This window comes from Lycium ferocissimum, chromosome 11, assembly GCF_029784015.1.
Source record: "Lycium ferocissimum isolate CSIRO_LF1 chromosome 11, AGI_CSIRO_Lferr_CH_V1, whole genome shotgun sequence".
NCBI lineage: Eukaryota > Viridiplantae > Streptophyta > Magnoliopsida > Solanales > Solanaceae > Lycium > Lycium ferocissimum.
This window is the reverse complement of record NC_081352.1, coordinates 57,884,074-57,956,162: the sequence shown is the minus strand read 5'-3', so window position 1 is coordinate 57,956,162 and position 72,089 is coordinate 57,884,074. Positions and strand designations below refer to the sequence as shown.

The 72,089-nt window shown below is 34.3% G+C and overlaps 5 protein-coding genes across 8 annotated transcripts in view; 2 read left to right on the top strand and 3 right to left on the bottom strand.

The window, feature by feature from the left end:
- Positions 1–1,503, top strand: part of LOC132037652 (putative transcription factor bHLH041) — a 4,866-nt gene extending 3,363 nt beyond the window's left edge. Inside the window, exon 8 of the mRNA XM_059428195.1 lies at positions 1,193–1,503. Within this exon, the coding sequence (XP_059284178.1) occupies positions 1,193–1,258 (66 nt within the window). The 3' untranslated portion in view covers positions 1,259–1,503. The remainder of the gene's footprint in view (positions 1–1,192) is intronic.
- A 23,014-nt stretch (positions 1,504–24,517) lies between these two features.
- Positions 24,518–28,582, bottom strand: LOC132037651 (nucleosome assembly protein 1;3-like). Of its 3 annotated transcripts, XM_059428193.1 has the most exons (12): positions 28,437–28,582; positions 28,281–28,324; positions 28,099–28,188; positions 26,470–26,562; positions 26,295–26,382; positions 26,145–26,206; positions 25,868–26,052; positions 25,595–25,772; positions 25,468–25,511; positions 25,128–25,317; positions 25,015–25,032; positions 24,518–24,926 (listed from the first exon to the last, which is right to left on the bottom strand). In XM_059428193.1, the coding sequence occupies exons 1-12, from the start codon at positions 28,480–28,482 to the stop codon at positions 24,858–24,860; spliced, it is 1,107 nt and encodes a 368-aa protein (XP_059284176.1). In that variant the 5' UTR covers positions 28,483–28,582; the 3' UTR covers positions 24,518–24,857. The 3 variants fall into 3 exon arrangements, with proteins under 3 accessions (XP_059284176.1, XP_059284175.1, XP_059284177.1); XM_059428192.1 differs by having other exon boundaries at positions 25,015–25,317; XM_059428194.1 differs by lacking the exon at positions 28,437–28,582 and having other exon boundaries at positions 25,015–25,317; positions 26,712–28,188; positions 28,281–28,330.
- Positions 28,583–36,396: 7,814 nt separating this feature from the next.
- Positions 36,397–40,649, bottom strand: LOC132037648 (small ribosomal subunit protein bS16m/bS16c-like). The gene is made up of 3 exons (XM_059428188.1): positions 40,491–40,649; positions 39,844–39,889; positions 36,397–36,856 (listed from the first exon to the last, which is right to left on the bottom strand). The coding sequence occupies exons 1-3, from the start codon at positions 40,621–40,623 to the stop codon at positions 36,637–36,639; spliced, it is 399 nt and encodes a 132-aa protein (XP_059284171.1). The 5' UTR covers positions 40,624–40,649; the 3' UTR covers positions 36,397–36,636.
- Positions 40,650–62,876: 22,227 nt separating this feature from the next.
- Positions 62,877–65,154, top strand: LOC132037646 (heat stress transcription factor A-7a-like). The gene is made up of 3 exons (XM_059428184.1): positions 62,877–63,241; positions 64,009–64,757; positions 64,848–65,154. The coding sequence occupies exons 1-2, from the start codon at positions 62,900–62,902 to the stop codon at positions 64,738–64,740; spliced, it is 1,074 nt and encodes a 357-aa protein (XP_059284167.1). The 5' UTR covers positions 62,877–62,899; the 3' UTR covers positions 64,741–64,757; positions 64,848–65,154.
- A 5,449-nt stretch (positions 65,155–70,603) lies between these two features.
- The window catches only part of LOC132037645 (BTB/POZ domain and ankyrin repeat-containing protein NPR1), an 11,655-nt gene continuing 10,169 nt past the window's right edge, over positions 70,604–72,089 (bottom strand). For both annotated transcript variants that reach the window (XM_059428181.1, XM_059428183.1), the window contains exons 3-4: positions 71,562–71,762; positions 70,604–71,041 (exon numbers count right to left, since the gene is read on the bottom strand). In XM_059428181.1, the coding sequence (XP_059284164.1) occupies positions 70,770–71,041; positions 71,562–71,762 (473 nt within the window). In that variant the 3' untranslated portion in view covers positions 70,604–70,769. The remainder of the gene's footprint in view (positions 71,042–71,561; positions 71,763–72,089) is intronic.

Here is a 72,089-nt window from a genome sequence, read left to right as displayed (position 1 = left end):
TAGAGTTTAAACTCTTATATATATGGTGATGGTGTAAAAAGTATTTTACACTATCATGTCATTTAAAGGGATGTCACATGTAGCTTTATTTTTTAGCACTAATTAGTAACCTAAAATAAATAACATATACTGTAACATGTTAAATTATATAGACGTGAATTTCTTAGTGACCTAATAAGTAATATTTACTGTAACATGTTAAATTATATAGACGAGTAAGAAATTCATTATATTATCATCGTATGCTGTATATAGCTTAGATACATTATATTTTATGGTACAATTCTTGTAATGGATCATAATATAGCTATCTTACCATACTTTTAGTAAAGCTTATAATTAGTGGATACTATCAATTATCAAATAAACCATTTAAGGTGATGCTTCTCTCAGGCTTCTATGAGCTGCTCCGCCCTCCAAAATAGAAAACTAAAGTAGTGGGGAATTGTCACTTTCATTATAGGAATAACTTTTTCCAACTTTCTAGTTCTCTATTTGGCCTACAAGTTTGTCGGAACTATTTAAATTATATATATTGATAATATAATCTTTTTTGTTCTATCAACAAAATTTGCTATACCAAATTAATTACTCCATGCATTAAAATTTGTTTGTCTTAGTTTGACTTAACGCGAAGTTTGAGAAAGATTAAAAAAAAAATCTTTGAATCTTGTGATTTTTAACTAAAGATATGTATAATGTATCAAAATGCCCTTTAATCTTATGGTCTTAAACATATCATGGGAGATGTTGAAATTAAAGAGTAGCCAAATTAGGAAAGATGCATCTTTTTTAAAAAGATTAAAAAGAAAAATAAGACAATCAAATTAAAACAAATGGAGTAACATTTTTCTCAAATTATTAATTATTATTTGGTAGTATTAAATTACTTTTTTATCATTTATAAATAATTTAAAGGGGATGGTCCGGTGCACAAAGCGTCCCGCGTTAACAGGGTTCGGGGAAGGGCCGTACCTAAAGAGGTGTGATGTAGACAGTCTACCCTAATGCTAGCATCTGTGGCTGTTTCCACGAGCCGACCCGTGACGAAGACAACTTTGTCGTTACCGGTGCTCCCCTTCTATTTATAAATAATTTAATTAGATAATCGTACAAGTTAAAACTCTTGTTTGATTTGTCTTTCCTAGCAATCAAGTTACCAACTTTGTCTCATTTTCTTGTGTTGGTCCAGGGTAGTGAATGGGACGAATCTGCTTTCGAGGAAGCAGTGAAAAGGGTTGTTGGTGACTTGGCATAGGCGAGAACTTAGTCAGACTTATAAAATTCTGACCGGCGGCGCCTCGAATTATGACTATATTTCGCAATTTGTCTCGTCGATATAGTCATAGAGATCACCAATTAATTTCCTATAATTACAATCATGTGATTATACAATTTTGTTGCTAGTTTTACCTCGTTGTAGTGTGTATTCATATTTTGATCGATTTACTAATGTTGAATATTAATCATTTTAGATTATAATTATAACGTTCCCTCTGATCATCTTACTAGGAGTAGAAGTCACTGTGTTTATTTGATCTCTATATTATACAAGTGGTAATCTAAAAACAGAAATTACATTATGATTGAAAAATTAGTACTATCACGTGAAAGAAAATTTTAATCAGCTAAAATAGTGCGATTCTCAAAATCATAAAATAATATTATAAGGGAAAAGATATCAATTATTTAGGATCTTATAAAATTTAAGAGGGTTAAACAAATTAGAAATGACCCAATAATAACATGCTCGTTGTAGGTGCACTTACTAATTTTTAGATGGTTCGCTCAACATAATTGCATATATGTAAAACCTTGGAGTAGTTAAAATGTATGTTTTTATCCCATTATATAAGAAACATGCAGATATATTTCAATTATTTTTAGAATTATATTATCCTTTAATATAGATTAACAGTACAAATTTAATATAACTCATGAATAACAGTACTACATGGTTTAGGAGGTAATAATCGGTTAAATTAATAAAGATCCACAAGTAAAAGAATCAACAGTACATATTTTAATTGATTGAGGTTACATATGCTAAACTAAATATACTATGAACTAAAATCAAAATTTGTCAATATTTCAGGGTTAAAAGTGTAGACTTCTCACTTTCGGATGATTCCAATATAGTTTAGTCTAAGTAAGAGAAAATATTACACTTGAAAAAGGAAAAAGAAAAAAGAAGAGAAAATGGTTTAACTTTAACATATATAAGTATAACCTTTACAATTTGAACATAAAAAAAAATGGCCCTATAAATATATCTTGTATTTTATGCTCAGAACTCTTAAATGTAAGTACAAAAATCTTTTGGGAATTTTGACCTACACCCAAAAGAATGTAACGAACCACAAAATCAATTGACCCCTTAAAAAGAAAGTGTCGTCATTCATAACAAAACACAGCATATACTAAAATAAATTGGTATTTCGCAAATCCCGATGAACAACCCAAAGAAGCCCATGAAACGAACAAGAAACAAAACAAATTCTAACTTTCCTTGAACAAATGATTAATGTTGCATTTGAAAATATTGGTGATGGTCTAATTTCAAGAAAAAACCAACTACTCTTGTTGTTTTCCTTAAGTCACCTGCTCAGGAGAACATTTCAAACAATATAAACTAGTATTGATTTGACTTAATTTCATAAATATTATCGACTGAATGTACGTTTAATGAGTAATAACTGTATGTAATTTTTGGTTAAACTTTTCGAGGATAATATATTTGGTTTGAAGATTTCTTTAATTTTTCTCTTAATTAGTGGAATCCAAAGAAATAAGACGACGGTTTTGACCGTGAAGTCTAAGAATGACTCAATCTTGTAACCTTCACTCAACCTAATGTCTTTGGGGAACATATTACTGTCAATACATTAGTAGATGACAATAAAAAAAGCTGAATGCATTGATAGCCCGTTGAACTTGATAGTAAATTTTTATTTACACATTCGAACTATAGCGTGTTTCAATTAAATATCTGAATACATGATAAAATAATCCTATTAGGCACTTCTAACTCATATTTGGAAAAAAATCCACAAGTACCCATTACTTAAATAAGCTAATGACATAAAATATGAGTCGAAAATGTCTAATGGGAACAATTTATTATGAGTTCAAGTGCTCAATCAAAACATATCATAGTTCAAGTTACCTAAATAAAATTTCTTAACTAGTTTAAAAAGTTGTGTTGTATTCCGCCAATAAAAATAACATTAGTGTCATGATGTGTATTAATAGTTTTATTAGGTGCAAACAAGAAAAAGATCAGAATTTTTCTGTGCCACAATCTTAGCTCAAAACTAGTGTTCGAAATTTTGCCTATGTGGGAACCTTCGATCAAAATGGTTTTTCGCTCGCCATCCAATTCCTACTTCAAATCTCCTACTACACTTGCGGGTCAAATAATAACCCCTTTTTTTTCTTTTTCTTTTTTAAATCAATTGTACTTCACACCTTGAAGTAACGAGGTCGGTAACTTGGTACAGTAAACCCTCCAAAGACTATTTCTTCTGCACCTAATCCTTTTCAAGTCAAGTCAATAGATTAAAAAAGGAAAAATGAAGAAAATGAAAAGGGGGCCATATTGCAACAAAAGACTCTTAAATCTCAGTAAGAGTAGTTTATTACTCCCCCGTCCATTTTTAGAGTCCGGAACCAAAATGACCCCAAAAAAGTGCTTTTGAACCAAAATACCCCAACAACAAAAAAAGGTGACAAAACTATTTTTTAAGCGGGACTAATTCTATTTCAAAGGCTCCCCCCTTTTTTCCCTTTCGGTTAACTCCTATTTCTTTACACTTTTTAACGTACTTTAACCATATATTAATCATGTTTCGGGACCCCGAAACTTCAATATTTTAGATAGAATCCTCCTTATTTTTGTGCAATTAATAAGGTAGGCTCAATACATCAAGGATAAGCAAAACTTCGGATTGTCGTTTTAGTGGTTGAAAAGTGCTCGAACTCTATTTTTGTTTGAAGACTTCGTGTCATTAGCTTTAAGTTCTTTATGAAAATACTTAAACTTGTTCATTAATAATAAATCGAAAATAGTGAAAATACAATCATCAAAAAAAGAAAAAACTTAAAATACATTCATCAATTCATGCCCTTGAGTTGATGAAAAACTAAACATACTAATATTATTCAAAATAACAACATCATCATAAATTAAACTTAAAACTAAAATCACAATATTCTTAATCATTATCAGAATAGAAGTCCTCAGTATCGTCCTTAGAACAATATTTTGGGTTTCTTAAGACATATCTTTTTTCTGTAGATGTTAATTCCCTACCGGTTGATGATGCTTGTTCTTCGGTCAACTTTAGCATGTAAAATCTGCAACGTCTTGCCAGCATTCTGTTGTTTTCTTTTCTGATCCTTTGTATAACAAGCTCGCAAGTTTCTGGACCTACTCGAGCATGGTTATTGAGTACCTTGTTGGGATTGGAGCGTTGAGATTTTTCAAGTCACGAACAAGATGTTCTGATTCGGCAAGCCGATGTGACCATTCTCCGCGTAAACCGCAATAATATCTCGCGGATCTGAATATTTCACACTGCAGAAATCATCATTACACTCTAGAAGAAGGTGGGGATTTAGCTCGTCTAGTTTGAAATCACTGTTATCACTCGAAAAACTGCTATAATTTGAACTCTTATCATCACTGCTATTTGGTTCTTTTGGAAGGAGTAAAAAGACAAAGTTTGCGTTTCTACTACTCGACATTGAATATGTTGTAGTCTAAGAACAAAAGAAAAGGCTACTTATATAGTTGCAAACCCTCATGTACCCCTAGTTGGGAGGGGGGTGGTCTTTATGACCCTACCTACTTACTTTATATAAAAAAATATTAATCTTCACCGGACATCTCACATTCCGAATCTCACTTGGATCTAAATCTTGTGCTACCATGTACACCATATTCTACCCTAAGATAACGTATTTGCATCTGATTATTCTATTCGCGAAAACGGTTAAGAGCAAAATTAAACTCTTATGGAGTTCCACGAGGCATTGACATAGCATGTTTTTTTGGGCGTTTAAGCCCTACTGACGCTAACTTTTGCTCCGTCTTTGCAGCCTCCCTAACACGCCAATTCCACTCGTCTGTCATCATATTGTTGTAACGTTAGTTGTATCTCTCGTTCGGATTGTTCGAATATTCAAAATCTTCACCCAATTCCCATGTCCTACCCATTGCGTCGAATATGTCTCCTGGAGAGAACGATATAACACGACTAATATCTCTAAATTGGTCAAAAAATGACATAGTAATTCAATTTTGTGTGGAATTTTGTGTGGTTGGTAGTTATTCATCAAATTACGTGATATAACACTTGCTGCATGAAACCTAAATTTTGGATTTGAATTATGACGTTTTTCTGTATGACAACTGAGGGTGACAACATGGTGCAGTGATATAGCTCGGTAAAATACCGCGTTATGTCAGAATAACATAGTAACGCAGTATTTTGCGTTATTCTGACACAACGCAGTATTTTACTGCGCTATTCTGCCACTCACTGACATAATGCGGTTAATTCATGCGTTATACAACACTCCGTATTTAATTTGATTTGACGTAACACTGCAAGACACACTAATTGCATACATGCGTTGGTTGAATATTCAAACTTCAAACCTTATTAATACAGATTTTGTATGAAAGAAAAAATTCTAAGTTTCATCCAATTTTTAACACAAATTCTAAGTTTCATCCAACTTTTACATTTTGTACTCTTTCTAAATTAGTCAAAAAATGAAAGATGTTCCAAAAATTAGAGTTTCTTTATTCTGGGGCGGAGAAATTATATTCGAGGAAAGTAATTTGCGCTATAATTCTCCCCCAAAATACCATGTTAAGTTTCCACTTGACTTAAAATTCTCAAAACTACTCCAAGTCTTGTATAATAGACTACAAGTTAGTAGGAGTGATTTTGATTTAAATATAATTGGAAGATATCTAATGTCATTTACGCTGCAAGGTGTAACTAGTTATGGACAGTGGTACATTCAAGACGATGGTTCTTTAACGGATTATTTGAAGGCGCCTTATGTTTGTAGGGAATGCATAACTTTAAACGTCATTGAAATGTACGTAGAGAAGGTTCCCATTAATCGACTTGAATTCATGACTTGAATTCATGGCTAGGGCTCCTCGGGAAGCCCGAAATAGACCTCATCGGGAAGCCCCGTCTAGAATTCGAGCCGAAGTCACTCAGCGGAACCTACTTATGAACATAATTACACGACATGAGTACTTATGAAGGCATTTTGACGAGCCAAATGCCTCTAGATAGTTTAAGTCAACAATTTGATGGGCGATGGCAAATATTCATTATTTACATTATTATTATTATTATTATTATTATTATTATTATTATTATTATTATTATTATTATTATTATGTGTAGTGGCACTTGAATGCTACTAATGATGTTGATTATATTTTTTAGGGGTTATACACCTGATATGGATCATATCGGATAGTCCTCTCAATCGGGATGGATGAATCAGGTTAGAACATTCTCAGCCTATCCAACTACTCAAAACGATGGTCCTTTCTCAAGTTTTGGTGCTGTTGATTACTGTTATATCCCGTATTTTGTACGTCGGGATAATCCGGGTTGACTACGATAAGTTGGGGACAAGACTATCCCGAGATATGAAGTAGAGACTTTTGTATATTGTAAAGGCTTAAGTTGTGTATGGTTTTATTGGCATGAAAATGTTAAGGAAATATTTGGGGTCAAATTCTATTTTTGGAAAAGCATTCTATTTTTGGAAAGTTGAAAATTCAACAAAAAAAAAAAAAAAAAAAAGGAAAAATAAGGGGCCATGTGGCCGGCCACCTTGGGGGTGGGCCATGGCCACATGGTTGGCTAATATTTGCAATAAAAGAGGACTTAAGGGATCATTTTCATCATCTTTATCACATAGAATTTTCAAGAAGCTTAGAGAAAACAAAAGAAGAGAGAAAAAGAAGGAGAAATTCGGCCAAGCCCTTGGAAATTCAAGACCAAGAATTGATCAAGAAAAAAATTATTTCTTCAAGCAAACCTACTAATTCAAGGGTGCTTATCAACGTGGAAGAGTTGTTGGAAGCGTTGGATTACTCGTTTTCATCATTGGCCAACTTTAGACAAGTTGTGGAGTTGAAGAAGAAAGGTGAGTTTAATCTTGTTTTTCTTGTGTTATAGATGGTTTATATGTGTTGTTGTATGCTAAAATGAAAGAAATTCATGATAAAAACTAAGTTGGAGTTGGGCCGTGCATATGGAGCTTTGGCCGTGTGTGTGTGTGTTGGAGTATAAGCAATGTATTAATGTTAATTAGCATGTTTTGAATGTTGTAGTGTGAAGAAAAGAATGAAAATCATCTTTAGGTGTGTGTTGGGTGTTGGCCGAATGGCCCCCCTTTGTGTAGTTGGGAATGAACAAATTGTCGTTAGCGTTTTAGTTATCGTCGTTATGGAATCCAGATGAGAAATGCAAGTCTAATGACTCAAAGTAACGTTATGTTAGTTATGGGATGATTTGGAAGTTTATGCGAATTTTATGTGATTTTTGTATTTATGAGAATTGTATAAATTGTGAATTTGGAAGAGAAGAATGTGTTTGGTGTTGCTTTCGGGCTTGGAGACAATTTCGGGTGAGTTGGGACATGGTTTAGGTTGGTTGGAAAATCATGTGAATTGTTTAAAGCATTCTAGGACATTGCTCGAATGATTTTGGATTAGTAATCGAATGTATAAATGTCGAAATTGGTTTGAATGTAAGTAGTTGAGGTGGGTTATTGGAATATTATGAATGTTGTTGCATTATGTAGAAAAAGAGCTATTGATGTTAGAATGTATTTTGAATTGATTGTTGATGTTGTAGCTTGGTTGTTGGTTTGGTTGTTGTTGAATTCGGCCGAGTTGAATTCTCGGGGTGTTGTATTTATAGGGGAAGTCTTTATGAAATTTACGTAGGAATTTAATGTTCGTTTGGAATTGAATGCCTTATAAAGGCTTATGACTAATGTTTGGTATATTGGCGTTATGTAGATCTTGGAGCGTCAGAGAGTTGAGGCTTGACTTAGCTTGCGGCGGACGAGGTATGTAAAGGCCTCGCTTTCTCTCTTTGGCATGTCTTAGTGCTACTAGGCTATAACCCGAGCTTCGGAGTAATTCCGCTCTTAGGATCCGAGCTTAGGTATGTGCCTTATTCATTCCTGAACTTACTCACTTAAGGTAAGCAAAGCTAAGGTTCTTATGTTTTCAAAGATTGAATTTCAAGGTCTTATAAAGAATTTTTTGCACAAAGGTTCCCGAACTTCAAACGCTCGTAACTCTTTGCCCGATGAGCTCGGATCGCCCGAAACATAATAGGTAACTTCATAAGACCAACATTCCCCTAATTCTCGTATTCGGGCTCGGATGGGGTCGGCACCCGTCGAGTGAGACCGCGACTTTTCTATGCTTATCTTATCGACCTTCGGAAAAATTTAATACTATTTTCATTTGGACTTCCGCATATGGATTTCTTACTTAATTAATGAGTTATGATTATGATTTTAGGCATATTTTTACTCACGACTCCGCTCGTGCTTATGGTTATTGCCTCGTTCACCGGATCCCGGGCCGGTTATATTTCGTGCGTATTATGGTATATTCCGGTGTGATGCGTATGTTACGGTTCGCGGAAGGAGCTCCCTCTCGGAAGGAGCCGGGTTCCGTTTATGTTTGGTGTTATCTTGTGTATGGTGTTATGGTTGGCTATGATATATTACGGGGATATGTCGGGTTACGGAGATATGAAACTTTACGGCGTGATCTTGTGGTATGGCGCCGTTGTGGTGGCGACCATCGTTCTAAGAGCATGCATGATTTGTGTTTTGACTAAATATTTTGATATTTTGCATATCACGTCTACTTGCCGTATTTTGTTCCTATGGTTACGTATTTACTGCTTTACATACTCGAACATATTCGTCCGACCCTATTCTTTTTGGCCACGTTTTCATGCCCACAATCGAACCTTCAGACTTGGTGATCCGCCCGCCTAGACACCTGTATTCGACTACAGGGAGTGATCCTTCGTCCGGCCTATATTTTGGTATATATACTTTTTTCGATGCATATATATATATTTACTCGGGGGTACGACGGGGCCCGTCCGTCATATGATTTTATTACTGCGTTTGGGGGTACGCGAGACATGTACGTAGGTATGGTTATATCTATGCAGCTATGCGTGTGCGTTATGTGTTTTGGGCGGTCCACCCGCCGCGGCAGCCTAGTCGGCTTGCCTTTGTGTATATTTTGAGATTCTGTACATTATGACAGCCTCGCCGGCTCTTGTGACATATGTTTGCTATTTTGTGATGATCTGAGGCTATATGTGATTGCGTATGACTACGCGAGACAGTATGCTAATTCTGAGTGTCAAGTGCGTACGAGTGTCCAATTCGGACACTAGTCATGGCCTACGGGGTTGGGTCGTGACAATTACTATCGGTACGTCTATTTTTTTTTAACATCAATAGTATTATTTGATGTGTAGTAGTTAAAATACTCTACTTTCTTATGTAGGGAGAATGTAGTGGTTGCACCAAATTATAGGCAAAGACCTGCTATGGATAGTCCGGATTATCTGAATTATATAGTGACATCATCGAGTGATAGTAAGGAAATACCTAATGCGGAGGAAAGTGAAGATGAAGAAAGTGAGGATGAGGTTCGAGTTGGAACTAATCCTCGAATATCAACTAGAAGCGTTAAGACATGATGAATAGTCAAGACACCGGAAGAGCGAATTTACAACACCCATTTGAACAAAGAAAGTCGACCCCGGTTCGGCCGCAAAACGATTTTAACGAAGAGTCGACCCGGTTCACCGCAAAGCCAATTTCAGTGACAAGAGTCGACCTCGGTTCAGTGGTATTCCGATGAGATCCTCTATCTTGATCATCTTCAAGATCGCCCAGATGCCTTTGTCTTTACTGGGGATGATGATCATATTCGATGAAGTTTATGGAAAGAGCCAGTGGATCTTGTAAAACAAAAGGCTCGTATTGAAAAAGGCATGATTTTCAACTCGAAAAAATCATTGCAAAGGGTTGTTAAGATTTATTGCATCCAGGGGATGAGGGAGTTCAAAGTTGACGATTCCACACGAAAACTTTGGCGATTGGTCTGCAAGCGAAAATATCAAGGTTGCGAATGGATGCTCCGTGGTAAGGAGGCATTAAAAAAGATGGACTATTTTCAAGTTCTACACAAAGCACACTTGTGATATGGGTGACCTCGAAGATGATCATTGCAATCTAGATACCAATATGATTGCTCGTGTGTTAGTTGGCGACATTGGAAAAAGCCCAAGGTATGCCCTTCGCCTAAGTTTATTTTATTTTTTATGTTAATACGATGTTTCTCGTTGCTATATGCTGATATTTCAACTTATTCAGGTTCCCTATTAAAGATTGTATTACAGCCGTCCTGAAAGTATATCGCAAAACTGTTAGTAGGCGGAAGGCACATCTTGGGCGTAGGCGTGCACATGAGATAGTCTACGGCAATTGGAAGGGCTCTTTCAAGAAGTTGCTGAGATACATGGCGGCTCTACAAAACTTCAATCCTAGTACTTGTTGTTGAATGGAAGCTCAAATCAAAGCACAGTGTGCTTAAGTAATATTTTTGAGTTTGTGTTTTGGGCATTCAAACCATGCATTGATGGTTTTGCTCATTGTCGGCCTGTAATATCAATAGATGAAACACATGTGTACGGGGTATACGACATAAAGCTACTAATTGCAGTTGGAATGGATGCAAATGGATCTATATTCCCTCTAGCTTTTGCAATTGCAGCTAATGAGAGCATTTGTTATATCCCGTATTTTGTACGTTGGAATAATTTAAGTTGGATTGCGACAAGTTGGGGATAAGACTTTTAATTTCCGATTTTGTTTTTGTTTTAATGCACAAGTTGCATATTCACCTTTTCATTAGTATGGAGTGTTAAGGTAAATTTGAAATAAGGAAAAGTTTGGGATGTTGAATAAGTTATACGATTTGTATGGAGTTTTGGACATATCCGGGTATGCAAATAAAGAGATCGGTGTATAAAAGTTTAGGTCTCGAAATAATTTAAAGCGGATGAACGTTGCCCTTTCTGACGGTAAATTTCGGCTCTCTGATACTGCTACGGTGACTTCGGGCGCTTTATAAGAGCTTAACCCTCATTTTTTTCAGCCAAAATCAGACCAAAAATATTCCCAAATATTCTGAAAATTCCCTTGCACCGCAACTTTTGCCGGGAAACCGGTATAATTCCCAAATTCCGGTTCGGACGGCGTATAGTTGCGACTTCAAAGCGTATTGAGGCTTTGTGGCTTAAGTTCAAGGTGGAGGAGTAAATATATAGCATTATTATCGAGGAAAGGTATGAATCTCTTTATTTGTGTTAATATTGGTTTATTTACGGAGAAGGAGAATTTAATAAAAAAATCGTTATAAAATGGTTCTGTGTGATGGAAATATGGGACAAACACCATATGGAATGTTTATGAAGTATTTTGAAGTTGGAAATGTTATGGTTAATGTTGGTATTGTTGGAATTGTTGTTGGTATAGTTTATGAATTTGGAAGAAAGAAATGTATTGTTGTTGTTCCGTTGAAATTGGAAGGGTTCGGGTAGTGTTGCATAATGGTTGGGTTGTTTTGAATTAATTGTTGATGTTGTTAGTATGATTGTTAGTATTGTTGTTGGTTTGGCCGGGTTGAATTCCCGGATTATTGTTGATTAAAATTTGCCGAGGTTAGATTCTCGGGATGGTATATTCTGAGAGGAATCTTTGCGAAATTTCGGCGGGATATAAATGAATTTGTTTGAAGGATTGAGATAAGTATATGGTGATGAGTCTAATGATTATGTCAACTCTCTTGAATGTAGACTAACAAGTTTGGATGGATAGCGTGGCTAGTAAGGCGCGCGCGGTATGTTAAGGCTAATCCACTTTTCTTTCTCGGCATGAATCACGTAATGAAATATTATAAATGCTCATAACGACCTTATTTTTTCAAAAGTTAGAATTTATGATTTCAAACATGATTTCTTCTTAAAAGATATAAATGTTTTCAAAAATATTCATTTCTCCAAAGTCTAAGTTTTACGTTTTGATAGTTTTCATGACTAAAACGACGACTATGATTTTATGATGACAAGGATGATGCCGAGATATAAGAAGATGTCTATGATGAATATGTCAAGGATATGTTCTTACCATGGATACGACGATATGAAAATGTTAAGCTATTTTCGAATAATGACTATTTTAAAGGTTTCAAAGTGCATGATCTGACATGACATGATTCTATGTTCTCTTAATGTTGCCATCGTTGATAGTCTACTTAAATAATCGTTCCTCGAGGTGAGACATGACGATCCGGGTTATTCCATAGTATAATCGGGGTTCACCTGGAGCCTTACGTCACTCCGACGGATACATGACTTTTCTTTGGGCTCTCTGCGTACTTACATGATATATGCATGATATATGTATATGTATATGGGGAAGATGGGGAAAAGGGCGGTATGGGGCGCGCGGCCACTTTGATCGGTTGGAGAACGATATGATATCGTCCGGACGCGGGATAAGTGGTTAAATGGATCGGAGCCGACGCCTCGGCAATATGGTATGTTCTATTTTCTTTATATATGAAAATGAGATGTTTTCAAAAAGAATACGTACGTATGTACAAATGGATCGGGGCTGTGCACGTTCGCGGCATAGTATATGGATCGGTACGCACGTTCGCGGCATTAAGCATGCATGATTCCGCCTTAAGAGGCACTCATACTCACGAGGTTACGACTTAAATACGATATGTTCCATATGTACGGGTTACGGTTTACATGATATGATCATGTCGACTTACTGCGACCACATGATATGTCTCGTATGTACGAGGATACTCTCTCTTACATGATATGCTTTCTACATCTCCATGTTTGTTGTTGCACACGATTACGTTTCTTTCTATGTTACCATCCCATGCCTTACATACTCGGTACATTGCTCGTGCGCGCTTCCCTTTTGTGGGCGGCACGTTTCGTGCGCGCGGTACACCGGATGAGTAGAAACGTTACGGAGACGTTCCGGCGGAGGCGAGCTCCCGCTTCGTTCGGAGTGTTGCCAAGTCGGAAGTATATACGCTACGGCATACGGGAATAAAAGTTAGAGAACTTTGCGGACGAGTCGTGAGTCTAGAGTGTGATTTGAAAACGGCCCCGCTGGCGGAGTGTGTTTTGTTATACATTATGTTACGGGGTCCTTACGCTTACGGTATGTTTAGTTTGAAAAGCGACGAAAAAGATTTTGCAAATTTTACTATGTATTTTACTTTCATTTGATTTAAGTATCCAAAGAGAATACGTGAGTAATACGAGACAGCGGGTTCGCTCGACTCTGAGTAAGGGGTCGGGTGCCCATCACACCCTAGTGAGATCGGGGTGTGACAGCATTAGTAGGTGAGGTATGTTTTTGGACTACTTGAGGTAACACGTTATTAAGGATCGCATAGGAATATGTGTTATATCAGACAGAAATCTTTGGCATATTGCCGTTTGCCTACCATCGTTATTGTTTAAGGCATTTGAAGGCAAACTTCCAAAAGGCATATCGAAGCCCAGCACTTTGCAATTGAATGTGGGCGGCTGCAACAGAGCATCAGGAGAAGAAGTTTCACCTACAGATGGAGATTATTAGGCGGGCAGATAAGGAAGCCTTCCACTGGTTGAATGCAATTGATAAAGATAAATGGACATTACACTAGGATGAAGATAGGCGATGGGGTATCTTCGGCAAGCAAAACAACTCTGAGTCGTTCAATGGAAACTTGTTGAAATGCACTTGGGGACTACCCGTCACCGTAATGGTGAGAATAACTTTAAGCGAGGTTGTGGAGCGGTTCGTCGGTAGATCGAAAAGAGGCCAAAGCAAGCATGTGGCGGAAGATGCAAGATAGATGCCAAAGCCGAAGTCGAAGTGTTCGAGTACCACAAATTTAAGGCTCGGGGAACACGACCGGATGGAGTACGACTATGCGAAGCGCGTATTTAAACTCACAACAAGTGTGCACCAAGGTAAAGGAGGTAACGTCTACCTGATTTATGAGATTTCAAGAACATGCACGTGTGCAAGTGGTAATCATATCCATGTTCTCATGATAAATGCCTTGAAGTGTTTTATCGCAATGGGAAGAACACTCCCGTACTTGGTGAGGAATATACGGTTCAAAATTATGCAAAAACATATGCTAGAAGGATTCTACCCACTTAGTAGTGAGTTAGTTATTGCCTTTGGATCCATTTTCAATGGTTGCAAATAAAGCATTTATCTGTAAATTCAAAAAGAAAGCATACTCCCGTATTCATAATGAAATAAATGTTCCACCAGGGAGATACACTAAAAAATGCTCATTTTGCTACTCGAAAATGCTCATTTTGCAATTATGTTGGTCATGATAAGCGCAAGTGTCCCTTACGGCATGGTGGTCAAACTACATCTCGCGGTAAAAGTACCTCTCGTGGTGGAGGAAACTTTCGTGGTGGTGGCAGATCTAGTGATGGTGGCACATCTCGTGGTGGTGGCGGAAGATCAACTCAAGGGCATTAATTGACGAATGTTTTTTAAGTTTTTTTCTTTCTTTGATGATTGTATTTTAAAAAGTTTGGGTTTGTTATTAATGAACAAGTTTAAATATTTTCATATTGTTATGAATGATGCAATTTAATTATTTTGAGATTGGTATGAATCGCAATTTTGACTAAAAAAATAGTACACTTAAATCTAAACCCTAAATCATAAAGAACTTAAAGCTAATGACACCAAGTCTTCAAATAAAAATGGAGTTCAAGCACTTTTCAACCACTAAAGCGGCAATCCGAAGTTTTGCTTACCTTGATGTATTGAGCCTACCTTATTAATCGCACAAAAATAAGGAGGGTTCTATATAAAATATTGAAGTTTCGGGGTCCTGAAGCATGATTAATCTATGGTCAAAGTACGTTAAAAAGTGTAAAGAAAGAGGGGTTAACTAAAAGGGGAAAAAAAAAGGGCCCTTTAGCGTAGTAATGTTAACTCCTTTAGCGCAGTAAATTACTGCGCTAAAGGCAGTTTTGTCACCTTTTTTTGTCGGGGTATTTTGGTTCAATGGGGTCATTTTGGTTCCGGACTCTCCATTTTTGCTAGACCAGTATTGATTTAGCACACGCTTTAACGAGTAATAAAAATACTAGCAATTTCTTACTATATCACTCTTTGAATATAATATATTCATTGTGTTGTAAAATGCATCAGCAAATGATTATATTAATAATAAGGGTAAACTGGGAACTAAGGGATAAATTCTACGGAAAAAGGCCAAATATTCTCCTGTACTATCGAAAAAGGGCTAAATATACCCCTCGTTATATTTTGGGTTTAAATATACCCCTACCGTTATACTTTGGGTCCAAATATACCCCTCATCCATTAAACTTGTCTAAGGTGGACATGAAATCTGACGTGGCATTGACAACTCGATGAGGTGGACACCACGTGATATGCCACCTCACCACCTCAACCCATTTGCCGTCAATCCAAGATTCACCGGCCATATCTTCAGCATATTCATACCATCTCCGATGATATCGAACAGCGAAGAAGAGAATTGAAATTGTTTATAAATATTGAGCCATTGGAAAATCCAATTTCTATACTTATTCAGTTACTACCAAAATTGAATCGCATAAACCAGTCGGAAATCTCCAGGGAACCAACAAAAGGAATGACTCCTGAACAACAATTGCAGAGAAAACTAAAAGACAATAAGATAGGGAAGGAGAGAGATATGATATTATTTAACTATAATTGATTACATGCCCCCTTCATTCAAACGGTAATCAAATAGCTAAACTGCTCAACTGACCGACGGCAAATGGGTTGAGGTGGTGAGTTGAGGTGGTGAGGTGGTGAGTTGAGGTGGTGAGGTGGCATGCCACATGGTATCCACCTCACCGAGTTGTCAATGTCACGTCAGATTTCGTGTCTATCTTGGACAAGTTTAACGGAAGAAGGGTATATTTAGACCCAAAGTATAACGGCAGGAGTATATTTAAACCCAAAGTATAACGAGGGGTATATTTGATCCTTTTCCGATAGTAAAAGTAGATATGTAACGACCCGTTAGGTCGTTTTGGCTATTTAAACTATTTTACCCCTGTTGACCCTTTCCGTAATTTCATTATAATATATTTGACTTGTGGGGATGGGTGGCAAAATTCCAGGGGCATTCAGATGTGATTTGAGTGAGAAAATGGAATTTTTGAAAATTCATAAGTGTTTGGTTGAATAAAGTCAACATCGAGGGTAAATGGGTCTTTTTGGTAATTTTGTAGATTCCATTAGGTTCGAAATGTCGATTATGACTTGTTAGAGTAGTTGGTTCGATTCCCGAGAGACTCGGGGGTATTTTGGTCATTTGATTGGATATCTAGGTTAAGGCGTTTGGTGTTGACTGGATCAAGATGACCTCTTTTCGAGATTTTGAGTGCGCGAGCGAGTTCGTAGCATGTTTTATGACTGATTTGCATATTTGGTTTGTGTACAGGGATTTCGAATGAATTTCGAGGGTCGAATCCTGGTTTGGAACATTTGGTGTGTGCAGCTGTTGGTTTTGCTCTTCGCGGTCGTGCAGACACGTGGCGCAATCGCGTGATCTTTGATCTCTTGGTCATCGTGATCGCGATGCCAAGGGACACGATCGCGAAGGTTGATCCTTCGTGGTTCCACGATCGCAATGGTAGGTTCACTATCGCGAGAGAGAGATAACTAGACAGAATTTAAAAACCCTATTTCGAACATTATCACCCCATTCAGATATTTTGAGCTCTAGACCTCGATTTAAGGAGATTTTGAAGGGATTTGCAAGGTTCATAAAGTAGGTAAGTTTCTAACCCTTCTTTTACCATTATAACCTTGATTATTAAGGAAATTCATCATAGAAATCATGAATTAGGTTGGGGTAAATTGGGACTTATGAACCCTAGGTTGAAATTGGGAATTTCTTTAATTGAGTATCAAATTGAGGTTGGATTTGATTCATTTTTTGTATGAAGACTCTATAAATCATGGGTAAACTCTTTATGGAAGGAATTTCTCATTTTGCCCTTTGTAGCTCGAAATCCTATCTTAGGTGACTTTTGGGTTCGGATTTAAAGTATAGTAATATGGGTATCATTGGATTCGTATGACTTTATAGAATAATAATTTGACCTTATTGAATCCGATTTTACAATGAAATTACGTTTTTGACTTTCGAGGTTTAGAACGAGATTTTGGTTGACTTTCTAGACCCAAATCTTTTATAGGGCAATATGGGTATCAATTGACTTGTATTTTTACGTTTAATCTGTGATTGAACAGATTGGGATCGTTCGGAGGCTCTACGAAAGGGCAAGGCGTCGTTGTGATTATCGGACTCTTATTCCAGGCATGTTGAGACTATGAACCTTAGCTTAAGCGCCTTGGCTGGTTAAAATTGGACTAATAAGTGGGGATAATGGGGTAATGAAAGCAGGTTCCGATACTTATGAGGTGACGACCACTTGTATCGGATACTGGTGTCATGGTAAGGGTATTTGCATAATTTCCATTGTATAGTCCGGTCTGAATGCCATGCTTTGGGCATTTGCTGATAGCGTAGATTGATTGTGTCGGTGATTGGGATATGAGGTCTCTTATTTATTGCTTCTATGCTTATTACATGTCTCATTGTGATTACGTGTTCTCATCACTCTTAAATACTCGTTTAAAAGTGGAAAAAAGTTAAAGATTGAGTCTTTATTGCTTAGTTTGATTGCTTATCGTGTTGCATGTCATATTCATGATTATTATAGTATCTCATGTGCATTTGAGGATACTTGTGAAAGGTCCAATGGGAAATGATTCCTAATGGAGTGATGATGGTATTGTGCTCCAGATTAGCTATATGACAGGTGATGTGGGCCAAGGGCCGAGGATTGTGATTGGAAGCCTAAAATGGGTGAGACCCTATGTGATCTGGGAGATCTAAGAATATCGGGCTGGTATATGGACCTCGTGAGTCCCCCATAGGTCACGATTCGTTAATGTTCGAACGTGTGTGTACCGAGAGATGGAAAAGGCCTTGCATTTGCATATCATTTCATATTATCGGTTCCCTTGTGTGTGTGTCTTATTTAATTTGTGGTTTGGGTTATTTTAAATGCCATTGATACTTGACGGACTTGTGGATTAGAAGCTTCACCTAGGCTTATAACTCGAGATTATTGTGATTTATTGTGATTATTATTATCGTGGACTCTCATCTAGCCTTAATTTATGTCCTTCCACTTCAAACTGTATTTGAGTACTATTCAGACTTGTATTCGTATTTAGCAGTTTTTGTACTAGTGACATCAGATCCGGGAATGTTTATAATTCTACATTTTGTATTTCTATGATTATAAAGCTTTAAGACTTAAAATTTACTTGTATGATTTACTTCCGCATTAATATTGTATTTCAATTTCTGTAATTTGGGTTGTGGATGGCTTACTGATTCTGGGGAGTTAGTGCCTTCATGGCTTTGTAAATTGAGTCATGACAAGATATCTATTTTAAATATAGTTGACAAGTAAAAATGGACGGAGGGAGTAGTAGAGTAGTATATATCATTCTGATTAGGATTAGCTCAATTAAAGACAGTAGCCTTTTTTTCTTTTCCTTTTGTTTTAATTCTTTTAAATGAGTAAACTCGTGAGTAGTGTGAAAGAGAATTATAAAAGATGAGAGAGTCGTTAGTGGAAAAAGGAACCCTGAACTGAAATGATGCGATATGAAGACACACTTACAAACATAACTTTGATTGAAAGATTGTGAAGAGTGATAAAAATTGTAATCCTTCCATCCTATTTTGTTTTAATATGTTTAATTAATGACAAAATAAAACTAAAAATACTTCTGACATTTAAACTAGTTATATACGGACTTTTATATCAATTGGGTTCTGATAATCCATTAAAGATAAAATGAGGATTTAAGATTATATGGTATATGTAGAATAATTGATTTCCTTGTAATTAGGTTATTTCCTTGTAATGTATGATCTTATATTTATTTTACTTCTTTGTTTATTCAATATTTAAGTTTTCTAGTTGACATTGCATATGAAGATATTTTTGTTTTGTTTCCTTCTTAGTTGTGGTTTTCTAGTTTAGGCCAAACTCCATATTTATTTATTGACTTTAAATCGGAGGAAAAATATATCAACCAAATTATTTCTTGAATATCATTGGTTGACATGACATAAGAGCTGCATCTCTATCTTACAAAGGTAGGGGTAAGGTCTACGTATATCCTACCCACTCCAGACCCACTTGTGGGTCCACACTGAGTAGTAGTAGTAGTAGATGTTGTTGTTGTTTGATTTGACATCAGAGCAATTCTGATTATGAGAAGGACTAACGAACTCAACATGTAATATCGTACTATGAATCCTATATCTAAAGTCGGTATTCACATATGTTCTTTTCAACCCCAAAAAAATGAGAGATTCATCTTATATTGTTCTTAACCCACAAAACATTGTTATCCAGCAAGATAACTATGTTTTCTCTACCACGATAATGTTGAACGAAATATGGTGTTTGCTTGAATTATATGTATGTGTTTTATATATATATATATATATATATATATATATACACAATTTTTTGTAATGTTATGAATAAATTGAGGTTACTGCAAGTCTTTGCACGGATTGGCCTTCATATGGACTGGTCTTTAACTTTTGTCCCTCAAATCGTTGATCTTTAATTTTTGTCCCTACTTCTCATTTAATGAAAATATGTGGGTCAAAGTATCCTTATTCGCTGGTCTACGAAATCAGAGATTTTGGCTTCGAACCCTAAAAAAAAAAAAAAAAAAAAAAAAAAAATTGCAAGGCAATGTTACATAGAAATTATGCCTATTCAGGCAAAGTTACATAGAACCTATGCCTTATCCGGCATAAATTTATAGAAACTATGCCTATTCGGGCCAAGCTACATAGAATTATGCCTTATTTGACGTAGTTCTGTAGACGTTAAGTTATTCTACATAAGTATGTCGGAAAAGGCATAGTTTCTATGTAACTTTGCCCGACTAGGCATAGTTTCTATGAACTTTGCATTGTAAAATTATTATTTTTTTACTCTGCTGAGATTCGAACCAAAATGTCAGGCGTATTTTCAGCCACTTTTGTATTACTTAAAGTGTCGAAGGGTAAAAATTAAAGACCAGCGTATTGAGGGTAAAAATTAAAGACCACCCCAAGATAGGGACAATCGTGTGAATTTCCCATTACACTGTGCATCCAAATCACAAGTTGACCCATAGTACTCACTAGCTCGACTCATAGTATACCCAGTATGTTGATACACTAACAATACATAACATATACAATATATATATACAATAATCTATATCTATATCTATATACTAGTTGCATGAGGCCCGGGCATGATACAAACGTAGTAAATTTAATTTAGAAAATATATTTTATCAAATTTTTTATTGCATAATTAAGTTAATCTAGTGAAGCATTAATCATGTATTGTTGGTATGTCTTCATAATTATTAAAGTTTCTGAGTCATATAATTGAATAAATTTTAGAGAACAAATTATTTATGAGGAAGGAAGTTTGGAAGGAGAATTAGCAAATATAGAGAAACACAAGATCCGATATTCATAAGAAGCAAAACTTTGGAGGTTGAAAACAAATAAAGGGTTTGTTCAATACTAAGAAAACATCTTTTGAAAAATATTTTTCAATTTTCTTATGTTTGGTTGGTCAAAGTTTTTTAAAAACATTTTTTTCTAGAAAAATAAATTTCTTAAAATGAGTAAAATGACTTCTTTAGTGGAAATAGGAAAATCAAGTTCCACAAGTGGCATGTCACATTCGTTGTGTCCTTCCAGCCCTCCAATACACCTCATCTTACCAATGCCATGTGATGAATACTTAGTCGATTATGTAATGACGTATGTGACTGATTGATGATATCAGTGGATTCTGAAGTATGTTTGAACTGAATTAAAAGATGATTCTCATGATAATTTATTACGTATTTATACATCACAAGAAAATAGGTAAAAGCACACTTATGTTTCTGAAAAATATTTTTAATACCAAACACGCCCAAATAGAAGAATATGACATACTAATTAGTGAGACCTAATAAATGTTATGATTGTGAATGAAACTGTGATTTCAAAGTTGCATAATTTCCAAAATGTATAATAACAAATAATGTACTCCCTTCGTTTCATTGTACTCGCCCTTGTTGACATATTGACATTTCCCTTAAGATACTATTTATTAGGGTTTTAATTATTTAATTATGCTTTGAAAATAGAAGTTTGATCACTATTACTGTATATAGTTACTTAATGAGAAACGTAATATTGAAAGAAAATAATAAATCTCTCTTGATTTGCTAAAATTGACAAGTAAAAAGGAAAATTTAATTTTAGTATAAGAGCCAAGTAAAATGAAATGGATGGAATAAAAGGTACTCCCTCGATTCCTTTTATTTGTATCTTGTTGACTTTGCACCTCTCCTAAAAAATTATTTATTTGGAGATACTAAATTACCCTTATTAATTTTGATATGAAAATTTTAAGTTTGACTGCCAATACTTTATATAGTTACTTAATGATAAAAGCAATATAGGAAGAAATTAATAAATCTTTCGTGATTCACTAATATAGAATGGTAAAAAGAAAATTTACTTTTAATATAAGTAAAGATTAAAAAGAAACGAAAAGAGTAATCTAATAAGGGACAAAAAAGATCCACAAAAAATTATTATATCTAAATATAGTCAAATAACAAAGGCCCATGTGGAAGGAATAGTCATAAGAAATGAATGAGGTAAAAAATGTAGGGAAAAAAGCAACGCCACGTTTCACAATCTCATAGGACCAGAGATTATGTGAGGACTACAAAACTTCATTATTCCCTCTGATAATATAGTTATAACAATATAAAAATTTAGGTATAAACGGAGTGATCTGACACCTCTCTATGGCCTAGAATCATATTTGTCCTTTTTCTCCTTTTTTTGGCTTTTCTCACTAATCTTTTTTAATTATTTTATTTTAAAAAATTATCTCCATAACTCATATCCCTCAATCTTCACAACTTCAACTTTTAATTAGTAATTAGTATGGTACTTATTACTCCCGAGCACTAAGGAAGAGAGAGCACAAAAAGGAAAAACAACTAAAAAAACTTTTAAAAAATAAGTGAAAGCAAAGAAACGGATAACGGAGAGAGTAATTCATCAGATAGAAAATGTATACGAATCATTCAGCTATACAGATAACTACATTTATTTCAGTTTAACTGCGCTACGTTACCATTTAGTATTTCTTTAGCCATTTTATTTCATTAAGCTCCAATACTGAATGATTCGTATTAGAACATATTTAATGTAGTTAAATGCGCTCAAAAGTCAGACATTAATGAAAGAAAATGACTCCAATTCTGACTTTTCTTATGTATAACCTTTCATATTACAAAAGTATAAATATAAGGTTGAAGGCAGGGGGTTTGAGAGAAGGGCATGCACTTTCTACATCTACTTCTTCAATTTTTAACACTAAAAACATACGCGACTCGACTACGAAGGAACTACGATTCCGATATGCGTATATCTTCATACCCAATTTCCCTTTTATCAAAACAGTATTTCAACTATGGATCAAACAGTATAGATCAGGCACATCAAATTACTTCAAATAATTGTAAAGGTATATTGTCATGCTAAATTTAAACAATTTAATATTTTGAATTTATTGTTTACTACAATTAAAATTACGTATAACTGTTGTCATTGATGGAACTAAAGATCTGAAGTTTCAATAGGTATGATCTACACAGAAATCGCACAAATGCGAATTGCATATTTGAAAAGTCAACAAGTACATCAGAGACCAAAAATATATGAAGGACTCCCACCAAAGCATTTGATGAAAGAATGGTCAAAGATATATTTGTGTATGTGAATTATTATATTTTTGTGTTTATGGCTTTTGAATTACAATGTCCCAAAAGGTACAGATTTATTTGTTCTGTATTTTCTTTCCCATTTATATTGCACATCTTTTACCTTATCAGAAGCCAACAGCCAATTGAGAGTGTATATTATGCCCTATTGCTAAAGAATGTACTCTCTAATTTGTTCATTATTGAATTGATTGAGCTATATTTTCATTCCCTAAATATGTACCAAGCTTGATAATATACTGAGAACGTAATGTTACTTTTCAAGATTATAGAGAAGATACAACTGATCGAAAAGTAGACATTTAGATAGAAATAATTAAACAATAATTCTTTAGCCAAATTTTTATCTTTCTAAAATAACTGGGCGAAGCGCGAACAAATTTCCTAGTTGTAAATAATTATACACTTTATGCATATTCATCTCCTATATTGTTTTCCACTATATTTTCTTGTTATACGAAAATTTCAATCTGCTCCAATCTGAAGTTGCATGATATTCAGGATGCTCAAAATTAATCCCCCATTATTATACATATCACGATACATCATACCACTAGATTTTTTTTTTGCATCTCCTTTGATTGCCAACTCTTACAAAGTTTTAATTTCTTAGTTTGTTTTCTTATAATTTATCTAAAAAAAAAAAAAAAACTTTATTAAGGCTATATTTAACATCAAGTTGACTATGTATCTACCCTCCTCAGATTCACTTTGTGGATTTTACTAGGTATGTTGTTATATTTAACAACACAATCAAACAAGAAAGTTAAAGGTATGTTACTAAGATTTCTCTTAGATCAATTTAGGATGCATATCAGCCCAATCTTAGATGAACTACATTAGATGTGAATTAAAATGAGCTGAATTAACAAACAAGTGGTGAATTGGGCAGGTCATGATTTCATTGGCTAATTTTGTCACCCCTATACCCGTTATGGGATTTAAATGTGATCAAGAGTTTGTGAATGAGATCAAAGGTTATGCTTCAATTGCTATCAAACAGTTCCTTGGCAACGATGTATGAGGCATACCTTGTTAATTGCCAATTGCCTGCTGTCTTGCCCGCCGGTCATGTTGTATTATTAACTGCAGGGGAGGAGAATGCAATAGAAAGGGGATTTTATTATTATTAAGATAAATAGAGGCTAATAGAGATTTTGAAGAAGAGAAAACAAAGCCGTCCAAGTTGGCAAAACTGCAGCTGTAATTCACACTTTGTCCCTAAAATTCACTAATAAAGACCAGAAGATAAATGAATGGTGTTCATTGAGTTTCCTCATAATTCTTGTAGTACCTCATACTTGAAACTTCATATTCTAACCATGCTTCATGAAAATAAGATCAACCCTATTTGCTACCTTTAAGGCATAGGCCATGTTACATTTTCTTTCCATGGGGATAAAATTCTATGCAGCTCCAAGCTGCCCCAGGAAACGAAAAAAAGCATCTTACTTCTAGGAAAATATACCTACAAGATTTTTTATAAACGTCTGAGTTTAACAAATCACAAGACGTCTCGCTATTTGTATCACACCTTGCATCCCACCCACACTACAAAAAGGGCAGCCACAAGGAAAATATAAACCAGAAAACATTGGGAAGGAACAAAAATGACTCAATAAATTGTTCTAGCATACTCCATATATATATCACAAACAACCACTCGCATGGACTCTTCAATACCACACCCCACATTTCAATGCACTATCATCATGTAACAGCTTGCAAAAATATGGTTGCTACTGTTGCTTGCACTCAGGTGGCCTTTCGCCATGCTGACCATCAGCTGCAGCTGTTCTTCCACTCCTCTGTAGAAAAGGAACAATTAAGCACGTCAAATTTTTACAAAAAAAATGAAGTAAACTTTGGCAAACAAAAATGAGCCGTGGATTATACCTTGCGCACAGCAGATGACTGCAAACGATTGTTGAAACAATGAGCAAAAGGTTAGCACCAACGGACATCTCAACTCCAAATGATATGTTACTCAATGTAATTATGCAATTTACCTTCTTCTTGGTCTTGGTATCATTTTCATCCTCGTCATCGTCATCATCATCGTCATCTTCATCTAACTCTTCCTCATCGTCATCATCTTCTTCATCATCATCATCTTCCAAGTCAACATACTCATCTTCAGCAGCTTCCCCAGTAAACCATGAAACTGCATGTGGAATAATCTTATCTCGAATAGTTGACCTGCAAAAGATCATAAGCTTATGGATCCTTAACAACTAAAATGGGCATGTCCTTCACATCTCCATTCGTTCATATTCTGAAAGAGCAACATCCACATCCAAGAAAATAACATTTGTGCTTGTGCAAATTGATAAGTTCAGCTTGGCTCACCCAATATCATAGTCTTGTTCCATCAAACTTTGAAGTTCTTCTGCCTATACAAGTAGAAGAAAATGTGTTACAAACCAACTTAAACTCTACACAGACACATATAACAAATTGAACTACTAGAACATACATCATCTTCATCGATATCTTCTTCATCCTCTGGTACTTGAGGTGGACTAAAGAAGTTGAAGAAACTTTCACATTGCTCTGTTTTAGTGATAGGTTTAGCATTCTTTGACCCCTTTTTTGGCTTCTTCTGCAGGATCTTTTGTGTCAAGCACTTACCTGGATACCATTCAATCTCGGTCCTACAGAATCAGCGAGAGATGAGAAGACATGGCAAGAAAATAATCACAAAGATCAGATGAAACCATCGCTTGCTGATTATGAAGTGGTGACATACCCAATTGCCTTCTCCAAAATAGGTTCATCTTCATCAATCATGTGATAGGTCTTGGTCAGCACAGCATTCTTGAAGTAGGGATTAGTTTCAAAGAGAAATTCAAGTTTAAAACCCTTTGGGTTTTCAATCCTAGACCACTTTATATCCTTGAGAAATTTGAGAGCCCCCTCATCTCGCTCAGTAATCTGAACTCAGAATAGACCAGATTACTATAACTGTTCTGGCTAGTTATAAAAGAAAAATTAAGCAACAAGAATAGCACTTATCATCAACTAACCTCCTCAGCTAGCACTTCATTATTCTTCATCGCAGTGAGCCAGAAATCAGGGACTCCTTTCTCTATTATAAAAGGGGAATGAAAAAGCTATTGTCAACAACGCTGATCATCATAAAGCAACTATCAAGGAAAAATGATATTTTAACATACCCACTGCGTCTTTATCCTCCTCCTGGTCTGCTGAAGCAGCCTGAGTTGCCGGCCCATCAACTTCAACTCCATTAACAATTTCAAATCTCTGCAAATGTTTTAGTTAAGTTCAGCTTTCGGTCAAGGTAACACAATATCACTGGAGGAAAAAGTTAACTGGTGCGATAAGGCAGACCTTTGTATATAGTGGAAGATACAGCTTCTGGTACTTGGCTTCAAGGGCAGCTTTCTCCTCTAAAAAACTTGCCTCCAGTTGATCATGCTGAGTCTGCATTAAAAAAGATCACAAGGATTCAACAACGAGAAACACCAAAATAGACAATATGATACACAAGGACCTAACAAAAAACACATAGGTTACTATCAATATACTAAAGTTTAATCCAGGAAAAAAAACACAATAGGCAAATAATGTACATGGTACCCTGTGAACCAAGGAGGTATTGCACTGAATAACATGCAAGTTGCAACATTGCTGACCACCCAAGAGTTGCAGTGATTCTGGATGCCAGGCTCCTCTTATTGTTTGCCCTGAAATAACTGCATCTAGTACAGAAAGAGGAACTATTCCGAAAGGCTAGAAGCTTTTATGCATCAGATATAGTGTGTTCAACAATCACTAATAAGGCTATTCCTAGTAAAGGTGGTAGAAATATTCCCAGCATCTACATATATTTTCCACGTTTGATCTGCTAATCACTCATCATCTAGTCTGATCGACACAATCTTGATATTGAACGAATTAACTTTTGCTTGAAAACTCCACATCCTAATAACAACGGAAGCTGCAACATCAGATCGCGTTACATTAACTCGAACAAAGGAGACCTTGACTCACCTCTCACGAAAAACCGAACCAATAACATCTACTGAATCAGTAAATCTTTAAATAGTTCTATACTCAACAGTCAACACCACTTGAAATCCCACCATTCAACCCATCCATCCCCTGCCTTTTCTAGTACATCCGTCGAAAATGGGAAACTTAGGACCAAGGAACCTGCTGTAATTTAGCATCTATCTATAATTTATCCATTTATTTCGTACAAGAAACTTTCCATCATTTGAGCATCAACATTTCTTACATACCAACCTAAAAGTTCATACTGTTAGATGTGTTGACCTGATACAACTTTAGTTAATGCTTTGGAAAAAAAAAAAAAGAAGAAGCAAGTCTTGAATCTGCTTTATGAACCACACAAATGAATCTAATGACTAACAATAACATGCATTTTTTTATAACAAAATGTCAAATAAGAAAATAATTTATGTCAATCCAAGTGCAGACCTTTCCTTTCAGTCCAACAGTTATCACAATCATCAACAAGAATCATGTCTGGCAAGCGACACAAAATGGAGACAAAAACTAGAGAACTTTTTACAAGCAACGAATATAAACTGATTTGCTAAAACCAGCATGGTATCATGGACACATATTTAACAATAATACTAGGTGATGTCTTCCTATCCATCCTAGCCCTGGTGGACAGACTCAAAGGCGAATCCAGGATTTAAACTTTATGGGTTTACCTTTTAAGATTCTTAGTGTTGAACCCATTGTATTTTAAAAGTTATGAGTTGATGTCTACTATTTATTGCAATTTTAATAAAAAATTTACACATAAATTTATCTTTCTGCGTCGAAAGTTATGGTTCAATTGAACCTCGACCTAAAATGCTACACACGCCCCAAGACAAAGTTACTTGGTACCTGTTGCTACCGTGGAATTAGTCAAGGTGCGCAGGTTATCTAAAAACATCATGGACACATATTTAAATAGCATTTGGTAAGAAGTGCACTTGCCTGAATATTCTGGAGAACCTCAACACGTTTTCTCACATTAGGGGATAAATTCTCTAGCACGTCTGAGTGCTTAAGGTCTTCAAGTTTATTCTGCAAAGTTCATACCCAATTCAAATCATACTAGTAATCTCCATACAGGAAAACAAAACAAGAAAAGAAAAAAAAAAGAGAAGACAACTAACTTTGAGAACATTAACGAGCTCTTCACTGTTCTCCACATTCAAAGCTAAAAAAAAAGATTTTCAGTTAAGAGAAATTGAAAGAAACAAAAGAACATAACAAAGAAGTGCTAATTTGACAACTTTAAAAGTAGAGGGGTTAAAGTGGATAAATTTTACCAGCAGTGAGATCGGAGACGTTGAAGTTATCTTTGGGGTTGGTCATTATGGAATTAGTGAATAAAGAAATTAACCAAAACAAAAACCCTAAAACAGAGGAGATAATTGGAGAAAAAGAGAGAAATGGCTAAGGCGCCTAAATTTAAGCTCACCATTATATTCACTCTCCCTGAGGCGCTGTTTGGTAGGCTTACAAAAAAATTAATGCCAATTGTTTCCGGGAAATGACGCGTTGTGTCCCGAAAAGTGTTCAGTCTTGAATTTTTATCCCCGCTTAACAAGATCTTTAAAAATGACCTTAATTTAAAAATATCAGCTAGGAAGAACTTTTATTGACCATCCGGCATAAGTTCTAGATCTTGTCTTTAAAGCAGAACTTGTGATTAATTGAGTAGGTTCGCTGTCATGAAATGTACTGGAACTTCTGTCTTATACACAAAACTAGTTAATTTCCACAATTTATTTCCGTATAACAAAAGCTTTCCGAGCTAATTTTCTGAATCAGATGCTATTTTAAAAAAAAAAAAAATATTAAGCGGGATAAAAAAATAAAAATAAACAAACAAGATCACCCCTTAAGAGGGCTATTTTTGAATTGAGCCCAATTATTTCTCTCTCATTCTGCTCACTTTAATTTTCTTCCTCTTCTTTCTTTCTTGCTCCTAGATTTTCTCCTAATTTACTGTTTCAATTATGTTTAAAATGGGGTATTTTAATTATATAACCTTGCTTAGACATATATTCATTAGTTGATGGACAAAATACTCGTAGTTCATTAATTTGCCTTTGGTAATAAGATAAACTATCGTCATTTAATAATCAGCATAATTTAAGTATGAACATAATGTATTAAAAATTTAAAATACAAAAAGACCAGGAGAAATTTAGTTGGACAAATACTAAGTTGAGTCGAAAATTGCAAAAAACTATATTCTTAAGAAAAGGTTTATGTATCTAAATTTTGGCATATGTCATTTGGTTTGAAGTTTAAACCCGAATTATTTCGTAAATGTTATAAAATAATAAAACAAGCAAGAAGAATATTGTAGAGAAAGAGAGAAGTGAGGGGAATTCTTATTTCTCTTGTTAGGGATTAAATACAATGAAGAGAACATCTTTATTTATAGGAGAAAATTAACTTGCAGCCAAAGTCACAAACCCTAAAGTTTCTCCTAAAGATAGACATCCATAATTAAATAATATTTATAACACTCCCCCTTGGATGTCTATTTGATAGATAATGTGCTCGTTAAAACCTTACTAGAAAAAATCCGGTGGAAAAAATTCTAGTGAAGGAAAAAAGTATCATTTCTAATAATATGCATTTTGGCTCCCATTAAAAACCTTACAGGGAAAACTCAATTGGGACAAAACGGCTAAGGAAAAAAAGTACGGCGCGTATTAACTCACCGATGAGAACATCAATCCAAAACTTGAATCTTCACATTCCAATCTTGTGGACCATCTTCTTGAAAGTTGCACTTGGTAGAGACTTGGTGAACAAATCAATCATATTATCACTTGAACGAATCTGTTGCATGTTGATATCACCATTCTTTTAGAGATCATATGTGAAGAAAACTTTGGTGAATTATGAATTGTCCTTTTCTAAATCTCCTCTTTAGTTGGGTTATGTATGCTGCTGCATCTTCAGTCTTTGAATATAGTTGCATCGGCATGTAATATTGTTGAAATCACTCCAAATGCATTCCTAACTTGCTTTATAAGCATATATTATCTATCATGTAGAACAACATCGTATGACTGTACTCCTTCATAGTCATAGCAAAATTTATAAATGCGTGATAGCGTAAAAGATATGGCGCTTCGAGGACGAAAAGTACGGAAGTTTCTCATTTCAACTACTTTCAATAGGTATATTTTGCTTTTGAGAACTCTTCAGGAGTTTCAATAATATTCAAGTCATCAACTTGCATCAACAATATGACAGATTTTGATTTCCACAGTGACATAAGGATAAATAGACCCTTAGTCAATGAATATTCATTAAGGTAATTAAATTGCATTCACCTTGCTTGATTTAATTCATATAAGAAATATGAACAAATTTCTATGACTTGTATATGCTTCAGGAATTTTCATATAATTTTGTCCAGTGACAGTACCATTATTATTTAAATGCGTGACATTTTCTGTTGTCTGGACTGCAGGTCCAATAACCTTGAAGCTTACCAAAATGCATCATTTCACTTAGTAATAATGTCTATGTTAGCATGCTCTATAGACATAGAATTCAGACCCTCACAATCTTTTACAATATTGCGCTATATTGTACCAAATATATCGTCGGCGATATATTATCTTGTATCGGTTTGCAATAGAACATAACTGATTGAGATCTCATCACTTCCATTATTTTTAGGTACCTAACCTCTCATGAGGTTTCATCAAGTGTTATGTCGTAGGCTTTTCAAGAGCACATTGCCTCCTTATAATGATGGGCTAATACTCAAAATACCCCCCAACGTTTGATCAAAATTTCAACTACACACCTAACCTTTGCGCTGGTCCTATTACCTCCCTGGACAATTTTTTTCAGTATTAAAATGCCCCTTTTTTGCTGATGTGGACAAGAGCGTGACTACACCGCTCAGTGGCGCGTTATAGCCTTTAAAAAAAAGCATCGACGTGTTTTAAAATGCATTCGGATTGCCACATAGATACCACATAGATAAATTTAAATTCCCTCCATTTTTAGGCTACATTTCTTCTTCACCCTATTTAACACCCATCTCCATTTTTTTTGTCAAAATAATACCTATTATAAATTTAGAGCTAGGATAGTGATTATTCTCATAATCACTGTTTTCCCAAATCAAATTCAAAAAAAAAAAAATCTGAAGAAAAAAAAATGAAAATCTGGAAAAAAAGAAGAAGTTGAAAATCTAATCTTGTTAAAGAAAATCTGATTGAAAGTTGCTTGTTTGGAGTTGCTACTTGTTTCTTGGTTGGAGTTGTTTAAGCACTAATTATTTGAGTTGATTTGGGGAAAAATTAAACTCATTGCTAGGAATTTGGAGAAAGCTATGAAGAACACCAGTGGGTTTCTTTAAATTCTTGATTGTTTGATCAAATTAATGGATGAATTTTGTTCTACTTGGTGTTAGGAAGCTTCCTTTCACATTTGGGTTTTTTTCCCAAATCAAATTCAAAAAAAAAAAAAAAAAATCTGAAGAAAAAAAAACGAAAATCTAGAAAAAAAAAAGTTGAAAATCTAATCTTGTTAAAGAAAATCTGATTGAAAGTTGCTTGTTTAGAGTTGCTACTTGTTGCTTGGTTGGAGTTGTTTAAGCACTAATTCTTTGAGTTGATTTGGGAGAAAATTAAACTCCATTGCTAGGAATTTGGAGAAAGCTATGAAGAACACCAAGTGGGTTTCTTTAAATTCTTGATTGTTTGATCAAATTAATGGATGAACTTTGTTCTACTTGGTGTTAGGAAGCTTCCTTTCACATTTGGGTTTTTTTGGATCAAATTTGAGGAAGTTGGTGTGATTTTTTTTTTCAACTCCTAATGAAGATGATGATGATGATGTTGATGAAGATGAAGGAGAATTGGATATGGGTTTTGGATCTCATCATGCGAAAATGGAGTATGGAAAATTGAGAGATTTTTTTTTCTTGAAGAAGAAGAAGAGTAGATGGAAGGAGGAAGGGGGGAAATTAATAAAAAAATGGGGGGAAATTAAAGATGTGGCACGTGGGCGCGCGCGTGTGGACAAACACCTGTTAATAATTGGGGGTTGTCATATTGAGTACCAATCGGCAAAAAAGGGGCGTTTTAATAATGAAAAAAATTATCCAGGGGGGTAATAGGACCAACACAAAGGTTAGGTGTGTAGTTGGGATTTTGGTCAAACGTTGAGGGGTATTTTGAGTATTAGCTCTATAATGATCATTGATCATTTGCTCCTCTTTATTTTCAATGATTATTGCATTTGGAACCGATTAGTCTACCGCGCTTTATGCATGTTGTAGCCTCTGTCCTTCAGGGACATGAATTTAATAGGAGTATTTTGTAGCTGAAATTAGAAATTAATTTTGGTTCAGCAAATGCTTCTAGAATTTGAGTTGAATTATCTTTTGAATGAGGATCATACTAATGATAATTCATAACATATTCCTCAGCTGCTTACTCTCTCCCCCTTATGTTAGAAAAACTAACATATATCCCATCTTTTTTTGGGAGAATCCATCTTTGTGCATCATGGTAGATTAATTAATCATATACCACATATAAAAAATCATTAGATGAAAATATCTTGTTCCTAACCCTGAACCAATTGTGAGGGGAGAATTTATCATAATTTATTGGTCTGAAGCATACAAGTGAAGTTGTATACAATATATCATATCTCAGACTAGCACATGAAGCTTTGTTCTCATAAGCAATGGTTTAGCTATTTATGGGAGGCATTCAACGCCAAACCAGCCTGGATATAAACTAGCATCATCAAGATGGATTGTCTTGATTGCATAATCTGAAAATTGTGCTCTTAACTCAATTATTTTGAACAAGCAATTATGCAAATGTCAAACTGCAGGTTGACAATAAACGCACATGTGATCATCTCATTGATGCATCTATTTAAGATATCACATAACAGGTGAACGAGCTCGTATTCACCTTTCATATATTTTCAGAATTTAGGGAATTCAATCCCAGCATTAGCTAAGTATAATCAACTTATCATGAGAACAAGCAACATAAATAAATTCTTGAAGAATCTTCTAGTTCTTCGATATATGTTCAATGCTCAATCTTCATATCATATTTGAATCGGGATGGCTAAATTCATGCCAACAGATAAAATTATCTATACTTGTAAACTTCAAGTTTACCATGCCATGTGCTATTTGTTTTCGTAAACTTCTGGTTTACTATGTGACATGTGATTTCATTATGCTTATATTTGTTAGTACTATTTGGAGAATAAAGAGGGTAACCTTTCACAGACATATTTCTCACCCACTATGATTTTGAAGATGCTTAATCCTCCAATCATTTATATCTTCAATATGATAGCCATTTACTTTAGTAAACTTCGGGTTTACTACAACTTGTGTTTCGATCATAACAACTTTGCATATTACAATCTGGGACGATTACATAATAGTATATAAGCTTTTCAGGAGCCTTTAGTTTATTCTCCATTATCACATATTGTTTAGACACTCTAGTGTCATAATCTTCTAGATAAATAGTTAGCTCTTCTGGAGCCCTTAATTGATTTTGTACTATTAAATATTGTTTAGATACTCCTGGTATCATAAGAAATTTTCGTTAATCACTGCTGGTGTCATGAAATAAATAATAATTAAATGAAAATTTAAAGACAATTGCATTTATAAACCTTAATTTCTAAACTTCAATATTTCAAACATCTCGTCAGGCTAATTAATATCTGAATATTTTGTATCAAAGAGTCAACTATATTGCTATTATTCCTTCAGGGAATAATATATAAATTGTTATTTCCTTCGGGAAAATTAATAACATACAGTAGAAAGCATTCAACAAGATCTGTTCTTCAAGAGGCGCGTTGTGGTGTTTCTTCATTCACTTCAGGGAATGAAACTTGGTCATTTACATGCGCTTTATACATAATTTTCAATAGCTCATTATTTTTCTTAAACGCAAGGAAACATCGCTTCAGAATATTTCTTAGACATTTTCGATGTCTTACTACTTCAGGAGTAAATTTCTAAGTTAAGCTTTTTCAGGAGTAAATTTTATAGTCTTACTACTTCGGGAGTAAATTTCAGATTTACTACTTCAAGAGTAAAGTTCGATGTCTTACTGCTTCAGGAGTAAATTTCGAATTTTGCTACTTTAAGATTCGTTTAAAGTTTTACTACTTCAGGAGTAAAACATAAAATATTTAGAATATTATTCTGTTTCTTCAAGAGGTGAATTGTGATATTTTCATAGCCAAAAACACGTATGTATTTATAATCTTTACTAAATATCATCACATTCACTTCTAGGAATGGATCTGTATTTATAACATTTATCAAAAGTTCTCATTCTTCAAGAATGGAACATAGTCATCTGAACGTGCCTTAACCATATAAAATTAAAATCACTTAGAACCTCTTTTAGGATATTGCTACTTCAGGAGCAAATCGAGGTATAAATACAGAAAATTTTTCTCTAACATATCTTCCTTTATAATCACGATAAGCCTATGAAAGTACTTACCACTGCGAGTGGTCAAATATTTCTTGCATATTCTACAAGAGTACTTCCAGTACTTCTTTTAATATAATATACAAAGTATGATATACATATATTTAAATGATGATACCAGGTAATGGATTAATAACAAAAGAAATTTATCCAATCAAATAGTCCGAAAGGGTATTAATCCAAGGCATTACTTACCTTAACTCATTTGGAGCAATATGTTAATAGGATTTGATTGATAACGAATCCCGTTGATGGCCGCATATATGTTGTTGCTATAACCCTTGTACTGGGTCATCCTTCTTATGGGAAACACTCGGCAACTTTATAACATTGTTCAATTTCGATTGATTGAAATGCAAATCTTGATAACGTGTTATAAAATAATAAAACAAGCAAGAAGAATATTGTAGAGAAAGAGAGAAGAGAGGGGAATTCTTATTTCTCTTGTTAGGGATTATATACAATGAAGAGAGCATCTCTATTTATAAGAGAAAATTAACTTGGTGTCAAAGTCATAAACCCTAAAGTTTCTCCTAAAGATAGACATCCATAATTAAATAATATTTATAACAGTAAATGTATTACCGCTCAAGATTGTTTATTATCTATGGTTTTAGTTCATCTAGTAAAGTCTCCTCAGCTTTGACTGTTTTACGACAATCATTCTAAATACCCAAACATTCAATATTTGGTTTGCGAGATTAACAAAAAAAATAGAAGTCGGTAAGGTGGCATTTGTTTCAAAATTTTGAAATATTTTTGTGAACATAAATTTTGAAATAATTTTGGCTGAATCTCTTTTTTCTCAAATGTTTAAACCAAATACCAACTAGATTTCAGCGGCTTCCTAAGCTTCAATTTAAAGCGTTATCTCCGCCAGTAGAAAATGAGAATTGACATATACTAATATTCAATTTAGTGATTAAATTAAAATTGCACTTGCATTTGACTATCTTCATTGACATTTGACAAATGTGTTTACACGCAACAGATGGAACGTAGCCAACTGTTCGAGACCTAAACCCAATCTTCCCTTCCCACCTTAGCCTGTCATCTCCTCCGAGGAAATGATCTCTTATGTCTATTTACCAATTGAATAGAAGAAAATAACCTTTTTCAGATCTTTTATGTATAAAAATAAAAATCTCTTGTAAAAAAGACATAAAAGTGAAAACAAATTTGTAAAGAACAATAAAACCACTTCTCCTCTATGTCATTTCCCCTTGTATTAAGTATTTTTCAAAAAATAAGTCATTTGTTGAAAAATTATTCCATTGTACAACATACACCGGTAAAAGACTAGCATTCTCATCTTCTTTTGTTCTGTCTTCTTCTACTTGTTCAGAGTCGACAACCATATATGTGCAGTTTTGCTCCCTTTTGAACAACCATAATTATGCATAATATAACTGTTAAACATCATATTCTAATTCCTCTATCCAGCAACATAAATACCTAGTTGAAAGACTACTTATGCAATTCGTACAGCTTTCGACCAAAGCAACAATTTAATATACGTGCAATCATACTAGTGCGAGGCTTTTAAAGCTGTATCATACTGAGAAAATTATGTAACAAAGCTGAGTTGAGAACATTCATCCATATACTAAAAACCAACTCCGAAAACCCGCTCAAAGGAGAAAGCACACGGGGGGAGGAGGAGTCGTGTATATGATTTTAACCTAGATATTATTCCTACTGCCAATGGAGGATATGCATCATCAGACTATCCTTCAACTTTTACTAACAATTCTAGGTCATCTAGTTATACTTATTACCATCAGATAACAAGAAGGAAAAGCAGAGGATGATACATTGTTCCTTTAACTCTTTTTGAGACATATCAGAACATCTTTGTGAAGATGACACACTCTAAAGATTGCAAGTTTCAAACAGCGATACATAGCAACAAACGTCAGCGCTGCAATTATCACATACTAAAAGTTAGACCTTGGAACTAAAGTTGTATTAAGATACAACTAGTCAGATTCTAGTCTCTGTCTTCGTCAACTTCAGAACCAGCTTTTGGATCGGCTTTTTTGGCACTTTCGGGTGTCATGATGCGTCCAGTCATAGGATCAACTGGTCGAGTGTCCCGTGGACCGCCTTTTTGTCCCATAGCCAACATAGGTGGAGGAGGTAATACGCCTGCTCGGAAAAGAAGACGTTGAACTGGATCTGACGGCTGTGCACCAACGGATAACCAATACCTACAGAATCGCAAATATCAGATAAAGAATACATGATTGTGTGATCCTGACAGCTATTTGATGATTAACAGTATAAGAACCTACAAGCTTCAGTCCTTGCAGCAACTACAGCAAAGTCACAGTACAACCAACTGAGCACTATTTTCCCTTTGGACCTTTGCAAGTTTTTTTTTTTTGGATCAAGTCCTTTTGGACCTTTGCAAGATTAAAACTTAGAGTGACCACAATCTCATAAAAAAGGAAACTGGTAATACCAGCTTCAGAATTTATCATACTATTAGTTATGCTCCGGTCTTATATGAATCAACACGCGACAGTAATCAAGCACTTTGAGTGATCTTCCCTACAGTACTAGGGACTTTTCCTGACCGGCTAATAGGTCATAAAAGTCATCTAATATACACTAGAAGTAGAAAGGAGCTTCAGTCTCTTCAAAAGGTCACCTTTGCCAATAGCTATGGGATTGCACCTTTATTTGGAAATATGTTGAGCTTTTTACATGAAATTGCTTTATGTAAAAGCATGTCCTAAAACACTAAAAAACTAATCCTTTGAAGGACTCACGAGAAACAGTAGCAAAAACAATAAAGTTTATGCAGCAACACAGTGCTAGAAAAGGTCTTAGAATATAAACTACAGTTGAACTGCCTGCCCAACCCACCCAAATTGAGTCACAGGAGCAAAATAAAAGGTTAAAAAGAGATACTAACTAACAAATGTCATTTATTAATCTGCGTTGTAAGTGTTGCATGGTAGTTAACCTTTCAAAATCACAGCCACACTCCTAATTCTCTAAACCAAGTCCACAAACACAAACTCGTATTAAATTATGAGTTGCATCCAGCACACTCAACAAATGGACCATTTTATCATGTTTATGGTCCGTGTCCACAGTAACAGAATAACAAGAGAATAAACATGATAAGATCTTTCATTATATCAAACACGATGCTCGCGAATGCGTCACTCCATTTGCAACCATGCAAGTTCTAAATGATCATTGCCACTCGAAGTACACAGTGCAGCAGAGAACCATTTAATATTGTCATTATTTGTGAATAGAGAATATCAGAATACCATTCCTACAACTTAAAGACAACAAAGCCTCTCTGTTAATGGAGTTAGAATCAGCTAGGGCGAAGCTTGCAGCTGCCAAAAAAAAAAAAAAGGTTTGGACATGAAATCCGTTTATTTGAAATAACAGATTCTTCCAACCACCTTCTGATGTTTCCAGCAATGTGTCAGAGGAGCCAGAAGACTTCTATAAGTTCACACCAGAGGATTACTATCGACTTTTAGAAACAAAAAAGGAAGATAAGTACTTGAAGACAGAAAATTCGCGAGGCAGAAGAAGCTGCACGCCGGGGTACGCTTTCCGGATAATTATACATTGGAGGCCACATTTCATCCATCAGAGACAATACAGAGCTTACTTGACCTTCTTGTGAAAGTGGTTGCTCACTCTGAACTGCCTTTCTATATCTATACTGCTCCTCCTAAGAAGCAAATAAAAGGCACATCTCAGGATTCTATTCTGCTGGATTTATTCCTGCTGCTATTGTTTATTTCTCTAACGATCTACCAGGAGGTGCTGATGGTGCTGCAGCATCTGGGCCCTACCCTCAAGAAGAGGTCATTTCTTTGGAAGGATTGAATTCTACGATAGAGAAGATGGAACCTGGTGAACCTAGCAGAGATGAACCTCCAAAAACCAACCCCCTGCTTCAGTACCAGATCAAAAGCCTGCTGATAAGAAGAAAATTAAGCCAAAGTGGTTGAAACTGTGATATGGTGGATTTCATAGTCTAGTCTAATCCAGTGTTATCTGTAATCCTTGCTGGTTCTGTAATCAGTTGTCACTAGAAGCTAAAACATATGTACATGATCCTTTTTGCTTCAAATGGATAGTCACTTTCTGGAAGGAAAACAAACCCTCTCTCTTGGAAGCAAAAATTTCAAGGAGGTCTAAAACAGGAGACTGTTAACGACTTCCCAGATGAGTTAGAATAGTGTTCAGCAGTTCATCCAGATGAATTTTGGTTTACAAAGATGCATCTGCATCAAGTGAGCCAGCATTCAACTTGTCACACTCTCAACAAAAGGTAGACACAAAAGAATCTCATAAGACTTTTTTTTTAACTGGTAACATTTCTCATAAGAAATTTATAGCCCAAGTACTCATAATTATAATTTTCTTATATAACTTCTAAGATGAAGAATCTAACGGAATGCAACATATATACAACTAATAATACATAACCCAAAGGAATACATGAACTCCCAAAACATAAACCCCACCCCCGAAAAAAAAGTGACCGTTCTACAGTGGTGTAATACTTCCGGTCCCTAAAACTAAAGATGCTAAATAATCTCAATTGCACTGTTTTCTTTGTCTTTTCACCATCATAATTTACATTGGTCCATAACCTCCTTAGCTCCGGTTGCATCATTTCCAAACAATTTCCTCAATAACTCAATTCAAATAGCTCGGTTGCTCCCTCGTACATATCTGCAATACTCACCCTAAAAATTGCTTCCTTGTATATATATCTAAATAGTCACCCAAGAAGTTCCCCAAACAGTTTAAATTGCTGCATTCCATCAGCTCCCTGTTCCACACTCACTCATTCTTTAGAGGCAGCTCATAAGAAAATTGTGTTCATGTTTTCTTTCTGATCAAAGTGTTGTATTTCTGCTTCATGCATCTGACAGCAATCTGCTTTGACCAGCGTATTCAGCAAATTCGTACGACAATTATATTCTTTTTGAAGGATTATGGACCAGATGAACAGAAAATTTTAAATAAGAAATTTTGTGTAAAAGCATGATAATACGTAAACTGAATATTGATTAATCTATGATCAACTAGTATCTAACCATTAACCTTCCTCCTTATCTGAACTTTAACAAGAGAGTGAAAATGCAATTCAAGAATCTCTAAATTATAAATGGAACTCATGAAAAAAAAATATTAGGAATTTACTTACTTCAACCTGTCAAAATTAAGACCCATCCGTTTGCCACCATCTTGACCTGTACAAATGAAAATTGTACAAGATATTCATCAGCGCCTCAACAAAAATGTTCCTTCATAAAATTATAATTAAGTACTACATGTCCCCTAGCAGCCTAAATTGAACACAGTTCTTTGATAACTCAAAATTTTGAATTCCAGATTCATCAACTGAGGTTTCTGTCAACATAACTTTTATACTATTACTACATAAGGATATGAACCCAAAATGGATCAGTTAAAAGAAGAGAAAATCAAGGTGAAAGATGACAATTTTCAAAAGGGTTAATCCAAAGTAAGTGAAATGACTAATGCTTAATTGGTCATAACAAATTAAATAAGCAAAATGAAATAAATTAATTTAAATCTTCACATACATCAAAAGGAGAGAACTGATATAAGAAAAAATTTCTATTCAAGAATAAGTTACAGTAAGTGGCAGAGCCAGGATTTAGCACTACTTAGAAAATTTTAACCTTGTATATATATATTTTTGATCGAGAAAAGTTGGTGATTTAACCATGTATATACTGTAATTTTTTGCTGATAAACCCCCTTACCCCTAACTGGTTAAATTAGGGTAATTAAGTGATAGATAAAGATAGGGAAAATGGGGGTTACCTGGGAGAGGGTTGTAGTAACCAAGGACTTCCAAGTGTTTGCCATCTCTGGGAGATCTGCTATCAGCAGCCATTACTCTGTAGAATGGTTTGTTTTTGCATCCAAACCGAGACAACCTCAATCTCACCACCATGCTGAGATTTTCAAAAGAATTTTTTCCTTCTGCTCTTGGGAACGTGGGTCGGACTTTGGAGGCTAGGGTAAGCTTTTCTCGTCTTTAACTTCGACCACTTCACTCTATGGGTAATGTATATCCAATATTTGAGACCACATTATTTGATACATTCGTTCGGTATAAATTACTACTTATGTTTTTGTGAAATTTAGCCTGATGAGTAGGCCGGCGGATTGGACAGGTAATTATGTTTAATAGTTCCATTTATCAATTTTTAAATGTATTAATCCGTTAGCTAATCAATATAGTTGGTTTAGTATCGGATTAATAATTATCGGATGGTTATTACACGGTGTATCGGGCCCATAGTAAACAAGACATGCCAAAGACGTGGGAATTGAGAGAACAAATATAAATTTTGATACAAACCGATAAATAGTACATTGCAATAAGGAAGACACACGTTTAAGCTTCTACTTCACAGCAACTAAAGATTGCATTTTCTCATTTTTCTATTATATATATATTATATATTATTTCTATTATATATAAGTGGCTAAGGAGGACTAACACCGCATCAAATACTTGTACCAAAAGCTTTACAAATTATACACGCAATGAATACTTGTACCAAAAGCTATATAATCTGTACACTTTATCCAACTACCTTTTTATCCCACGTGGACATATATCATGGTACTTAATATTTATTCCCTTCTCATGTATGGACGATGCACTTCAATTTTAATTTCCCGATACATTTATTTTCTCCGTACACTTTTACTTGTTCACTTTTGACTTTTCACGTTCTTACTTAATATTTATTCTCTTCTCATGTATAGACGTATAACGATATAAACTGAGAGATTTTATACCTTTTAATTAATTTGATGGATTTGAGTTCGGCATTAAAATTTCAACAACATTTCATGTTTAATTCAATGATGTGATTTACCTTCTGTCAAGGAGTTCAGCCTGATGTTAATTTTAGGCCGAACCCATCGAGAGCCTCCCGAGGTAGACAAGATCTTTCACTTAGACACTTTAACTATGCCTCGTTCCATTTAAACACCTAAGATGGGCCCGGACTGTTCCATTTAGACATTTTTTGCTGACTTGTCAAGTTGGGTGATTTTCACGCAAAATAGGCGCGTGAACACCCTAAAAAACCAGATTTTTTTTTTTTGTTTTTCTTTTAATTCTCATTATTTCCTTCCTTCTTCTTTAAACATCTCTGTGGGCCCCACCATCTTCTTCTCCTCTAGCTATTCATCCTCGTGTAAAGAATCCAAAGTGGGCATTATCAGTTGATGTGCCCTATAATTTCACTGAAACTTATTCGTCAAGACCATTATTAAAATCCTTGGTGAAATTGTTCATGGCATTCAATGGGTTATTTTTTTACAAGCTTTAGCAACCAGTCAGCGTTCTCCGGCCATTAACGTTACCCTTTGCCCCACCTCATATTCTCCTGCGATTTGATTTCTATTTGATTTTATATGCACTTGTAGATCTGCCGGGAAAATTTGTTCCTCTGATTCGCTAATGTTCCTAATTGCATTAATTCTCTGGCGAACCTGTAATTTTTTGACTAATTGCAACCCAGAAAGGAAATAGAGTGAGAATGAATATACCATATAATTGAAGAGAGGAATCAACAACTTTAAAAGAGAACCCAAAAGGGTGAGTTAAACAGAGAGAAATCTCCTTCACCCGCTAAAAGTATTTGATGAATCAGATGAAGTTCATCGGAAATTTTCCGGCAAAAAGTATGTGGTTTTTTTTTTTTTTTTTTTTTGGAAGGGAAGAAGGAGGGACTGGGTAGGTGGGTTTGGATTTTAGATTTTTTATTTATTTTTAGTTTTGCTGAAAAATATTTTTCTTTTCTTTTTTCTCATAATTTCTTTTTAACTATTATTTTGGATTTAAGTGCCACGTGTCTTCATTTAATTCGTCACGTTGACACGTCATCAACGAGTGTGTTACACTCACCTTATAGATTTGGCTGATGGTACAAAAAGTGTCTAATTGGAACCAATTTCTGGTAGTTTAAGTGCTCAATAGGAACACTCCTAAATTAAGGTGTCTATGTGAAAGATTTTGTCAACCACGGGTGTCTACCGATGGGTTCGGCCTTAATTTTATATGCATGTAATGTGCAGGCAATGCTTGAGCACCCGGACAAAAAAATGAAAAGTTCACTAGCTACTAAATCATTTAAGAAACTTCCATGTTCATATTAGGTGATTATTATTATAAAAGCTAATTTTATATATTTCTAGAATTCATAGGTATTTTGGTTCTATAAAATACACGGCTCTATGGAAAGTGATTCACCTAAAGTGTTTGTGATAGTATGCCGAAGTAACCGAATATTCTTTTAATTTCCACAAATTTTCTACAACATACTCCTCTTTTGGTCAACAATCCCAAAAGGTACGTTACTTGTTTTAACGGCCCGCATTAACGAACAGTATGTGCATTATTTATGATTCTGTTCAAGAAATTAGTTGTGAGAAACACAATGGATGCTTTGCGAGGATACTATAAATCCAAGAAGTTATCCTAAATAGTGTGTTGGCAATTTCCAGTGTTATGAATGCGCAACTTCCAGTAAGTTGGTCCAGTTCATGTTTCAGAGTTGTTGTAAACTGCATATTGTTAAGGATTTGTGATAGCATAGGTAGTTTTTTGTAAATCAAAGGGCATACACTGGAACTAAAAACTCTGTAACTTTAGCATTCTCTGCAATTCTTATTGCAATATGATCTGTGATAAATATGTATTGAGGTGCATATAAGAATCTTATAATACGAGGCATCTAAGCATCTGCTTTTGTCGGCACTTCGAGAGAACATGATTTAACTGTTACATGCGTTTATTTTTATATTTATTTAAGGTAAGCTATGCTTCAAATTGGATTCTTGTGCTTCTACTTTGCCTTCCACATTTTTCCAAGCAAGAGTAAATTTCACTTTCGTAAAGCTTTGGTGTTTGAAATATTGATTTTCAGCCTTATAGTTTATTTCTGCAGGTCACCCCGACACGGGAGGAGAAGTGCAACTTTTTCATCTTCCAAAGGTTTCCATGACAAGTATTTGAGATCTCAAAATGAATGGTTTCAGTTGGACGGAAACAAACTTGCATCAAACTACATAAGCTGCATTTAGTTTTCAATATCTCCAGGCCCATGTAAGACTATAATTTATAACTAAGGTCATGATACACAAGATACCTTTTTTATATAATGCTATTATAGTTAGATAGTGATAACTATACGTTCTAATTTTAATTTACTACGAAAAAAATACCTAAACTAAGAAATTACTAGAAAACCGTCGATCGTGTTGGGCCCGTGCTCATCTAGTGTCATACATAAAATGGGGCAATTCGCAGGAATGCCCTTATTTTGTGGTAGTCTTTAATTTTTTCCCATTAAATTGGTGGTCTTTAATTTTTGTCGTTCGTTAGAATCCCTTGGTTTTGGGTTTGAACCCCCGCTCAGTCAAAAATTTTAAAAAAATCGCAAGGCAGAGGATTGGATTTGCAAGGCAGAGTTTTGAAGGCAAAATTTTGCCTTGAGAATTTTGAAGGCAAAATTCTACCTTAAGATAGAGTTTCAAAGGTAAAATTCTGCGTTGATTTTTTTTTTTTTTTTACTGAGCTGGACGAACCCAGAACCTCGGAGTATTAGGCGAAGGGCAAAAATTAAAGACCACCAATTTGAGGGCCAAATATTAAAGACCACCCCAAAAGAAGTATGAATAACAAGAAGCATCACACAACCCAAGGAGATAGACACAAGTTTACATTAAATTGGGCTTAAGAGAAAATGGGCCAATTTTTTTATTCTTATAAATATGAGTTGTGTAGAAAAAAATATTAAATTGATATCTACAAATAACAAAAATATATATAAAAAAAATTATAAAAACAACAACAATATATCAGTATAATCCCACCGGATGGGGTCTGGGTAGGGTAGAATGTACCGAGATCTTAACCCTACCTTGTGAAGGTAAGGAGGTTGTTTCTGATATGCCCTCAGCTCAAGAAAAAATGAAAAGGTAGCAGTAATAAAATTCAGTAACAACGATAAGATAATAAGATAAACGGAGTGAAAGAAACAATTGGGTTATACTATATATCAAAGAATAGGCAAAATTAAAAAGATATTAATATTGCTGATATGGAAAAGAAATCCACGCGGCAACCTATTATCCTTTTACCCTGATACTCGTCCTCCACACCCCTATCAAGGATAATGTCCTCGGTAAGATGAATCTGCGTCATATCCTGCCTAGTCACCTCTCTCCAAGACTTCTTAGGCCTACCCTTCCCTCTCTTCAGACAAACCACGACCAACTTCTCATACCTCCTCACTGAAACATCTTTCCATTTCCTCTGCACATGATCGAACCATCTCAACCTACTTTCTTGCAGCTTGTACACCACGGAGCCACTCTCACTTTGTGTCAAATCACTTCATTCCTAATCTTATCTCTCCTGGTATGCCCGTCCAGCCATATCAGCATTCTCATTTATGCTACCTTCACCTTTTGGACATGAGATTTCTTAACTGGCCAACACTCCACCTATACAACACAGTCGGTCTAATCACCATTATGTAAAACTGTAACGACCCGCTAGGTCGTTAGGGGCATTTTGACCATTTACTCCTGCTAGTTCCTTCCCGAGACTAGGAGTGAGCCGAATGAAAACTTAAAGAGTTAAAATTCTAAAAACTGAGGCACTTGATTTCATTTTGTGCGCTTGTTTGAAAAACTTGGGTCATTTTCATTTGGGGGGAGGGGTGACTTAGTAAATTAGACCTCTGTTGGGAGTTTCGAGGCCACGGGTGAGTACGTAGCGTATTTTACATATATGTGCATGTTTGGCTTATGTCTGTAGGGCCTCGGATTGATGTTGGGATTTTGGGTGAAAATCTAGTCGAAACCAGAGGTCACTAGTTCGAAGGCAACCGCTGCAGCGGGGTGCCAGTCATCGCCCCGAGATTTCGGGAATTGGGAAAGTCTACCATAACGGGCGGTGGACTACCATAGCAGGACCACTATGGCGGGGTCTTGACCACTATGGCGAGTCGGGTGAGTTAATGAGGTCCGCCGTAGCGATGGTATTTTTCGCTATAGCGAGACCGTTGCAGCAAGACTAATGACCGCTGCAGCAGTCGACGAGAGACAGAAATCCACTTTTATATTGCTGAGTTCGAGGCATTACCCACATAACTCAAAAAACTGTTCCCAAGAAAGTGAGGCGAATTTCCTAGAGTCTTGGTGGATTCTTCTTTGAGGGTAAGTCTTAACCTTTTTCCTTGTTCATTCCATTATCATCTTTTAAGTTCATTTACTAGTTAAGGGTTCCCTAATGGTGAATGAAAAGACTAGAACCCTAGAATTGTTAAACCTTGAATAATTGGTGGGTTGTGGATTTTATTGTTGTTTAATCTCCTAGGAGTGTATGGTATCACTTTCTACAAAGGGAATTTGATTGCTTATGGTGAAAATTATATATTGAGACTTAGGGTTCCATTAAAAATGAAAACTTTGGCCTAAAATCTATTTTGAAAGGGGTAACTTGGTTAGAAAACCCATAAATTAGAAGATTATGATTGTTGGGATTGAGATTATGATAAATTCATTAATAAGTGATAGTTCACCCATTTGAAAGGGGTAAAAGTAATTGGGTTTTCTTCCCCAATTGTTGTTCTTATTTGATTAGAAGGTTTATTTCTTACTTAGCGTTATATTGCTAGACTTTGAGCGTTCTGAAGCATTACGAAAGGGGAAAGCTCTTGGGGAGTAGCTTGCATTGTTCCAGCTCTGCATCTGAGGTAGGTTATGGTTTACTTGAGTTAGAATTTGATTAGTTGATTATATGTGTAGTAGAATTGATGGGAGAAAGCATGCATAGGTCTTCAGACATGACGTTTGGTTGAACATTACTTAGGTTGGTATGATTCCTGATTATGTGGGCTTGTCGCCATTGCTTTATATACCGAAACCTGAGGTGAAATTGTTGTGTTATGAGAAGGAAGGAGCCAATATATACTCTTCTTGTTGATTGAGATAGTTGCATAATCATGTTGTGTTGAGTTGATTATCTGAGTCCTGTTATGACTTGTGACATGGTGCTGTGCATTTATTATCATTGAATTTATTGACTGATCATATTCCATATTGACTGTTGGACTGGAATACGTTGAGATGCATATTGTGATCAGATACAAAAACATATATATATATATATATATATATATATATATATATATATATATATGAAGGCACATTTGACGCGGGAGGGGGGAGGTGGGGGGTGTGAGGATGTGGCCTAGTTATGGGCTCGTAATCCAAGGTCAGTTCCACAGCGAGTGGTACATGGACACCATGTGTCCCCTGCAGGTCATGACTAGTGATCGAAAATAGACGTTGGCATGTGTGTACGGTTGAGATACTATCATTGGTTAAGTTGCATTACATTGGACTTATCTTAATCTTATGATGCATTGTTGATTTGTTGATGTTTGACTTTGATACCTGTTGTGTTGTTGAGCCTATCTGCCTATTTTGCTGATTTTATGAACGTGTGCATGATACTAATCTTAGTCGGTCTCTGATATCTACGTTGTTGCACCCTTTTTGAGTGCAGATTGTGTGCCAAAGACTTCTTCCAGACCTCACATCTAGCTTGGGGCTATTTCCTGTCCAGATCAGAGGGTGAGCTCCTATCCATGCCATGCCGCCTGAAGATCTTTTCTATCTTGATGTCTGCCTCATTTTAGACATTTATGTTATTTCAGACATCTATTATTTCTTAGACAGCTTTATGTTTTAGAGTCCTTGTATGATGACTTTCGGATTTTGGGGGTTGTAATAGTTAGACTTCCGCATCTTATTTTATTTATGGCATGACTAGACAATTTTATGGTTTTATTCTTGTTATGGATTTATACTTGTATAACTGAATTGAATAATTGGTTTGGGGATGGTTCACCCACCAGGAGGTTAGTGTGGGTGTCATCACGACGGATTGGGTCGTGACAAAAATGCCCTTAAGTCTAAACAGTTTATTCTTATTCGACAAAAGCACCGAGTGCGAGCCTTCATTTCATCCATCCCGCTCCAATACTATGTATGACATCATCGTCAATCTCTCCATTGCCTTGGATAATTGACCCCAGATACTTGAAACTTCCTTTCTTGGAGATGACTTGAATATCAAGCCTCACGTCCTTGTCCGCTACATGAATCACGTCACTTAACTTGTACTCTAAGTATTCTGTCTTAATATATAAAATTATGAATTCGGGTATATTTGCTGGTTTAGTTCAGCTTGGTTCTATTTTTATTTTTTTTGTTTGATATAAAACCACATAAAAAATTATCAATTTTTAAAAATTTATCACCAAACCAAATTAAGTCAATTTTTAAAAATTTATTTCCAAACCAAATTAAGTCAAATTTAAATGGGGGTATATTACTTCTTCTAATGTTTGAAACTTTGACATCAACTTAAATTGTGTATTTATATCTTCCTAACTATAGCACATACGATTTTGTATTCAGGTTGAAAACAAAAACTTTGATAGATTTCATTGAATCCTAAATTTGGTGGGATGTTGTTGCGGTTGAATTTTGATCAAATTGGTGCTTATAATAATTAGAAAAGCACTGGCTCTTGCATGAAAAAAAAGAAATCGTGTTTTAGGCGATTACAATTCAAACTCATTTTCTTTAAATTTGAGGTGCATTATATCACTGAGTATTTTAAACCTATTTTTTTAATTAATAGGAGCAGCTTAATTTTTGAAGAAAAAAAATACTTTGGATAGAAATACATTCTTTAGCCTCACTTAGTTGAATACAGAAATTTGTATGCATTCTATTATTTTTCTTGTGACCATAAAGATATAGGCATTGAATTGTTTGAATAAGCTAATAGTAATCGGAAAGAAGATTCTTATAAGTAGTGTCAACCCTCAATTAGTAACAGAGGGAAATCAATAGACACAACAATTAAAAGACTCAACTAAATTGGTAATCATCATATCCTAGATTTTTCTCTCCTGTGATTGAACTCAAATTTTATTTGCTTTAAATCACTTTAAATTGCTTTCTTTAAGTTGTTTGTCTGTTTATTGATGGGGAAATTTCTTAAACGCGTAAAAATAGGCTCATATTATGTAAAGTGGTGTAAAATTCAGTTTTAAAAAGTAGCAATAAAATCATAACAAATCCTATACAACATGGTAAAAAAAACGATATAAAAACAAATCACGCAAATCATGGAGAAACGTATATTCCGTGATTCGACGCCAAAAATGCAGGATCATTCTCCGGTATTGCCTGTTTATTTCACAAACTAAATTTGCCATTAACAACCTTCAAAAGTCCTAAGTTCGTCGCTGATGATGCTTTGAAGCTTCGAATTTGAAATTCAAGTTTGAGAAATCATAATCATTTTGGATTGAGTGTGGTTTCAAAGCTTGAGAGCATCTTGGGGACCTTATATCAAGATTGGATTGATTTGGTGAGATTTTGAATCGAATTTCAGATTAATCTTCGAGGTTGAAAAGGAACATTCTCATTTATGTCTCTTGTATATCATATACAGTCAGACCTCTCTATAACAGCATCCGCATATAACAGCATCTCTGTATAGCAACCAAGTTTTTCAAGAATCGATTTTTTATGTTATCTTTTTACTACTCTATAACAACATTTTACCTAAAACAGCAACAATCAACTTTATAACAATACACTCTTTGTAAAATTACCCCCATATAACAACTATCTTTTTTTTGGTAATATAATAATTAACCATCTTTATAAAAATAGAATATCTATGATTACCAATAATAAGTGTAGAGATTTTAACCAAATTTTTGATCCGTTAATACACTCTTTATGACAAAGAATATTATATATATATATATATTTCATCATAAAAAGATTTTCCTTCGTTATACAAAGTGTGATTAAGCTTAAAATTTGGCAATTAAATATGAAAAATTAGATTTGATGCATCTTTTTTACCTATAGCAGTGAAATATTATTTAAATGTCAATGCTGTTATATGTGTATAACAGTCACTCTCTCTATCTCTCTCTCTCTCTCACTCTCTACATATATACACACACACACACTTGACATACTGTCACGACCCAAATTACGAATCGCGCGGGCACCTACTACATTATTACCTAGTAAGCGAACCCTTACCAACCAACCCATTATTCAAAACTCGTCTTTACAAACATGTAACTACTAACATAAGTAATAGGTGGAAAACATCATAATATTTTTCATAAAATCAAGAGAAAACTTCCCATTCCTCGAGATCTAGTCTAGACATGTACAAGAGCTTCTATAATATAAGGAATAGACCGAAAATAAAGTGATGACACAGCTTCTGTCTGGAAGGAGATACACAAAAGCTGCCGGAGGACATCTACCGCTGCAACATAATGAAACCTCCAAGTAACTACCTGAAAACATACCTACACTCGGAAAGGAATATAGCAAGAGTAGTATCAGTACACCAAACGTCTTTGGTAAGCATCATAAGCCGATGAATATTAGTTCACGCAATACAATATAAAATTAAACAGAATAAACATGTATGTTAATTAGCGATTACTCTTATTAGCTATCCCCATTAAATAACAATGCATCATGAAATTACTTGGAGCCCTTCTATTGCTATCACTTATTTAATCGCATGATAAGGAATAACATAACCCAACGGCCTAAGGTATATCTCAGACTCTCAAACATTCATAACTTGAAAATAAGAAATTAGGACTACTCTTCATACCTCTTCGTCCTATCGTAACAGGTTACATTTCCCCTTTATTCCCACAACACGGCCACGTATTAATTAAACGGCAGACGCAATAGTAATACGATTCTAGACCGCCCTCAGCTGCTATCTACTTATAGATTATTCCTTCTAACAATTAATAACAACCCATGAACAACGGAACACCTAATTTAAGTATTTCATTCTTAGCCCTTCCTGATGTAAACATTAAATGCAAGAGAAGCCACAATTACTTTACTACGAAAGGATCCAATTTTTGAAATCTCGGAAGTGAGTCATACCTCAATACAATGCCACAAACCCATGAACACCATCAACAATATATATATATATATATATATATACACACAAAAAAAAAAAAAGGAAATAATTATGGAAGTGCAATGAAATAAATGTAGTCTCTCACCAATCATGTACACACATGCTAAATGGTAATGTTTTCCCCAATTAGCCATGACCTGCAGAGGACACATGGTGTCCATGTACCACTCATTCCGGAACGAACCTCGGACCACGAGTTCACAACAAGGCTACATCGTCACCCCCCCGTCAAATGTGCCTTATGTAGATGTATATGTTCCATCTTCAATTATTATCAGCATCATCCATCATAGTATATTATTATCAATTTCCATTATGGGCTATTATCCGTAATGCCTTAGTCGAACATAATCAAGTCATAAACACGAAGTGATGCCAGAATCAGTGATGTACCAATCGAATTACCACACGTCATACTAGAACTCGATATTAATCATGCATACGCACGACAAAAATTCTATAGTAAAATACGTGCCACCTAACATATCGTAATCCAACCTATACTAAGACCAATTTACAACCGCATCACGCCCAACCCTTCTAGACCTTCCATGATTACAAATGCAATACTAATATCCCTCTCAAAAAAATTAGCTAAGTTTTTCACTACTTACAAGCCCTTTTTTTTAATGCTAACAATGTCAACCTATTGTATGTCCAACCGAACTTCTTGTCGAAGACCTAATCATGCTTTCTCCCATCAATTCTATGTCATATATAAGTTTCACTAATCAAAGTCTAACTCAAGTAAACCATAACATACCTCGATGCCGAGCAGCTACCACGAACGTGTGTGCAACCTTTTCCTTACTGCGTTGTTGAACCAAAGCTTTAACTGAGAACACTAGCAATTTTACGAACACGAGGACAAGGGTTACGCAACAATCATACATGCATCACGTCTTTCTCTTTTACTAACTTTGAGGAACAAGTTTTATCAACGGGAAGAATCACTTTTTACGAATTGTAAACAAGAACGATGTTTGGAGGCTTACCTTCGCGAAGTTCTCGGGTGCTCTATTCAAGAAACCTGACAAAAGTCTACTTAGAATAAGGTTTTGGAGAAAAGTGGGACAAAATCCTGAAATAGGGCATTTATAGCAGTCTGGCCCACGCTCCTTTGCTACAGCGGTGGGCTTCCCGCCTAGGCCCACAATTTTTGACTTTTACGAATTTGACCCCAATTTTAATTTTATGCTGAACTTTTTAATAAGCCTAGCCTTTTATAACGTGAAGCTTGACTTTTGTAAGGTGGTCGTGGAGGATTTCAATAACGACCAATAGGTCGTTACACATACAGTGATATATACATGGTATGTAAAGTGTATATCACTTATATGCCAATGTATGTCAGTTGTATGTCATATATATATATATATATATATATATATATATATATATATATATATATATATACACATTTACATACTAGCAATATACATGTTTATTCACTTTAATTAGTCAGTCTTTAAGGTTTGTATTTTGGAAATAACTTTTAAAAACATTCTAATTGTTATTATATATTGCAACATATACAAAATGTATTTTATGTACCATCACTTTATTTATAATTAGAAAATGGAGTTTAAAAATTAAAAACATATGATGGAATTAAGTCTTTGAGATGGAAAGAGTCAGGACTTTTTTTTCTCATTGTCATGACAATAAAAGTTGTTCATCGATGTGAAAAAGAAAATTAGTAAGAATATCGGGGAAAATTAATATTTTGATTCTAGATTTTTTCTTTTAAATTCTTTAATATCTTATATGTATACCGACAGGTTGATATCCATCTCAATTAACTAACTGTTCAGATCCAAACATAAGAACCATTATTGTATATATTGGATTTTTTAAAAAGCAAAACTAATAAAATATTTTTATTAAATTAATTAAAAAATATATTATAATTTTTTATATTAACAATTATAGATAAAAAGAATTGTTACAAAGAAATTAAAATTAGAAAGATTATATGTTATATCGTGAATCACCTAATTTTAATTTCGAAATGAAAATATAAAGTAATATATTTTATAAATGTAAAGAAACAATAACGCAAAGGAGAGTAAAATAAGTAAAGTATTGACAAAAAAGGAAAACGGGGATAAAAAACACTCCCTCCCTTCACTTTTACTTGTCCACGTTGACATATGAGGAGAAAGAAATTTTTTTTCTTCTTCTTATTTTATTCTTCACATTAATTACTCATTTTCAAATCATTTTCTAAGGCTACTGAGACATACACCAATAAATATGGATATTATGATAAAATATATACTTCATTTATTAATTTTTAAAGAACGTGAAAAGTCAAAAGTGGACAGTAAAAGTGCATGGAGGGAATAAATATGTGAAGGAGAATTAAAATTGAAGTGCATATGTGTATACATGAAAAGAGAATAAATACTCAGTACTATGACATATGTCCAAGTGGGATAAAAAATTAGTTGGTTAAAGTGCACAATGTATATAACTTTTGGTACAAATTTGCATTGATATTGTTCGTCCTCTCTTCACGTTTAAAATATTGATGACAAAGGAGGAAAACGGGGATAAAAGTCACTCCCTCCGTTCACTTTTACTTGTTCATGTTAACATATTGAGAGAAACAAATTTTTGTTCTTATTATTAATTTTACCCTTCACATTAATTACTCATTTTCAAATTATTTTCTAAGGCTATTGAGAGTTACACCAATAAATATGGATATTATGGTAAAATATATACTCCGTCCGTCCCATATTACTTGTCACTTTCCCTTTTGCACGCCCCTTAAGAAATCATAAATAAAAGATGTATTTTACTATCTTACCCCTATCTCTCTCCACTAAATACATTCTAATCAAAATTGACTATTTTCAAGAACATTTATTACTAAGGGTAGGATGGGAAAGATTTAATTAATTTTATCTTAGCTTTGTAAATGAACAAGTAATTTGGACATATATTTTTAGTAATGTGGCCAAGTAATATGGGACGGAGGGAATACTTCATTTATTAATTCTTAAAGAACGTGAACGGAGGGAGCACTTCATTTATTAATTCTTAAAGAACGTTAAAAGTCAAAAGTGAACAAGAAAAAGTGCACGGAGGAAATAAATATGTGTCGTAGAATTAAAATCGAAGTGCTTATGTTTATACATGAGAAGAGAATAAATATTCAGTACTATGACATATGTCCACGTGGGATAAAAAAATAGTTTAGTAATGTGGCCAAGTAATATGGGACGGAGGGAGTACTTCATTTATTAATTCTTAAAGAACTTGAAAAGTCAAAAGGGAACAAGTAAAAGTGCACGGAGAAAATAAATGTGTCGGAGAATTAAAATTGAAGTACATACGTGTATACATGAGAAGAGAATAAATATTCAGTACTATGATATATGTCCACGTGAAAAAAAAAATAGTTAGTTAAAGTGTACATTTTATATAGATTTGGTACAAGTATTCATTGCTGTATTCAGTACTATGATATATGTCCACATGGGATAAAAAAATAGTTGGTTAAAGTGTATAATTTATATAGCTTTTGGTACAAGTATTCATTGTTGTGTTAGTCCCTCTTGGACACTTCTATATATACCAGCAAACTATGCCCGTGCGATGCGCGGGGCCCAACATGATTAATTTGGTTATTCAATTTAGTTAGTCTTTATATGTAAAGGATACCGCAATTCTCCTTAGTGAGTCTCTATATTTTTTTCCTTTTCGTCTTATTTTTCCCCTTAATTTCTCAATTGTTGTTAAAATTTGTCTTATTTTGGTTATGTCTACCTCTTTTTATATTTAGTAAGTTGACAATTCAAATATTCTACATGTTAAGTTTATAATCACAAGATTCAAAGGATATTTTATTAGATTATACAGATTTTTAATTTAGGACCACAAGATAGTCTATCTTTATTTCTTAAATTTCATGTCTAGTCAAACGTAGACACTTAAATTCGGGAGTATATGCCAAATGAAGGAAATGAAAGGACAATTGAGACACTCCGAACACGTGGGAACTTAAAAGTGAATACACAAGAGGTAGTATTAATGTTAAACTTCTGAAATGTACACATGTTAGTCCTGGCTTAGAGTACAATTTCAGTTGCTTTTCATACAACTTATTGTTCTTTGTGTTCCTCCACTTGGGTGTTTGTTGTTAAAAAAAAAAAGATTGTCTTATTTTGGTTATGTTCGCCTCTTTTTATATTTAGTAAGTTGACAGTTCAATTATCTTACATGTCAAATTTATAATCACAAGATTCAAAGGATATTTTATTATATTATATACATTTTTAATTTAGAATCACAAGATTTGAAAGTCTATCTTTATTTCTTAAACTCCATGTCTAGTCAAACGTAGATAATTAAATTGAGACAGAGGGAGTACATGCCAAATGAAGGAAATGAAAGGATAATTAAGACACTGCGGACCTGTGGGGACTTAAAAAGTAAACACACAAGAGGTAGAATTAATGTTCAACTTCTGAAATGTACACATGTTAGTCCCTGCTTAGAGTACAATTTCAGTTGCTTTTTGTATAACTTATTGTTGTTGTGTTCGTCCACCTTGGGCGTTTATATATAAGAAGAAGAAAAATATAGAATAGAAAAATAGACATATATATAGAATATAAAAATAGACATATATTTTTAGTAATGTGGCAAGTAAAATGAGATGAAGGGAGTACTTCATTTTTATTAATTCTTAAAGAACGTGAAAAGTCAAGTATTGTAATGTGGCTAAGTATTATGGGACGAAGAGAGTACTTTATTTATTAATTCTTAAAGAACGTGAAAAGTCAAAAGTGAAAAGTAAAAGTGCACGGAGGAAATAAATATGTGTCGGATAATTAAAATTGAAGTACATACATGTATACATGAGAAGAAAATAAACATTCAGCAAGAACGTGAAAAGTCAAAAGTGAACAAATAAAAGTGTACGGAGGAAATAAATATGTGTCGGAGAATTAAAATTGAAGTGCACATGTGTATACATGATAAGAGAATAAATATTCAGTACTATAACATATATCCACGTAGGATTTATTAATTCTTAAAGAACATGAAAAGTCAAAAGTGAACAAATAAAAGTGCACGGAGGAAATAAATTTGTGTAGAAGAATTAAAATTGAACTGCATATGTCTATACATGAGAAGAGAATAAATATTCAGCAAGAACGTGAAAAGTCAAAGTGAATAAGTAAAAGTGCACGGAGGAAATAAATGTATCGGGGAATTAAAATTGAAGTGCATACGTCTATACATGAGAAGGGAATAAATATTAAGTACTATGACATATGTCAACGTAGGATAAAAAAATAGTTGGATAAAGTGTACAAGTTATATAGCTTATGGTAACAAGCATTCATTGCGTGTATAATTTATAAAGCTTTTGGTACAAGTTGGAGCAGCTGTGTTCGTCCATCTTTCAGGCTTATATTACGGAGGAAATAAATGTGTCGGGGAATTAAAATTGAAGTGCATACGTCTATACATGAGAAGGAAATAAATATTAAGTACTATGACATATGTCCACGTGGGATAAAAAAAATAGTTGGATAAAGTGTACAAGTTATATAGCTTATGGTACAAGCATTCATTGCATGTACAATTTGTAAAGCTTCTAGTACAAGTTAGAGCAGCTGTGTTCGTCCATCTTTCATGCTTACATATATATACTAGTTATGTGAGGCCCGTGCTAAGCCCGGGCCCAAACTCAAGATATAAAAGCGATATTTTAACTAAAGAAATATAATTTGTGTTAGTACAAGTGTACAATAACAACAACAACAACCATATACCCATTGTAGTCCCACAAGTGGGTAGTTATATAAAAGCAAAATTTTCATTCCACTCCTTTAATATTTTAACTTCCATTTTGATGAAATTATTTAATTCAAATCAAATTTGGAATCAGAATTTGACATTATAACTTATGTCTCCTAATTTTCTGAAGTTATTTAATTCTAAATAAATAATCTATACATAGTTAATGAACTTTTAAGACAAATACATAATTTAACTTGTGCGAGCGGATGGAGCATGTTCCTCTCTTAATTAGGGATTAGGGGTTCGAACATGGATATGGAAAAAAATCTTTGGAGGAAGCGCTCCCCCCGAATAGGCGCGATGCAGTGCGAATTATCTGGATTAATTGGGCTCAAATGCGGATATCGAGCACCAATCAGAAAATCAAAGAACGTGAAAAATGAGGTAGGAGGTTCGATAGCTTTTGAAAAGTAGACTTTAAAAACAAAAACAAAAAAATTGACATAAATAAATAAGATTAGGACCTAAAAGTAATTAATTAAAAAGTTTTAAAAAAATTTGAAAATTATTGTAAGGACTACAAAAGTCCCTGTGCTCGATAAGCTTTTGAAAAGTAGACTTTAAAAACAAAAAACAAAAAAATTGACTTAAATAAATAAAATTAGGACATAAAAGTAATTAATGAAAAAGTTTTTAAAAATTTGGGAAATTATTGTGAGGACTACAAAAGTCCTCACATTCCCTCTTATATATAATAGTAATATATAAAAACTGCTATGGTATTTGAAATTATAACTCAAAATCGATTCACGACATTACATTAAAGTTGCTGATGGAAGGATTAAGTATAGAAATTTGAAAATAATTTCATATTTGATTTTGAATCTAGAAACACAAGAATTTAAGGTTGTTTTGATGTCAATTTTCGATCTTTTGTGAATTTTGGGGTCTACAAGGTGAAGAAATAGAGAAGTTGGAAGAATGAGAGGGGAGAGAACTTGGGTGGGGAAAAAAAGAAGGTGATAGGGCATATTTACAAAATTAGAATCTAAAATCAAGGAATATTTATTTTTTAAGTTGCTATATTTTGAAAATTATTTGCTATTGTTAGATAATTACTTAAAAGTCTCTATAGAAATGATAATTGGGTCCTATTTTGTCACATGATTGATTCAGCTCATTTTTAACTTGTTTAAGTCAGCTCATTAAAAAGTTGGGCAGATACATAGTGTAAATTAAGAAAATTCTACGTGGTGTAAAGAACATTAAGAGTTATTTATATTTAATAACTATACTTTATTTTAATTACATCTCATAGCTAAATGTTATATTTTAATTACACATGGTAACTAATACCTCTTAACATACACTTCCCTCAAAATCATTCCACTGTATCAATCTTTTCATCAACCATCTCTCTCTTCTCCTTCAACTCTCTCTCCTTTTTCCCTCTCTCTTCTCCGTCCATCTCCATAGCCAACCACCATCCATCTCCGTCGCCGCCATCAACCACTCCCTTTTTCTCAAATCTAGAGACCCGGGTTCAAGACCAGCCAATGGAATAATCTTTTTTAGAATTTTCTCTCTTACTTTTTCTTTTTCCAAAATGCATTAATAGATGAACAATTCATCTTTTAAGCTAAATGTATATTTGTCTGTTTAAAGATTTCTATAACTTTCTCCTTACCTACTCTCAACCTGATCACAAACTAGTAAGTAATAAATGGGAAGTCACTTAGATGAACTAGTTTTGGACCAGAAATTTTCGATGGTAATTTTCCTCGTCTTAAATCAATATAGATGCTCCACTACTAATAGATAATTATAATTACAAATTTTTTTTAATGCAATTTGTGCTTCTGAAATGTGAAAAATGAGGTTTTCAGTAAATATAAGTGGTCATGAAGTTAATGCATTGGATCCTTTTTCTCAGATCTGGCGAGTATCTCAAATCTAAGTGTATTTTTTTTTTGTATCTCAGATTTGAGTGTATTTTATTTCTTGTATCTCAAATCTGAATGTATTTGAGTGTATTCGTTTTTTTAGGGTAAAATACAGTGTTTTATTTATGTAAAATACAGTTGAATATCTCTGCATTTTTTTGTATTTATGTTGTTTGAATACAACCGAATTTAAATATAATAAGTTGAATACAATGTAAAAGTAGTTACGAACGAATACAGCCGAATTGGCTGCATCTGAATTCTTTTTATATACAATGAATTTGAATACAGATAAATATTCTTTTTTTTTTCTTTTCATTTATGTTGTTTGAATATAACCAAGTTTAAATATAATAAGTTGAATACAGTGTAAATACAACCGAATTGAAATACAACGAAATATAGCAAAATACAACCGAATTGAAATACAGCCGAATTTGAATACACGTTACTGTAGATACAAAATATAATTAGCAAAAGTGTAGCTATGCCAAAAAAAAAAAAACCCAAAGCGTAGTCATTTGTGTAAGTTCCCCTTAAATTAACTTATAAAAAATCTTATCAAAATATTTTAAGAAAATATTTTTTATTTGATATGTTATATACAATCATATTAAATTTTTTTTATGCTACTTAAACAAATTATAAAAAATCAAACAATAAAATTAAAACTTAGAATGCAACAGGTTGAGTTATGATTCATTTTAACACATTTCAATCTAATCCATCTTAACTCAAATAACTTTTAGAAAAATCATTTATCCGCTCATTCTTAACTCAAAACCATTTTGTCAGCCTAATTCAATCCAAGCAACTAGCCTATTTGACACCTTTAATTCGGAGGCACTAGCTTCCTCTCGTGCCATGCATATAACTACGCCACGCTTCTTGCCACTTGCCCAAAAAAACATTTTCTGAAGTGGGTCCCATAGCAAACACTCGGTTTGGGGCCCATAATAAAGCTTTGATTAATTACCCAATAAAAAGTGTAAACCAAATGGCATGTGTTGCATACGCTAACGTAGCAATCTGCAAGCAGAGACACCTGACAGCAGTACTGTTATTTATGACACGGAATATTTTTAACAAAGGGATAAAGCTTGCCTTTGGTGCTTGTTGGTTCTTTTCTTTTAAGGCCCTACACAAAATAAAAATTTCAAACAGACCATGAAGGTTTACGAGTTGAGAATGGAAAAGGGTCAATCAAGATGAGAACATTAAATTAAATCTATAAGCACTAATCCATGCTTAACTAATGTTAGTGGTTTACGATTTTAATCACTGTAAAACTACAACTCAGATAAATACCAAATGACAAGTTACACTATGTTATATGTATACCTAAAATTTGCAGATACGTATAGATGTACGTATGTATTTCTTGATATAATGTAATCCAAATGTTATACTAATATATTTATAATCACAAGTCAAAAAAAAAAAATCAGATTTTTAAATTATGTATCTATTTAAATTGTGCTACATAAATCAAAAGCTAAGGGAGGGAGTAATTAACTAACAAATTAGTTTACCAGCTCCACAATGGTCGTAAAGTTCTATAGGTGCCTTTTCCATTATCTGGAAGTATACAAAAAGAACGTTTATGCCACGGTACGGTATGATTTTAAAAATTCTAATCTGATATTTCTTTTTTGATTTTTGATTTTTAAAAATATTATATTGTTATCATACTGAATCAATTGTACAATTTGGTATTTTTAAGTTCAATTTTTATTTTGTGCACCTATATAAATAGAGTAAATCGTTAAATTATTATTCGATTTTGACTTACGTACCATGGAAAATTATGACTTCAACTTCATCTTACAAATCGAATTAAGTAGGTATCATATAAATTAGTTTTGCTGAAACGATATACATTTCGATTTTAATCGATAACACATTCTGACACTACAAAATAAAGTAGCCATTTCATATATCGGAACAATGGACTTGGACAGTTACATAACATCTTACCCAACTAGGGGTCACAATATTTTATAAGGCCAACTACTTACTCAACCCCTCAAACTTGTCCCTTTTGTTTTTTATTTTGACACTTAAACTAGGATTAGTACCTATTTAACCCATTATGTTATGGAAAACTATACCTATTGAACACAAAGTTGATTATCCTAAATCATATGTGGTGCGTGAATTTCAGTTTTCATGATGTGGCAAAAAGACACCAATGAAAAACAAACATGTCAACCAAAAGAAAAATGCCAAAATTTGGGAAAAAAACCACTTGCCGTCGTGCTCCCCGTTCACTTGTCTTCTACAGAGAGGTGGGTCTAAGATTTAAACTCTTGAACCCTTTAAATTTTTTAGCACTAAATCATTATATTTCTAAAGTTATGAGTTCATACATACTATTTATTATAAATTTAGTAAATTTTTACATATAAATTTATACACCGCATTAAAAGTTTGGGTTCAATTGAACACCAAATTATAATGGTCCATCCGCCTCTGCTTCTACAGTAGTTTTTTCTCAATTATACCTCAAGAAAGAAAGATATTGATCCCATCGAAACTACCCTCCTTAAAGTTCTTCCACAACTCCTCACTCAAGTCCTTAGATTTTGATTTAGAAATTAGAAAAATAAAGAAAATCCAAAAAAGAATTCTCCATTTCTGCTACTATTCGAATCTGTTGTGGAAGAATTTGTTTGAGTTCGAAGTTTAATCCTTGTTGAATAGCTTGTTTGAAATTATTTTGAGCTGAAAGTTAACGTCATTTACTGATTTGAAGAATTGTGTAGTGCAATATTCGAAGTTTACTTTTGGGGGTCTTTGAAGAACAAAAATCGTGAATGAAAAATTGCTTTCTAGTTTGAATTTGTTACTGGGAAGTGTTTTTAATTGCTTGATAAGTTGAATTCGAGCTAGAGACATATTTAGAAGCAAACTTGAGACCTCCTTTGGTGGTCCTTCAAATCCAAGGCTATGAGAAGCCATTAACAAATAATGACATTCATGGCCAGCTGATAATTCCAACTAACTTCACACGCTATTTCCTTCTTTTGATAAGACAATAAGTAAAAGGAACTAATGTACTTGCAGAGATGTAGAATCACAATTTGTTGATCGTGGAGGCAAACCTTGGGAGATCAAATGGGTTAAGAACTACTATAATATTTTACTGAAAAATAAAAAGGAAAGAAGAAAGGTGGACTGGTGTAACAGGGGTGGGGATGGAGTAAGCGGAAAACGAGAGAGAGAGAGAGAAAAAAAGGAAAAAGGAAAAACAAAGGAGCTCTCACGCTCCTAAATAATGTGAGATACGCGTATTGTGCCACCTCATTATATTGTGTTTAATACTAATATAATTTTATTTGAGTTCAGGTGTTCACTAGGTATTAGTGTTAGTTTAATGAAAGTATTGAACAAGTTTAAGGGACTATGTATGTATTTGGCCATTTTATAAGTACTGCCAACAATCAAGATAGAGGCGGACGATAATGAGTAAATATTAATTTGTACAGTATTATATTTTGTATGACTATATAAAACGTAAATTTTAGTTTAATTAGTAGTAAAAATTACAAAGTTTTGGTTTGTTGATTTGAGGTGCTCTATTAGTGTATATACAATCATATTCTAGTGTAGTCCCATAATTGGGGGTCTATGAAGGATTTGATGAACGCAGACTTTATCTCTATTTTTTATCTTAAAAAATTTATTAGTATATATTTAGATTAATTAAGTTAGTAATATCGATATGACAATATAAGATATATAACTTGTAAATGTAAGTAATTATTGTGGTATATTATTCAATATTTCAGTATTACTTTTTATAAATATTAAATACCTTACTCAATATTAATTTTCTTTAAAATACCGTATGAAATATTAGAATATCGAAATCAAAATACCAAAATTTTCAATGATAATTCGACATTTACCAAGTATGCACACCCTTAGGGGTTGTTTAGGATAAATTTATACCGTTAACTAATTTGTAGTATAAATTTTATTCCAAACTTAATCTTGGATATCTCATCTTATTCTTATCCCATCAAATTTATAATTATTTTATCGCACCTTTTAGATAAGACAAATAAGTTCAAAAATTATAATCACATAACTATAATCCCGGTATAATTTAGTCTAAACCAAACGCTTCCTTGAGTAGATTAGTTATGCCACGGAAAAATGAGTAAGGATCAACTATATAGAAAAGGTGTGGGTCAAAATAACATTTCTTGAACATTCAGGGACTGAATGACGTGGAAAATATAACCGAGAGATACAAATGGCAGGATACTCTGAAACGGTTCGTTACACATCTCTTTTTCTTATTTGCCGAATTTGTCCACACAGTACACACCCTCACCGCCCTAACAACTATACATTTATACTACTCTGACCCAATTTATTTACGAATCCCCTTATTCTCAAAAAAAAGTAGTAGTTTAGTGATGGAACAAGAGACAATGGGAGACCAAAACACCATGGTGAATGATGGTGGCAATAATAATGGACTAGTATGTATTAAAGAAGAACCAGTGTTATTTGTTGATGAAGATGACATTATTTCAGTGCCAAAACCATTAGAGGGGTTACGTGATGTGGGTCCACCACCATTCTTGAAGAAGACATTTGAAATGGTGGATGATCCTAATACTGACTCTATAATCTCATGGAGTAATACTGAAGCTAGTTTTGTTGTTTGGGATCCTCATCAGTTCTCTATTCATCTCCTACCTAAACACTTTAAGCATAATAACTTTTCTAGCTTCATCCGCCAGCTTAATACCTATGTAAGTTCCCCAATATTCTGCTTTTTTCTATACAACTTGTACTACTTTATTTTCTATTACAATCTTGGAAATTATTTGCTTTTTCTAATTTTGGAAGTAAATTATGCCTTAAGGAATGTTCAAATTTCTTTAGTGAATAGTGATGGGCGTGCGGCTGTTTTTGGTTAATTCTTCTTTGATTATGGTTTATTGTCTAATAAAACTTAGAACCCGTTTGGCCATAAAAATTAGTATTTGTCTTTTTTTCCAGAATAATTTTTCACTTTATTTGGAAATTAGTGTTTAGCCATAAAAATTTCAAACCCAACTCGAAGTTGTATTTCAAATTTGAAAAACAGCTCATTAACATGTTTTCCAACGCATTTTTCACCTCAAAAGGTGTAAAAACATGTATTTAAGTACAGTCAACAATGTATATTGTTCCAAATATTATTTGCAAGTATAACCATACACAATTCCTTCTTCAACTCTAACTCCATATATTTCAATATACATTTGAGGTGCGAAACTCGCGAAAAAAATGATAATTTAGGTGTTTTTTTTTACCATTTTTCTCAATTTTTTTTAGTGAAGTAGTGATTGCGGTGCGGTTGATAGTTGAGATGTGAAACTTGCAAAAAAAAAAAAAAGAAAGGGTATTTTTGACCATTGCCTCAATTTTTTAGTGAAGTAGTGATTGGGGTGCGGCTGTTTTTGGTTAATTTTCTCTTTGATTATGTTTCATTGTGTAATTAAAGTTTATTTTGTTTTGTGGGGTTGTATTGTAGCGTTTCAGGAAAATTGATTCAGACAGATGGGAATTTGCAAATGAGGGGTTTCAGAAAGGGAAGAAACATTTGCTGATAAATATCAAGAGGAGAAAGCAGTATCCTCAGCAAGGTGTATCGACAGCAAAATCTTGGCTAACTTCTTGCAAGGATAATGAAACTGAGACAGAATTAGAAAAGCTGAAAAAGGATCAAAACACATTGCAGATGGAAATCACAAGACTAAAACAACAACAAGAGAACACAGACAACTATTTAGCTACTGTGAAAGAGAGGTTAATGAATACTGAGACTAGGCAAAAATATATGGTTATCTTTATGGCAAAAGCATTCAAGAATCCTCTCTTTGTTCAACACCTTATGGAGAAGATTAAACAGAGAAGGACTTTAGAGAATGGCGGTAGCGTCGCGAAAAAGAGGAGGTTGGCTTGTGGAACCATAGAGGATGGTGATGAAAATAGTCTTCAAGAGGAATTCACAACAATTAAGTCTGAAATGCACACTCTGTTTTCATCCGAAGATTCAAACAGTCCAGGACTTGAGGAACAAAAAACTAAGGGGAATGGTAGCCCAGCTATGGTATCTGAGAACTATATATTGTGGGAAAAGCTGATGGAAGATGATATGATATATGAGAATAATGGAGGAGAAACAGATAAATATCAAAGTGAGATTGTTCTTGAACTTGAGGATTTGATCGCGAAGCCGCCAGAGTGGAAGTGTATGTGCTAGGGAGTTCGTCGAGCAAAGTCAGTAGTCCTGGTCCAACACCATAAAGATCATTGGTATAGCTTAGCTCTGAACTATAAATTCATTACTTATACGTTTTCATCATGCAGATAAGGGAATTGAAGCAGCTTTGTTCAAGAGCCGAAATCAAGAAACGGGGATGGTGTTTTCGGTTATCTGTGTTTATTGTGGTGGTCTTTATGATCAGTTAGATACTAACAATGTATAAAGTTCTTCTACAGAAGGAACATACTATATTACATGAGTTCGTCTTTGTTGTTCTTAGCTAGGTTGTAGTTTGGTAGGTGCACAGGAGAATGTAGAACCCATAGGTTCTTATATTACTGCTCTTTTCTTATGCTTTAGTGTTAATACAGTTACTCAGCTTTGATGTTTCAAATGGTTGCTTAATCCGGATGTATATAGTTAGTCTCCAGTATTTGTAACTGTCTGAAGGGTGACGATGTGAGGGTTGAGAGTTACATATTTGTTTTCTTGAAAAAATGTTTCAGAAAATGATTTGCAGTTACCCGTTGGAATTTGAATAGAATAAGATAATCATACAAGGATCACAAGTCACTGAGTATTTGTTATACAAAATTGTTGTATGGTGATTATGTGAGGGTTGAGAGTTTCATATTTGTCCTCTTGAAAAACGTTCGAGAAAATGAAATGATTTTTCACAAAATGATCTTGCAAAGCTTCATATATTCATCTTTTGTGTTATTTTTACTAGTCTGGGAATAGTTTTATTATAATTAAAAGAACATTTATAACAGGACATCGCCGTGCCTTAATATGAATATCAAAATTGGGAAATCCACAGTTTTACAGGGAAAGCAGTACTCTCGTGAAGTTCGATTAATGGGTTGAAGTTCGAAATACGAAGATTATAATATGTAATTTTCGGGGTTGGGTGCTGAATATATGTTTTTCACATTCTCTCAAAATGAGATTATGCCTATTTAGAAATTACATCAAGACTGTAAATCAATAAGTTTACTCTCTCTGTCTCAATTTATATGACACTTTTTTTTTAGTCAGTCTAAAAAAAAATGATACATTTTTTATTTGACAACAATTTAACTTTAAACTTTATCTTTTATTCTTAACGAGATGATCTATAATCACACAAATATTTTTGACGTGTAAGATTTCAAAATTTTCCTCTATTTCTTAAACTTCATATACAGTCAAGCTACATCAAATAAATTGGACGGAGGGGAGTAATATTTATAATAATCAGATATATTTGACCAATTCGTTAGCAAAGAAAAGCTATTTAATCGATGATATAGTGATAAAGTTATATAAGATTTGACAAAATGAAGTAGCAAACTCAAGACTTTTTACACGTACAGTAATAACATGTGAAACATTGGACATCCTTTGTGTTATACTATGTTACATTTTGTTTTCTAGTTTTTCTTCTGCGTCTTAATCAGGGGAAGATAACAGTTTGATGGGGAAGCGTAAAAGATTATAACTTCAACCAAGGACAAGTACTCTAAATTGCAGAGAATTTTTTAACTCGGGATCCTGACTTTGGAATACTTGAGAGATAAGTCACATGTATATTAAGAGGTTAAAATAAACGGAAAAGGACCAAATATACCCTTGTATTATTGGAAAAGGGCTAAATATACCCCTTATTATATTTTGGGTCCAAATATATCCTTATCGTTATACTTTGGGCACAAATATACACCTCCACCGTTAAAGTTGTCCACCTTGGACATCCTATCCTACGTGGCAATGATATTTGATCAAGTGGATGTCACGTGGCATTCTTTACCTCGTCACCCTTAATCCATTTTATTCCTCCCATCTTTCACAACTAAAATTTCCATCCCTCTGACCTTCTATGGACTGACAGAGGCTTTGAATCCTTCATGGCATGTCTTAGGTTTTGGTTACAGGAATGTCGATTCCAAATTGATAGAAAAGGGAGCTGTGCTGCACTTTAATGGCAACTCAAAACCCTGGCTGAATATTGGTATTGAGAAGTACAAGCCACTCTAGGACATATATGTTGATTATGGTCATCTTTTATTACAACAATGCAATTTTCACTAAGTTGCCTTGATTATTTATCAAAGTTCTGATAGAGGTGGTAAGTTTATCATTCTGGAAATCTGTTAAAGGTTCTGTGAGATCAAGAAGGTTTAACAATTGTTAGCTCTGTGTTTATTCCAATTTGTTGTAGTATAGGTTTGCAACAAACATCAAGGCATCAGTATCACCATCTTGTTATAGTTTTCTTTTCTATAAGCCAAAATGGATAAAAAAAATTCTAGAGCTCTAACTATATGGCGGTAATGGTGGAAATGGTGGTGGAGGCGTGGAAATTTTAGGCTGGAAAATGAGAGAAATAAAATGGGTTAGGGGTGATGAGGTGGCAATGCCACGTGGCGTCCACCTCATCAAATATCATTGCCACGTAGGATAAGATGTCCAAGGTGGACAACTTTAATGGTGGAGGGGTATATTCGTGTCCAAAGTATAACGGTAAGAGTATATTTGAATCCAAAGTATATGGTCCTTTTCAAATAGTATAGGGGTATATTTGCCTTTTTTGTAAAATAAATACATGTACTCCCTCTGTTCATTTTTACTTGTCCAGTATTAGAATAGATTTTCACTTTTACTTGTCACTTTTAGCTTATCAAGACAAGATAATTTTTTTTTCTGTTTTACCTATAGTATTAAATACTCACTTCAAATCATTTTTCAAATCCAATAAAAATATATACCAATTAATATGAATATATTGGTAAATTATGTATTTTATTTATTATTTCTTAAAGGGTGTACATACTCAAAAGTGGATAAATAAAAGTGAACGGAGGGAGTAATATGTTTTTTTATGATAATGTTGACATTCAATTCTTTAATTTTTTCATGTTTGGTATCGATTTTGAGGCCCAACTAATTCAAATTTGTGTTGGAGGTCCCTACTTTGAGGTTAAATGCCTCCTAACAAAGGGATTTCATTCTCATAATTTTAAATCCGAAACCTCTAAATAAAAATTGAGGTATAGTTATCACTGCATCACAGGAGGTGTACATTCAGTTCAAATCAGAATTGAATGAGAAGTAACTGGAGAATAATGATCCAAGTCAGAGAGCAGACAAGATGGGTGCCTGTTCCCCAACTTTTGACATTGTGGACAATCTGCAATCCTATCTTTTTTGCCTATTCCAGACTGATGTAATTGTATGACTTTACATGCAGCTACTACCTATTTACTGGAAACTTCAGCAGAAACCATACATGACGTGTGCAAATTAGAGCCACAAAATCAACAATTATTAATCATAACTCATAATAATAATATTAACAATTGCTACTTATCGTATCTTCTAGTAGCGGGTCCCATTTGTGTTTAGTGGGGGTATTGATTAGCCAAACATAGCGACCACATCTAATTATCAATCGACTTTATGTCTTCCAAGATCCTGTCGTCTTTCCAGAAAGTGTAAAGGCAAATTTTAACTGCAATTAAATTAGTCTTACGAGTTCTTTTCAAATGATTGCCAAGAATAATTCTTTCGAAATAATTTTTTGAGGGCAATTTGCAGGATTACCCTTCGCTGGGGTGGTCTTTAATTTTTACCCCTCAAAATAATGATCTTTAAATTTTACTCTTCAGGTAGAATTTCTGGCCACATGGCAATTTTTGCCCGTACGCGAAATTTGAGCGGGAATTTAATTGCCCTTCTTTTGGGGTGGTCTTTAAATTTTACCCTCATATTTGGTCTTTAAATTTTGCATTTTGTGTTTTAGTTTTAAGTTTGCCCTTCGCTTGGAAAGGTGAGGTTTTGGGTTCGAACCCCCGCTCAGGCATAAAATAAAAAAATAATTTCGCAAGGCAGGGCTGGGGGGCCTGTATGCCGGATCCGGCATACAGTCCTTAAGGAAAAACTAAGATTATGCCGGTGGGGGCAGACTTTGCCTTGAGGCATATATTTTATTTTTTTTACTTTTCAAGGCAAACTTTTAGTTATGCCTTAAGGAAAAGTTCCGTCTTATGGGGCATATTTTTAGTTATCTTTAACAAAAGTGTACTTTATAAAGACATGCTTAAAAGTATCTCCTATAAGGCGGACTAACTTTTCTCAAGGCATACACTTTGCCCCATAAGGCAAACTTTTAGTTATGCTTTAAGAAAAAATTCCGCCTTATGGGGCATACTTTTGGTTATGCCTTAACTTAAAGTCTGCCCGATAAGGCATAACTAAACTATGCCTTAAGGAAAAGTTTGCCTTATGGGGTAGACTTTTAGTTATGCCCCCTCCGGCATAATCTTAGTTTTTCCTTAAGGATTGTATGCCGGATCCGGCATACACACCCTCCAGCGCTGCCTTGCGAATTAGTTATGCCCCCTCCGGCATAATCTTAGTTTTTCCTTAAGGATTGTATGCTGGATCCGGCATACACACCCTCCAGCCCTGCCTTGCGAAATTACTTTTTTATTTTATGCCTGAGCGGGGGTTCAAACCCAGAACCTCAGGTATTCGCCCACCTTTCCAAGCGAAGTGCTTCCAGCCCTGCCTTGCGAAATTACTTTTTTATTTTATGCCTGAGCGGGGGTTCAAGCCCAGAACCTCAGATATTCGCCCACCTTTCCAAGCGAAGGGCAAAACTTAAAGACCACAAATATGAAGGGTAAAATTTAAAGACTACAAATATGAAGGGCAAAATTTAAAGACCACCCCAAAAGAAGGGCAATCCGCGCAAAAAAATGAATTTGAGCCTCACAGGGTAATTTGCATGGGGGTGCACCGCTCGTGAGGTTGCTAGTGCATTGCAAAAGTGCTCGAGGCCTTGAGGTAGAATTTTGCAAAGTCTGCCTTGCGAAATTCTGCCTAGCGATTTTTTTTTTTTATCTGAATTAGGATTTGAACCCACAATCTCGGAGTGTTAGATGGGGATATAAATTAAAGATTACCAATTTGAACGGCAAAAATTTAAAGACCACCCCAAATGAAGGGCAATCCGCGCAAAAAAAAGATTTTTTTAAACCCAACAGAAAAACTTCTCAATTGGAGTACTCGAAGCACTCTCATTAAAAGCCAAAAGGAATACTTTAGTATGTGTCATCTTTTTCTTTTTTTTCCTTTTTATTTACGATGACAGTATTATCCGAATCAAATTGTACACAATTCTAGCAATATATCTGCTCTTTACATTAGAGTTCATTATGCCACCAAATTAAAGTGAAATTCTGTCTCCATGAGATTAAGGCTCCATTTGGACATGGTTTGAAACCTGGTTTCAAACCATGTTTGGACATACAATTTGAATATTTTAAGTTATATTTTCTCTTATAGACATAAAACCCCCACAAATTGTGAAAACTATCAAAATATTCTCAATTTTTATACAATCTTCCCAAATGAGCAAATCATAGTTTGTAACAAAATTAATACACTACTAGAAGACTTTTCTAAAAAATGCAACATCAATTAATCAAATTTTACTTCAATAAAATCGAAAATTTAACATGAATAGTAATGTAACTACTATTTAATATAATCTTCCCACATAAATTAAAGATTGGTAGACACAAATAAACGTTAGTGGAAGTTAATGAGATTGACGGGGATAATTATTAAAAATATTTACCAACTTATGAATTTTTTTTACAAAATATTAACTTATAGGTTAAATTTTGTATTTAAAAAAGTTGAAACCATGGTTTCAAACCCAAACCATGCTTTTTTGGATGATTTGGGTTCAAACCACGACTTAAAATTGATGGCCAAATCCTGATTTGAAATCATGGTTTCAAAATTGATGGCCAAACACCTAGTAAGGGAAAACTATTCAAAGAAGCTTCTCAACTTGTAATAACACTAGAACCCAATCAAATAAAATTCTCTTATTCAGAGTCGCAAGTAGAGCAATACAAGTTTATGGTACAGGTGTTGTATGTATGTTGACACATCAAATGATGAAAGGAAAGATTAAGAGTACTATGTTACAAGAAAATTCTCTTCTTTCTATTATCTCCTAAGTAATACAAAAACTATTTCCTAAAAGGGGGCTTATTGGGCTTATCTACTCCCTTAGATGTAGAAGAACAAGATGAGGAGAGGTTGTTAGTCTTAGCAAATTCTTCTTTATCCTCGGTGAATGCTTTAGTCAGAATTTCCTGAAGTTCCAAGTACCTTTGCTTCTTCAGTTGTCGCTCTTCTGGCGTATCATTTCCCATGTAAGCTATCTCCGACAAGTCATCAGCATCCATGATCTTATTTAGAACTTCTGAACAACGTGGAAAGAAGCGCTTTCCAAGTTCCACTGCTCGTACAAACACAAGTACAGAATGGTTTATTTTCAATGCTCATGCTCAACACACAAAACCTAAAGCACAAGCTTCAGAAATTCAAATGCTAAATGTAGTAACGTCTTTTATTTGTTTGAACAATTGGACCAAAAAAGGCTGGACTTGGTCCCAAATGCTGAAAGTAGGAAAAAGCTTGGTGAAGGAGATGGGGGAAGAATAAGTTTGTCTTTGTTTTACTCCACAATCAAGAACCCTCATATTTTTCAGGAACTATGTCCAAAAGAGAACATTTTGACCCTGAAATTGCTGAAGTCCTTTTTATATCCCATATACGGGGAGAATATGGCTTTCTGATACCTCCACCCCCCCCCCCCTTCCCCCTTCAACAAACAAACCCCAACAATCAGAAAACCAGGGACCACCACCGGGCTCAAAAAATTTGTACGCTAACAGTACATAGATCAAGAACTGAAAAAACGCGAAACATAAAGAACGAGAAACTTTGATGATAAATGTCGCTGCAAACATTTTTACCAGTTCTAGAGAGCGCCTTAAGCCGATTCAAGTGCTCCTCTTTTATCTTAAAAGGAGCCTCGTTCAGATCCACTGTAGTCCTCTGTGCATTAGCCATGTTCTTGCCAATGCTAGCCAGTGGGAACTCAGACGAGCCATCAACTTGAGCAATGTCCATTGCAACTTTTGCTTCCATGGGGAAAAGGAGTTTAGCCAGACCAACTGAAAGACAATCAACTCGTCAATCTTCAGTATAATGGTTTTCTTTACTTTTTCACTAATATAATAGTTCATAACCATAATCAAATGTTATTGACTATCCATCATTAATAGGAGTATAGGACAAACTTTCGTGACCTCCTTTGGAAATGAAAGCACATTTTCTTTTCAAACATATAAAGATTAAATAAAAATTAGCTGCCAAATTTTAAGTGTACCAAACATAAACACCCCTCCTGCAAACTCCCCTTCTGCAAACTTTAAAAATATCCACTATATGGTCTGAGTGAAACTGTTAAGTTTTCTTCCAAACTAAAAACATTGTGACTC

Bases quoted from the DNA above. Each gene is read 5' to 3' on its own strand.
- LOC132037651 (XM_059428192.1), bottom strand. From the start codon at position 28,482: ATGACCAACCCCAAAGATAACTTCAACGTCTCCGATCTCACTGCTG. The intron at 25,512-25,594 runs GTATGTTCTAGT...CTACTTGTATAG, and splicing joins AAGATATCGATGAAGATGAT to GCAGAAGAACTTCAAAGTTT. The intron at 24,927-25,014 runs GTATAATCCACG...CCTTTTCTACAG, and splicing joins AGTCATCTGCTGTGCGCAAG to AGGAGTGGAAGAACAGCTGC.
- LOC132037648 (XM_059428188.1), bottom strand. From the start codon at position 40,623: ATGGTGGTGAGATTGAGGTTGTCTCGGTTTGGATGCAAAAACAAACCA. The intron at 39,890-40,490 runs GTAACCCCCATT...TCATTTGTACAG, and splicing joins TTACTACAACCCTCTCCCAG to GTCAAGATGGTGGCAAACGG. The intron at 36,857-39,843 runs GTAAGTAAATTC...GCGATTCTGTAG, and splicing joins CTTAATTTTGACAGGTTGAA to GTATTGGTTATCCGTTGGTG.
- LOC132037646 (XM_059428184.1), top strand. From the start codon at position 62,900: ATGGAACAAGAGACAATGGGAGACCAAAACACCATGGTGAATGATGGT. The intron at 63,242-64,008 runs GTAAGTTCCCCA...GTTGTATTGTAG, and splicing joins TCCGCCAGCTTAATACCTAT to CGTTTCAGGAAAATTGATTC.